A 60,948-nucleotide genomic window follows, 5' to 3' on the forward strand; every position below is an offset into this window, starting at 1 on the left:
CCTTCTCCCATGGATATCCCTAGTAGTCCTAGTTCCCAAAGAGACGAGACGTTTTTTGGACGAAGGGACTAACATATGAAATCCTATGGATATCTTATGCTAGCAGGGGTGGCAGTGTGTAAATTTTTTTTTTGCAGATCTGAAGCCGATTTTGAGGCTCTTCCATGTCCTTGAGTTGCTCTGCAATAGTTTCTATGAAGTAATGTGGTCCACAGCGCTGTAACCTGGGTGAGAATTCAAACAAAGAAAAAAGGGGAATATTTAGTCGTTGACTTTTAATTTAAAGTTTTATACAAAAGATAGTTTACTCATTTGGTATTCGTAGTTTAAGAAACTTCTCTGTATAATGTACTTGAACTTGCACACTTCTTGTGCTATGAGTTTAGGCGAGTCCAAATCTGGAATGTTTTTTTACAACCAACCAACGTATATGGCAGATTCAGATCGATCGTATAGTGAAGAAAATGCGTCCTTGATTTCCCACTCCCTAATAGCGTCAGTATTGATGATGGGTCCATATGTTGGAGGGGCTCGTCCTTATTCGACCGATGGAACTTGTTCCATCACTTGTTTTATATGTAATTCAAATAATAGACAAAATTGTTAGTTTGTATTTGTTTTAAATGTTCAAGACTGAGTCGACATTAGCAAATGGACAATCAAGACAAACACAATAAAAAGATTTAATTTAACTTTGAAAGTTAGTCGAGTGGTTGAGCAGACTTAAAATAAGTAAACCAGTTTTGTCGATGCATGCGTAAAGGTTCAATTGATACTTGTCCATCTAGGGCCCCTATTTTTAAAGGAAAAGATTTACCTCAGGTTAGCCACGGAGCGTCCCATAAGTGACAGATTGCACATCATGTTCTTCTAGAGCCACATCAAGTCCTAACCTTGACAGTAGTAGCTTGAATCGATCAAACATTGACCACGAGAGCCAAACTTTTATTTACACAAGCCATTTTCAGTAGAAATTAATATAATTTGCGACACTGGGCCTATAACCTGTTGACAAATTAAATATTAGACATGATAGCGTCAAGATGGCACAACTGTTGTGCAAGTTTTCCAGTCAATGAACAAGTTTATAATTTTGTATTCAATAGAAATTGACCTTAGACTCATACAGAAATTTAGAGTCAAGTCGTCTGAGTAAGGATAACTTTTAACGTTCAAAACATAGCCTGTAGGCTAGTTTGGACAAATTTGTGAGAGAGTGAACTTCAAAAAAAGGACACATAAATTAAGAAGACTTTTAAACGACTAGCGATTGAGGTGAGAAAATCTGTTTTTTTTTGGGGGGGGGAGGGGGTTAAGCTACCAGTAAAGAAATTCTGAAAGAGGTTGCAAGCAAAAAAAATTGCATGTTTAGCTCCATTAAATCGGAGGCTGAGAAAGGCGGCCATAGAGCATATGGCGTCCAGCGTCCACTGAAGGAGCTCGGGACGAGAGCCAACAAGGAAGATGTCGTCTACGTAGGCTGTAAACTTGAGGTCCCATAAGTTTCTCTCAGCTGTGCGCAAACTTTAGGTAGTTACTGAATACAAAGTAATAAACCAGTTCTGTTTGGTGCCTATAGTAATTGCTACTGCTTGATTATTGTAAAACTAGATGTCACTGAAGGGTGTCAACACAGCTTCCTTCTGGACGAGTTTGATCTGCTTGTGCTTTTTCTCTGAACTGTAGTTCAGAAATTTTAGAAATAAATGTATTTGAGATTGCGCGTGAAACATATCAAATCGGCATTACTATCTCAACCGTCCCTTATAACAAATTAGATTTGTTTACAAGTTACAGTACAAATTCGTTGAATCCCATAATTATCTACTAAACTCCTAGTCCTCCTCAAAAAATAAGAAAGTATTCTAATAATGAATTTCTCTTCGTATGAAATCCATATTTAAATAGAAATTTCTCAATACACAGAATAGCAATAATTAACCTGGATAATTTTGAAAATAGTTTTCAAGTTCTTGTGGACAAATGTCGCCCTGTCCAAACCTAATTTTTTGGTAATGGAGAACAATCGGAATGCAATTTCAAAATCAAAATCCTGTTCAATGAGGTGCAGATCCATTGATGTCCACACCTGGGCCATGTCAAAACGTTCATACCGATTGTAATATGTGAAACTGAAGGATATGATGATATATAATATAGGATATAATGAAGATTGGATTGAACCTTCTATCTAAGATAGCACAGTAGATTCGATATGATTGATGGAAATAAACTAAGTATAAAACCGAAGTGAATATAAGGAATTTTAATCGTAATCAATACTGATAAAACAGATTTAATATAAAGGAAGAATAACATCAATCGAAGTCTTCGTTCTCCTGACCGTTCCTCAGCTCTCTAGATACGATTTGGAGTGCTTCTTGGTGAGTCTTCTGAGCTGCCAAAGCAGCTCTTAAGAGGAAAGAGGGTTGTCCACTTCGTCAAAGATTCCACTATGATTGCCAGCGCTGTTTGGATTCCGCATCCTTATTCAGTTTGTTCGAGGACTGGTTTTTGTGACAATAGTTTGGCGGTCGTGGCAATTTTATTCGCCTCTCCCTTTGTCTACATTTAAAAGATCGCCAACTTGGTGGATGCAAGTCCTAGTGAAGAAATACTATTTAAAAAATAACAAACGGATTAACAGATAACTTGCCAACAACAGCTTTGAGGATATTGTGGATACCCTACACGTTGTTATTAGTCCTTATGTGATACATAAACATTGACCAGCATTCTGGTGGCCGAATCGTGCTGTTAATGTATGTTGTCTCCACATAATTGCAGAAAAGAGCATTAGCCCTGTGGCGTTGGAAGCAATGCTCTCAAAGCTTTTCCGGATTTTCTAGATTGACAGCAGGTGCAGGCTAAGCAATTCCCGACATGTTTTCCGGGTCTGTCCGTCCTTTCTATAGACTGGAATTAGTCCTATAGCCTTGATGTTACGGTAATAGGACTAGGTAAAGTGAAAGGAACAGCCGACCGGTTTCACTGCGGGAAAAACCACCTTGATTGAATGAAAACAGTGAAAGAAAGAGTTATTACTGTAGATTTACATTTTAAAAAGGATATAACTGCCACATAGCAGCCTCGAAATGAACAGGAACTCACGATAACTCCTCCAACACATTTCACACACTTGAAGTTGAACAGTATGAACACCACCTTAGACTTCTTCATTTACGGAAAAATTAAGTGCTGGACAAAGACGTCAGCATACACTGACGATGCGTAAATCCCCGGCATGAAACACAATAAATAATCTGGGGTTAACGACTAGTGAAATTTTCTAAATTGTACTCGATACTATAACCACTTAGACACCGTTTATATTTCATTCGTATTTATCAATTATGTTTGAATGAATTCATTCTTCGTATACCTCAGAAGAATGCTCTGAACTTTCGTTATAAACACTAAACAACTGCCATTTATTACGATTCATTTATTAAACAAACCAAATCGAATTTAATCGTCATTTAATTCTTTTAAAAAACTTGGGCCTCAATGTCACCAAAATTGGGCCTGAACGGCATGTAAAAAGTGGGCCTGAAATACGCGGGCCTTAATGTCGCACATCCACTTCAATCTACACCCCGAATATTCGGAATTAAACGATTAATCCTATTCGATTGCTATCCAAACTTATGGTGCACAACTTGTGACAATTCATGGGAATCATACTGTCGTTATTTGTGGAACAGATGCCAGTATTTAAGAAACAGTCAAACAGATGAGTAGAGCGACCCCGAAAATGAAAACAAAAACTTACCATCCATCCCAATTTTTGAAAAGACAAATTCGGAAAAAATGACTCCATTTTCTATAGCAACTTGTCAGCCCCAAGCTCTTTCCCATTTTGAAAAAATAAGGATCTAATAAACCATGTAACTCGTAGCACCTCATTCTGAAATTCGGAAAATTCTTCATCACTCGGGGGATACATGCTAAGTGCACTTCAAGTGGAAAACCTCTATAGAAATCAAATGTTTTATTGCTACCTAAAAAACCAAAAACCAAAACAAAATATGAATGGATACAACACGCTGCCAAACCCAGTAATTACTGCAAGTTACTTTATGAAAAATTATGATGCTCTTCAATAGACGTAAAGAAAAGGTAAGGGAGACCGGGGCTATGTGGGACACGGGGCTAAAATGTACAGGGCAATTTTAATATGCAAAATTTGGCTAAATATTATGAAATAAATACAGCGTATGTAAAATGATGTTTTATTTACCTTATAAACTTTTTTTCTTGAAATTATGATTAATTTGTCGAGTTTTATGGGGAAAAGAAAAAATAGGAATCGGAAAAAAATTTCTGACGTCTAGTTTTTCATTTTCGTAATACTGTTTTTATATTTTTATAAGACACAGATAGTTGTTTGATAGGGTTTTATTTCTAGTTTAAGATGATTTTAATATTTTATAAAAAATGTGTTCTAAAGTATGTTATAATTTAGTTTTTTTCATGTTGGTTCGGGTCAAACGGGACATGGAAAACGGGGTAAAACTGGTATTGCCAGATCAACGTCATTTCAAGAAAAACGCCCCTGGCAACAAAAACAAAGGATAAATGATTGAAAAAACTTTTTGATAATATCTCCACTTCTACTTGATAATATAAACAAAAATGCAGCATTTCTGAAAGGGAAATGAATTTCCTTTTTCACCAGTGCATTCTTTAATAAATAGAATTAAGCCGTAACAGAGAAAACGATGTTCCATTTTACCCCTGGGTCTGTTCCGTTTAACCCTAAATTTTTTGTTTTTTTCTATATTCGTTGTTTTTCTTAGTTCGCAGTGGGTGTTTTTCACTTCTCTCAAATTATGAACTGCATTTTTCAGGAATGCTCTCTCATAAGTAACTATTCTATGTAACATTAACAATCTAATCATAACTAAATTTACAATAAAAAAATTATAGCATAGATATTTATACTATTTCAAAATTTAAAGACAACATTTTTAGCACTATACCGTCACTCTTCGTTTTAACTTTTTTTCCTCCACCAAGATTAGAAATACAGCATAGGTATCGTTCATCAGAAAAGCGCTCTTTAAGGAGATGCTAGAAGAGTGTTGGGAAGGCAAGGCAGCAGATTGTCTTTTTTATTATTTTTAAAACGCCTATCAATAATGAAATCACTTTTTACTTGTCAGATAAAATTTTCGATCTAAACCAGATAGAGAAATGAACGGGATAGACGCAATCCTCCACTAAAAACCCATAATCAAAATAGATTTCCTCGTATTGCTTCATGTATCTGAAATGAAATGAAGTAGCAAAGAACCGCTTTCATGTTGTATACGGAACGAACAACGAAGGCTGAAATATTTTTGTTTGGGGAAATCAAAATGTAATTTATAATTCCTACTAAGCTTTGTATTACTTGCTGCCAAGCTTGATTCGATTTTCACAAACGTTTTTAGAAGATTTCAAAACGTTTTCAAACGAATAGGCATTGGTAAGAGAAACGCAATGTATAATCACAAAAGCGGATAAAGTTATGCAGGTTAAACGATATATATCTTGATTATACCAATCCATATTTTGATTCACTTTGGTAACAAATAAATTCAATAATTTTCGGGTGTATTTATTTTCAACGATGAAATATTTCTCGAGGAAGGAATGTGTCCCACATGAAACACAAGAAAACAATCTCAGAGGCGATTTGTGATATACCTGAGTCCTGAGATTACCACTGGACCCCAAAGCAGGTAACGAAGAGGCCAAATTTTTTCCTTCCAACGATCAATATCGTTTCAAGCTCAATGACATACATTTTCTAGCAAATTCTATAATATTATTTCTCAATGGTGTTAAAATATTATTACTTCATCTGCTAACATCTTAGACAATCTTATTTGAATTGAACCGTGAAATCAAATCAATAAGACCTTTTCTTGTGTACACCCTCGACTAATAAAATTACACCAAACAAATCTAAACTTCCTGTTTGTATGGCGTGACGACGAAAAGCCAATACTGTCTTCTTTTATCTGTTCTTAATCCTGACTCTTATTTAGTTTGCTGCAACTAAAAGAAAAGCAAGAATGGTTTAATATTTTGTCCAAGCATTGGCAAAATGATTCCACTGAAAGAAGAATTAAGTTATATACCAATGCCAACTTGTTCTCATTGAAGTTATATACCAATGCCAACTTGTTCTCATTGAGTCGCATACGGTTTTTTAAAAGAATGTGAGGAAAATGGAAGTATTACTTTTAAAATTCCAGGAAATAGAAGGATAAAGTAGAAATTTCTCTACATCGAATTTAACCTTAGCTTTCAATGATGGGCTAATCGAACACTTTATCTCACGACCATTAACACATAAAAATATTGACAACAGTCATATTATCTAATTTATTTGAGCTAGGTTGGTATTAAAAAAGCGGTGTATTTTAAGTGATTTATTGCTGATCTATTTACTTAAGGTAATAGACGATCAAGCATAATGAAGATGATTAAAGTATAAAATTAAATTCATGATTTCCAAAGGAAATTAATGGATGTGGATTAACATTTAACCACAAACCAATTTAACAAAGCACTACATCATCTTCGTATGGTATGGTTTTCGATTACTAAAAAAAGGCTAAGGTTCAGTTATATTTAGGGAGAATACTAATGAAACCGATCCTTACAAACATAAATTTTGTTCATTTGTTTTATCAATTAAAAATAATGCTACGAGTTAATATGAATATTTCTACCTTTTTCAGTACCATTATAATAAAAAGTTATATCATATATATTTTATATAAAAACCATTATATCAATATCAAACTTTGGTCACGGCATTCCGAGATTCTGTAATGAACGAAAAGTAAAAAAAGGAGTTGAAAATACTCTAAATAAAATGCAATAAAGTAAACAAAATGCTATTTTTGTGGAGTGGGATTGAGCAGTATTTGGTGCTGCATCTATAAACAGTGGCACGTTCTAGTTTTTTTATCTCTACGATTTTTCTCTTCCTACCCTAAACTATGCACCTCTAAACGGTAGTCTAGACAAAGAGTTCTTTCTTCATCCCCCATAACGAAGCTATTCTTGTTCGTAAATGGAAGATACAAGCTTAAAGACGAGAGCAAATTTGAGACAAAGAAATATTCATTGCAATTTCCAGAAATGGACTAATCCAAGGTCTAGCATTTGTTTCCGATAAATGATAAAAACGTTTTAGTAGTGGTATAAAAAGTGTGATTGTGTAACAAACAACTTGTAATGGAGCAGAATGTCAGATTTACTATGGTAGGGAGAATTAATTTGGTTGGTAGAGTAAGAATTTTCATTTTTGATTCTCGGTCATCCATGACTTCGTCTCGCCAACAAGGGAGGAAAGAGAGGAAACACAGGAGGAAGCACACAACTGGTCAGAATGGTCCAAGTCAAGTGAGAAAGTTACGTATTTTTTATAATCATCGGTCAGTGACGTCATGCCTCTTCGAGATTGAATTAATGGGGCTGTTGTACAGTGTAAGTAAAACAGGTCCTAGCACGGAGCCCCGTGGAACACCAAATTGAAGATGGACTTCAACGGAGGAACTGTCGTCAATTCAAACAAACTGCCGACGACCACATAAGTAAGAGTTGAACCACGAAAGAACAGTTCCAGAGAGGCCAAAGACTGAACTAATGAGGTTGATTTGGATGGAATGGTCAACCGTGTCAAAAGCAGCACTTTGATCGAGAAGAGCCAGTACCGCAGCATTCCCGTGGTCTACTGCCAGAAGAAGATCATTGACAACTTTAAAAAGTACCGTTTCCGTGGAGTGGTTTGTTTGGTAAGCCGACTGAACTAAGACATACGGATTGTGTAAGACAAGATGTGTTGTTAGCTGTTTACACAACACACGCTCAACGAACTTCGATAAGAAAACAAAATCGATAGTTATTTAGGTCATTAGGGCAGAGTGAAGGCTTTTTCAGGAGAGGAGTAACAAGGGCAAGTTTAATCTCATCAGGAAACACCCCACAAGAGAGAGACAGGTTTAAAATGGGAACAGCGAGATAATCAATACATTTTCTGAGAAGCGAAGTTGGAATTGGATCACAGAGAAAAGATTTCAGAGGAGAGCTCATAACCAAAGACACGATCTCAGAGGCGGTTACTTTGTGAAAAAATTAGAAGGGAGGGACGCGTAATGGCACGTTAGCCAAGGGATAACAGCGCCGAGAAGCTAAGAGATCGGTCCTGTCGCAAACTTTTTTGCAAAAGTGCTCATTGAATAGGTTTGTGGGATCGTGAGGAGAGTCATGACGAGGGAGTTTTAATCCAGGCCTTCTTAATCAGAAGAGAGTCCACAATTTTGAAGATTTGAATTTCCAACCTTACGCCTTCTTCCTCCCCCCTCCCCCCACGACTTAAAAAAAATACATTCGTATTTTTTTAGGACACTGTACCTCAGAAATCAGTATAAAATTGGATTATTAAGACAATCACTAATTTTTGTGGGCTGACTTTGTTGTCTCTTATAAAAGTTGGAACCGTTGCATTTTTATCTTCCCTGTGTTTTGTTTTCTTGATTCTCTAATTTTTTTTCTGGGACAGTCTGTACGTAATTAAAATTTCAATTGAAGATATTAAGATGTAATTTATCTCGTCATTTAAATTCATTCTTCTTATTCATTTACCAATAGTTGAAACAACTTCCTCAAGATTTTGTCTCACAATTCTGGTTGACTGTAGCTTTTGTGTTCCACAACTTTTAGCACAACTTCCCTCTCACGATGTTAAATTCCGTTGGACATTCTTGAAAACATTAGACGCCTCAGTGGATAAAAATATGAGATTGGGCTGCTCAAAAAAGACTATTTTAAACCATACAACTTTTTTATTTTCAACGCAAAAATAATTAAAAACTAGGGTAAGTAAACAAGAAAATACTACAACCAGAAATAAGGAGAGAAGGGTAAGATAGGGTTGCAAATTTACCCACCAAAATTTTGTGTTTAAAAGCTGCTTTCAGCGAAACTAGTGGCTGAGGATGGGTACTATAGGAATATTTCGCATTAGTACAAATTTGAAAAGTACTTAGCATTAGCTTCTGTTGAAAGTGTGAAAGCATCGCTCGTCCCTACAACGTCACTTCCTTTCTGTTAAACTGTGAACTAAAAAATCGCTGCATTTCGTGAGTAGGAGAGACCGGGGCGAATTGGAACCGGGGATTAACTGTAATAGTAGGTTTTTAAATGAAAAACTCGTTAAAAAATAAAAATTCTTTAGGGCATATGAGAAATTGTTTTTTTTATCCTTTGTGTAAATTTAATCAAAATAATTTTCAATAATTTTAATAATTTTAATAATTTTCAAATTATAGAAAAAGTAAAATCACTGGTGTGAATGATTAAGAATACAATTTTTTTTGTTTTAAAGCGGGGGTTTTCAATTAAAATTAAAGCAGGATGGCCTTTTTTAATATTTTTCTTTTTTCTATTTAATGGAGTTAAAAAATTGCTCACTTGTATTCACAGAGAAAATGTTATTTTTATGTAACAACTTTTGGGTGGTCAAAGTGAACACATTTTTTGGGGTGAAATGGAACGCATTGTAGCGTAAGTAGAACGAGCTTAGGGAGGAGCTAAAAAGGTTTCTGTATAGATCCAATTTTTGAGGAAAGGGATTAATAAATACATTGTAAAAGTTCTCTTTAAAAGAAAAGGGAAATTCGTATTCATTGTGTTTGTAAAATAACAGTTAGTTAATTAACATCGTCAACATTTTCAATTGCAAATAGAATATAATTAATAATTAAAATTAGAGCGTATGGCTACTTAAAAAAAATGTCAAGACAATCTTGATTGATTTCCCCCTTTAAAGTGTACTTGAAGCCACTGGTGAGTAAAATGCTGTGATATCCTTCATTGGTTTTATTTTGATTCTAAGGGCTTTACGAAAGAGATTAATGCTGGTGAATAACCAAGTCGGAATTCTTTTTTCGGCCTCTTTTTATATTTTTGGTCGAAGGTCCTTTAATTCATCGAAAGTCTGCGACAACCATTTTTATTTTAAAGTTAACATTGAAAATATTTGGCAAGGAATTATACAGCCCCCCTAATAAATTTACCTTGACCATATCTTTTGCCGTCTTGGGCGTTAAGCGATCTTTCCAACATTCTTAACGGAATCAAAAGTTTTTTCATATAACAAGAACAACCGCAAAATTATTTGTGTATCTTTAAATGGGTTGCACACGTTGTAACTACCGTTAGTTCAAAACCATGTGAAACTAACTTCTACTAATTTCGAGAGAAGCTATCACAATTTTATGTTTAAAATGAGCATTAAGAATTCCGATAGTGAATTAGAATAGTATTTGGGCAGCTTTTACAGACGCTCATCTTCTGCATTGGCTTTGGCCACACGTGAAAATTAGGTAATCTTGGACAAACTCTTTTTCCACCAGCGGAAACCATCGCATCAATGTCAAATAGCATATACAGCTGTCTTCTAGAAAATAACTTCCCAACAACCTATATAATTCAAAATTTAATAAATAGGTATCAACGTATGAAACCGAGGCTAAAAAAGGTTTTCTAAAAACCTGAACATCTTCGTAATTAAGAATTTTATTCTTTATACATTTTAAAACATGCGGAGTATCTAGTAAGAAAATAAATCACTTCTTACTGAAGTTGTATGTGCATTGAGTTGGTTATAGATTGTTTTCCATCAGGGCTTTTAAAAATAGTTAGTTTATCCGAGTTCTTCCTATCGGAACATAAAAACAATGGAGATATCTGCTAGGTCTTCATCACAAATTCTTGTTTGTATTTTCTTCATTTTCCCCTTCCTCTCCCGCGATGTGACCAAGGTCTTATCTCCCATCTAATCCGAAAGACTTATGATTAAATTTATCATTTTCTACAATCTTGATCTCGTCAAAGGTTAAAACACCCAAACGTTTTGCTGCAATGCATTAAGTCAAGATTTTTTCAATGGCTTTATGCAATTTTTATGAATCCAAATTTTCATGATATTGAAGAAAGCATTCATCCTTACGTTATTGAGTGGGGAAGAGAAAGTATCTTTATTTCCCGCAGTTGGTTGTAAACCCCCGAACTCCTTGTAATACGCAACAAAATACATTCCAATAAGCACGCAGAATCGAACCTTATTCCTTTCTTCTTGCCTGACGACAAAAGCTTAGCTTGTTTTATAAGTTCAAAGTGTAATTCGCCTTCTTTGTTGTTCTTTTCAAAAGAAGAAGTTCTTGATAAATGAAATTTAAACAATTAAATTTGAAGTTAACAATCAACGAGTAATGTACTGAATAGTGTAATCGTTTTATAGCGTTACGCAAGAAAAAAAATCAGAACAATTTATTGTCAAATGAAAAAGGGTGGTGACCTCTTAGATAGACTCAAGAGGGCCAAAGAAACTCACTTATACCTATTACGGCTTTACCCGAACAGTGTTACGGCTTTAAAACCTGCATATAGGCAGACTATTCTTCATCAAGAATAAAACCCTAGAGAAATAATTTGAATGTTTAAGCATAAAAAGACAACAATTAAAACGAAATTGTTGATAGATGTGATTGGATTGCTACTGGAATTGTGCGAGAGTTTTAATAGCACAAGCAGTAAATCCACAATTTCAATGAATTGTGGATCTCAATTGCTCTTTCTTAAACACTAGTTTCTTAAAAAAAGTAATCGATAATTTTGTATGTCATTTTTTACAGAATGTTACCCATGATGCCGACCATGCCTAACATGAGATGATAGGACAGGAGTAGAAATTATTAGTGACTGACGTTGAAATCAATGCTAATAAAAGCATCAGACTCGGCCAAGCCGTTTAAGATTTTTTTTAATGCTGACTCTATCCTCCAGGAAAATTTTTATTATAAACTCCAATTTAAATTTATAACCATTTGTATTCCATGACGCCCTGACATAAAAGCATATGAATAATAATATCAATTTTGATTAGAACGATGCCCAACTCGAATCGTGTGCCGAATATTTCAATGTTAAAAAATAGATATACTGTAGACTCTGTACTTTTAAATTATTGTTCAACGAAGCCTGGAAAATTATGGGTCATGGACGTTAAGGCCCCGGCGTTCAGGCCCCGGCTTTCAGGCCCACTTTCATGTGTGGGCCTGAACGTCCAGCTGTTGGGCCTGAACGTCCAAAATTGTAAATATTTATTTTTCAGGACAGTGGCACTAGTAAGCCTGTTTCCGGCATGTACTACTAGCGCCACCACACCACGCTGAGGCAGCTCCGATCAGTCGTGTGTGACATGATCACAAAGGCAAGAGACACCCAATAATAAATAGAAGTTGATCAATTTATTATTAGTTATTTTTTTTCTTTATTTTTGTACCTGTTGTTCAAGTTCGCCGTGCCGAATAAAAGCGTGGATGACGTACACTTGATAAAACGGCTTTGGGGTTATGAAGAAGGTACCGTTAATGTACCAACGTCTGGCTTTATTTAATAGTTGCAATTGCTTTTGTGTGGCAAATATAAGATGGCGTCCATGAACGGTAGCGGTTTTATGTGCCATTGGTATCGTTCGTCATCATGCACATCGTCATCATCAGATGATTCATTTGTGTCTGATGGCAATACAATTAATCTTACTTGCAATGTAACAGGTTGGGTGGGTTCGCTAGGGCGTACACGCAGCTCTACTGTATCTTCACGAACAGGAATAGGGAGATCACACCGTGAACTCCACTCAGCAGCAACAAGCTGGCTGTCTGATGGAGTGATGACAGGGGTATTCACGATGTTGACGACATTGTCAGCCATATACGGCCAATCACCGAATTGAACCATGGATATTGGAACTCCAGCACAGTCGATTGGGGTTGAGGTGGACACGACGACCGTGCAATTGCACTTGGCCTTGCAGGAGGTTCACTGGTGGTAGGCTGCTGTGGGGTCGGCTCCTTTCGTGATCTCATAACCCGTTTTGTAGATGGCTGGGCAGGGTTAGCTTTGGCTGCTCTTTTTTGGGGAATGGCAGGCACTTTTTGCACGGTTGGAAGATAACTTGAAGTGGCACACAAGTAACATTTAACACTGACCATTTCGTTTTTTTTTTCATCAGGACGTAGTCCTGGGCTGACAGATTGCCTGGCAAAAGACAGGCTCGATGAAAATATTCTTGACATTTCATACATATCACAATTTGGGGATTTCTTGTCAACGAGAAATCCTTCTTGCACTTGAAGTAAGATGTAGTAGTAGGGAGAAATGCTGCCATAATTATGAATAAAAAATAAAATGTTAGTGTGCTGTGGCCCCAGGGTTGTTCTAATGTTGTTCATGGCGCATTTTATGGAAAAAATACTCCTCCACAGAGCCTTCTCCTGGTCTATCATCGCTCTCTTCCAATGAATGAAGCTGCATCTTGGTACCTCTTGAGTGGGAGTACTTGCAGTATTGAGCACAGGTGCATTGGGTGAAGTACGAGAACCAGACTACTGCAAGCAATTGGTACATCGACGCGAGAAATGGCCCTTAGCACCACACGAAAATCACATGATATTATGAGTTGGACATTAGTTCTTCGCATGGTGCCTTCCGCAACCACTACAATCATCAAGTAGGTGGTGGTGCAGAAATACACCGCTGCTATAAGTTTTTGGTCTTGACCCTCCAGTAGCGCTTGGGACCCGTTTAACACTCTTATCAGCCAAATGATGCACCGAATCCTCCGGGCGGTGAATGTTCAAATAAGACACCATTTGTGTGAGCTGTGCCCTCGATTCCTCGCAAGCCCGAACAATGTCACACGCCTTCAAAAGATCTACTATGTGTACCAGGCCTCTGAGACACACTACTCATGAGTCAAAATATTCACCTGGTTGCTGATGGCGCCGCAGAAACTTAAATTGCTCGAAAACTTCACTTTTCAGTGGTTCAAAATGGCCATTAAACTTGTCCAGTACTGACTGGATTTTCTTCTTATCCCCAGCCGTTGCAAACACAAATGTATTTGCACGGCTAGTTGCCTTTCCGCATTTCGCCTTTAGACCCTAAGGGCGAAAGAATTCTCCTTAGGGTTGAAGACACTCAAGGCAGCCATAGGCAGTACGAAAAGGGTGATTTTGGTGAGCGTCGTCTACAAATTCATCCCACACTGCTTTGTGCCACGTGGATTTCCAAACTCGAGACAAGTAAACGGTGGTTAACTTAAAAGAAAAGGGGCTTTTAACGAATATGTTTCGGCCAGTGGCCAAATTACACATAAAAAATTTATATGATTCGGCCATCCTTTTTTTCGGCCAGCACAAGTTTTTCGGCCAAAAAAATTATTTCGGGGACGTTGAAAAAATGCAACTGGCCGAATCGTATATTAAAATTTTTAAGATTCGGTCGTATTCGGCTTGTGGCCGGGGTTCGAGTATTTGAATAATTGAAAGTGAAAATTTAGCCATGAAGTGGCTGGGGTTCAAGTATTCGAATAATTGAAAGTGAAAAAGTTAGCCATTAAGTGATTTTATTTTTTACACATATTTTTACATTCGATTAGTTTCTCATTCAACCACGACAATTTTTTTGGTGTAAAGAATAGCTATTCTTTTCAACAACTTGTAGCTCCCATTCTTTTCTCTCTTTTCATCGTAATTTTCCCACAAACGAAAAAGTTTGGCTTGCATCAAGTTCTGTCAAGTATTGTGTGGCGAGTGGTCTGATTTTGCTTTAAATATTAAAGCTTCCTCTACCTCAACGAACTCGGATTCCAAATAGAGCATTTGCACAAGTTTATAGAAATGCAGCCCTGCGCCTTTTCCCTTCTTGTTTAGTTTATTGTGCCAGCCTTCAGCATCATTATTGGTTCGAATTATTTGAAAGAATACGGACCATGCTTCTGGTGACCAAATACCTGGCTGCATCCAGTTATTGTCTATGTAGTTAAAGAATTTGTCCAGCAAACCAATTTTGAGGTTTGCGGCCTTTTTCTTCAACTTTAAGAATACTTTTCTTATTTTGGTTGATGGAAGAAGGTGAAGGGACATGGCACATTTGCACAAAACTTTAACTCTGGAATTGGAGTGATAATTTTTTGGCCGAATTACATATTTTTTTGTTTTGGCCGAATCATACAAAAAAATACCGTGGCCGAATAAATAATATACAAAAGTTTTTAGCCGAATGCGATTTTATTTCATTGTTTGATTCGGCCTTTGGCCAAATACAACATAAAAAAATGTAGAATTCGGCCAACGGCCGAATCACGGCCGAATCATATAAAAATAATTACATGATTCGGCTAAAATATTGGCCGAATCGTACGGATACCCTTTTAACTACCCTCGCAATATTAATGTTAATTAAAAGACATTGGGCAGTTGATAACAGATTCATATTATTTTCTTGTATATATATCTCAACATATATGCATATATGCATGCTCGCGTCCTGCAGAAAAATTTTAAATAAAATCTAAGATATTGGAGTAGAGCTGAATAATATCCAATCAAGCGGATTTCTTGCCCATTCTCTTTTATTTCGGGTGACACTTGAAAGTGATAAAAAATTTATATTTAGGTGGAGATTAGTGACATATACAATTCAAATTCTTTGGAAATCAAATTGTTTTCATCGGATGTTATTCCAAATAAGCTTCTACCGGATCGTGTTCGTGGTTTAGGAGGGTTAATTTTTGCAAGAACATCAGATATTAAAATGAATACATCGTTCGTTTTTGGGGGCCAAGTATAATTAAGAGAGGGGCCATTTTCAGTGAACGATTTGACATTCACTCCGTTATAGTCGACATCAAGGCTCTTTCCAATCCACCACTGACTCATGAAAAAACAGCAACTTAATCGTCTACGAACAAATCACTGATGGAGACAAAGTTTCTATTCGGTAGACTAGGCAAAACAATATAAGTGTTTTTTTTTTAATCGCTATCTTGGACAGAAGTACGAGATAGCAGAGAGTACGCTCTCGAACCTCCATTTGAAATTGGTTCGTAAAATGATATTTTTGTGTTCCGGTTATGGCAAGAGAGTTTAACTTATTGGACAGCCTTTCTGCGTCGGCCGCAATGATATCTTTACTTGCGTATACAAATTCAATTCCAGGTATATTATCCACTGTCCAAATGTAAAGATCTAAGGGGGTTAAAATCAATGAAAGTTGAAGGGAAGCTCGTCGAGCTAATCGCTTTATAGTCCCACTAACCCCATCAAATGCATTTTTTCCCATGACAGATAGCCAAAAAATGCCAAACGGTGGGACACCATGGTCAGATTCGAATTGAAAGATTGGCAAAATTGAATCAATTTTTGTAATATGACGGACCACCGTCGCTAGAAGAATATATTTTTTAAATTGGGAATACCAGTTTTGATTTTAGGTAAAATTTCCCGAATAAACAAATGAACAGCTACTGCGTCGTGTTTAAGAGAATCAGATATGATACAAAAACTTTTTGAGATCAATTCCTCATTTTCCTTGTATTAAATGGTGATTGGATGTACTCTCGCTTGGTTGTTGTCCATTGTACGTCCATTGCGTGAACTTCATCCTGGCTTTCAAAAGTATAGTTTGCAGCAAAAACTATCGTTACCAGGCAATCTGAGTTTCTCAAATGTTCTTTTAACGACTTGAAATGAGCTGCTTGGACTTCTAAAGAAAATTATGAGTTCGAAGCTTAAGAAGGAGAGATACTAGTTTCAAAACAAAATCCTCCGCTGATTGTTGCACTGTAATCAAGGTAGTACGATCAACAGTTGTCCATTCGCTATACGTTACTGATTCAAAATCATTTAAATCTTCCAAAATAAATTCCTTCATATAAACTGGGACAACGGGGGCATTCTCCAAACATACAAGATTCGTTATCAAGGGAGCCAACGAGAAGTTCAAGAAAAGACTTATAATCAACACCAATATCAACCCCAGATAACATTAGCTTAGGATTTTGGTGCTTGATACAGACGCACACATATGAGAACCAGAGGAATCATTCGTAAACACACCATTTTGGATGCAGAAAACAAAATTTTGACAGCCCGATTTTCACATTAGGATTATCTCATTGGAACAAGTAATGAGCCTCCTTCAGGTTTAACAGAATTAATCGTTTACTTACGGGCACTTTCTTTCCTTACATATTGACCGTCATATAGTATTTCATCCCATCGGCAGTATTTGCTAATTTTCTCGTCTAAGTAGAATTTAGTGACGGCGTCGATTGTAGTTTGTAGAAGGCGATTTCCAGCTAGTTTCGCTTTAATAACAGGAAAAATTCCTTTTTCTTCCTTTAATTTTCGGGCGGTTCGAACAACATAAACTCAACCTTGAAACTCGGTTGCAACTCTTTCTCGAGACCATGAGTCAGGGTCAAATATCAATAATAAGTAGATTCTTTCAGAAAATTTCGATTATGTATTCACCTTTTCTTTAAACGCGTCCATCAAGGTACTAAAATCTGCAACTTGCAATGTCAAGTCAACTAGGGAGTAATTTACTGGTACATATGGTACTTGAATAGCCCTAGATCAATCGGCAACAACTGCTGCAGCAATTGAATCAGCTTTTCTTTTGAACACTTCTACACGCTGTAGAGAATTAAGTTTGTTGTAAAAAGTTGTGGACTTGTCTAGAGAAACTTAGAGAATCGAACAAACTTTGTGAACTCGATCGCGTGAGAATTGTGTCTAGAGCGCTTGAGAGTTCAACGAATTCTTCAACAGACATTTGGCTCGGATATGTGCTTTGGCTACTCCAATTCTCTTCTCGGTTGATTATATCATTTTTGCATTTTATCTGAGCACACACAACAAAAGACCAGGGAATCGCCACGGGTTTATTTTCAAGTTCAAAGAATCATATGCAGTAATTGTGTACGTCCCACCTACTATAATTTTCTTGGGATTGAGAACTAATTTAGTAACTATTTTTCTATTACAATTAATTAAATTTAAAATTTACCCAAATGGCCTGAAGAATTAATCTTAAATGTGTTTGTGCACAGTGAGCTACCTGAATATCATTCAGTCTGAGCTTTCAGTTTTAACTTGCAAGAAATACAGAGCTTTGTACCAGGAACCAATTTTAACATAAGAACTAGCTGTTGTAATTTTACTTCAGAGATAACATTTGTTCCTACGTATCAATTCAACAGACACTAAGTTAATCTTAGAAACGTAAAAAACTACGCGATCAAAATACCTCTACATTTTGATTTGTGTTCTTGAAAAGGGTCGACATATTTATCATTTTTCCCATTAAAGAACTTGTAGTCGCTGAGATAATAATGTTCATGGTGAAAACAGATAGTTGATTCCATATCTCACTGTTCAACACAGAGGCCAGTTCTTAACAATAACAGAGTATACACTTCATCAGTCGTCATCAATTTAATCACAATAATTTTTCCTCTTTTCTTATAAATAGCCACAAAAATTCACATTCACTTTCTTTTCCAAAAATCGTCCCAATTCTTCCTAATCTTGAGAACAAAAAAGACACCTCACCAATTTTTGGATATTTTTTAGAGAACGTGATGAACAATAGAATATATAAGTTTCATAGCAAACAAAAATAATAGTTTTGAGATCAGAAGAATAAGAGTTTTTTTAAAGGCCAATTTTCGTCAAAATCAGTGTTTTTGGTAACTTTAGCGTTCAATATCTTTTTGTTCTATGCAGTTAACGTCCTTCAAATGTTTACGATGAAAAGCTCATATATCTAGCTATTGCCCCTAGAAAAAAGTTAATCTAGGTGCATTACAAAGACCCCGGAAACTAAAATGAATTTCAAAAATATTTCATTTAAAAAAACGATGTTTTGGGGGGACGGTACTTTCGATGAAGGTCCCTTTGGTCTTAAAATAAACTTCTTTATACCCTTTAACATTCCTGTAATAAAAATTCTTCATTCATTAGATCATGTTGGTTTTAAAAATAACAGCGCAAAACGACTTTTTTGAAAAAATCGAAACTTTGGACACCTACAGTCATCTGTGAAAGTTTCTTGAACAGGCAAATGGCTCTCTATGTTTTCACTTTAATTTGACGGAAGGGATACTACGGTGCCTACCGTACGCCAGTGTTTTACACCTTTTTCTCTTTTTCTTTCCAATTCTTCTCTTCCTTTACTTACGAAAACGGCAATGTTATTTGATTGATTTCAATTCTCATGTTCTAATCAAAATGTGTATTTGAATTTGTCCTTTTCATTTCAAGTAATTAATTGAAAATTGGTTTGCAATTCATTTATTGTGATATCATCAAGAGTGATCTCGTTATTTCAATGCAGTCCTTGTTTTACAATAAACAAGCAAGTGTTACCATCGTTAAAAAACAGCAAAAATAACACTTAAATTCATTTAAATTAATAACTGGGAATGTTTCCATCAATTTCCGGGATTTTTGAGAAAAATCTGAAACCGGGGTTGTTCCGGGATTTTTTTAAAACTAAACCAGGGGGACGACCAAAAAGGAGTTGGCAACACCGAATACAGTACCTTTACATGTGAAATACATCTAAATGTAAAAAAAATAAAATATGGTGATTAAATTGGGAGATATCGGAGAAAAACGAAAACGGTCCCGCGTTACTCCAGTAATGGAGAGAGGAGATGCGGATTTGTCGAGAATTAAATAGGCACTTTGGCGGAAATTAGGGAGGGACGACCGAAGGTTTGCAGAGCAGAAGCTGAAAGGGCCCGACGAGCATGTGGGAAAGGTGATGCATGTGGTTGGGGGGCAGGAAGGAGGAGAGAGAGGCGTTTTTGGATAGAAAGTCTCGTAATAGAATGGCCGTGCCGTACGCGTGATCAGCAGAGAGTTGGTGGAACGGCGAGAAGCCGGGCGGAATGTTAGCAAGAACTGGAGGGTAATAGAGTATGCGTAAGGTTCCTGGACAAGAGCAACACCAATATTTAAGTCGAGAATAACTTGGGCTAGAGCAGAAGATGCAGTTTTGGAATGTCTTAGGTTGATTTGGATACACTTCAAGATACGAGGGACGGTAAGACGCGTGGAAAAGACCTATGAGCCACACTATCGAGACTATCGACAAGAACTTTGCGGAGGGTTACGCCCGGCGCCTGTCGACCAGAGGCCAACTCGATATTGGCTACCCCATTTTGTAGTGTCCAAAGTGTTTGGCGTCCTGAGCAGTGGTTGTTTTTCGACGCAGCTGCTATAAGTACCGTGGGAGGAGCCTCAACGACTACGTCACAGCTGGCCCAGCGCTTCAAAATCCGCTCCCAGCTGTCATTCTACACTTCAGGGAAGGAGAGGTGGCGTGGTCCACCGACATAGATGCTATGTTCAGCCGCATCCGACTCGACGACATGGATCGACGCTATCACTGATTCCTCTGGCCGGAAGAAGATGGAACGGTGACCACGTGTGAAACTATACGGGTCACATTTGGTGTCTCATGTGTTCAGCTCAATAAATGTGTAAATAGTATTAAGCTCTAGTGTAGTATATTAACCTGGTTATTCTCGATAAGTGGGTGAAAGAAGTAGATACACGGTACAGGAACACGAGATTAGAAGAAGTAAGTGAGAACGAATATAAGTCGTACAAGTGACGAAATACAGTACAAGGATGAAAGAGTAGACAGGAAGAGGAGATCAAGTTTATACTCAACATCATGTTCGCCCTATACGGCAATTCGGACGACCTGGCGAGCAGTAGACGACGCAGCCGTGGTCCAAGGTGAGGTGGCCGCCGCCATCCGGAAATACCTGTACAATGATGACATCCCAGCCAAACCATCGACGAGACCCTGCGCTTAGCAACGACAGTAAACAACTTCCACCTTCCCTTCGGCAACACGACTTCCACCTGAGCCATTGGGTGACTAGCAATACACGCCTGCTGGAGGATCTCTCTCTCCCAGATCCGAGGGACAGTAGTCAACCTTGGCACTGACGCCGAGATGGTCCTTGGCATCACCTGGAGACCTGCTACTGACGTTTTAGGTTTTCGAGTCCGGTTAGCGGATATCAACTATACCCGTTTTGGTCTCCTCTCGAAAGTGGCTGGATTATTTGACCCCCTCGGCGCCGATGTCCCAATTACCGTTAAAGCCAAGATTCGGTTGGGCCACCTTGGAGTGAAAGGCCCGCAATGGGAAGATGCAGTGACTGGAACAGACCGTAAATGGTGGGAGAATTATTTTGAGGCAATGGAGCAGCTAAAGACGGTCGAGTTTGCCCGCTGCCTTTTCCCGGGTGAGGGCCAAATCGTCCGGATCGAGCTGGATACGTTCGTGGACGCATCTGAGGAGGCCTGCGCCGCCATATGTTTCATCTGCAATGTCTATAGAGACCGTCGAGTGATCGTGCGTTTCATCAATGCAGTGACCAAGCTGGCTCCGTTGAAGACAGTGTCCGTCTGCAAATTGGAGCTGAATGCTGGTCTTCTCGAGGCGCGCTTGGCTCGATTCGTGGAATCCTCATATTGAACCGGAAGATAGCAGCACGTCGTTTTTTTTTTATCGATAGCAGCACGGTGCGCAATTTGGGTTCGGGCGTTATCCGGTGACTACCAGATTTATGTGAGTAACCCAATCGGCGAAATTAAGTCTTTAACGGGGTGGAGGTTTGTCCCGGTAGTATTAAACCCAGCAGATGCTGCGACACGCTCTCATCTGAATGACCGGGCGATCTCAGCTTGGTGGCTGGAAGGACCACCCTTCTTATATCAAGAGGATTCGGCCTGGTCACAAAATCTCCCCTGGACCTTGGAAAGGGCAGATATGCGTGGGGCCCGCACCCATTTGAGTGATGTTGTTGCAGAGACAACAGTGTCATTTGACTGGAAGACGGTGCAAATAGCTCCTGGCAAAGTGCCCACTCTCATAAGGTTAGGGGATAAATACCTCAACCTTGTCCGTCGATGCCAGAGGGAAACCTATCTGGACAAGATTAACAGATTGGAACGTGGAAAGGCGATCCGCCCTACATCAACTATGCAGCCCTTGAAACCCTTTTTGGGGCGAGCGCTCTATCCCGTGCTGGACAAGGAGTCGGAAGGGCAGCGCAATCCAAGTGAGGAGATTCTTCGGACGCTTCTGTTCGAGGTGTCGGGACTTTCCTACTGCCTACGGCTACCTACAACCCTCTTTTGCCCTCAGTGCCTAAAAGCGAAACACGAAAAGGGTGATTTTGGTGAGCGTCGTCTGCAAATTCATCAAAAATAGGCACCGCCCATCAAAAATGGTTGAGGGCATGTTTTAAAATGGGAGGAGCTTATTCAAACTTTGCATTAAAAATACACATACTTTGGTTAATTTTAAAAATATTAAAAAAATACCGTGAGAATCAGCGTAAAAACTGATTCTAACTAGTTATGTTTAAAACAAATTTAAATTTCATGCTACGACCCTTTTCGAAATTCATTATATTAAAATATTTAAAAAAAAATGTGAAAATGACCATGTTGTAGAGCTAACGAAGCTCTTTATTCAACTTTTTGCGTCTTTGTAAGTTTCTTTGTTCCCTATTTACAGACCGGCAAAGTAGCTCATTTTTAATAAGCTTCGGCAGCGTGTTCCCATACATTAGGGCTACGCATTTGTTTGTAGCTCACCTCCCCTTAATTTAAAAAATCTGAAAAAATATTTAGGAAGTAGCCATCCTGTATGGCTATACTTCTTTAAAAAAATCGTAACCTTCTCACTAAGAAATACGTCGGTAATTCGACCGAGTAAAATCTCTTTAATCAACGTCCAGACTATATTGCCGTGATTTTTTTACCGAGATTAAAATCGGTACCATTATCGATTAGCACCTTTCCGTTTCTGCCTTGCCCGTCTTCAGACCGGATATACTCGCCCCTCTTATTTTTTTTTTTGTCCCAAGGTCTGTCAGGGTTTCAATCCCTACTCAGGGTCAGAGAGGTAGAGACCGAAAACTAAATTTCCACCCACCCCGATCCTGAATTATTAAAATTATATTTTCTTTACTGTTCTTCTCCGTTTCTCTCTTACCTTACACATCCAAGTCCTTTAATAGCCATTTTCTAGGGATCAAACCCAAGAATGAATTTTCACTTAGCAATTCACAGCCCACAGTACTACTCTTGTGCTATTCGTTATTAATATTTGGTATTGAATCCTGTAAGAAATTAACTCATAGTCAGTTGGGACTTAGTATTTTAATGTTCAACATTCGTTTCTTACATCGATATAGGCGCTATTTTCCTTCACATCTTTATAGTTTTGGGGAGTATTTCGGTATAACTAGTATAATAATGCGTAGACCTATGCTGAATTGTTTTTCTTGCGTTATAAAATATTAAGGGAATTTTCACCCTGTGTTGTATACGTAATCTATGTCTAGTTGTCAACCTCCATTTCGTGTTGTCAATTTCTTTGATCACCCGACAGCCAAAAGAGGAGAGGCGAAAATTTTACGCCTCTTTTTTTTGTTTCTTCATCAATACCGAAATTGACTATCGGTATTTTGAAAGTATGTTTTTTGGGCGAAAAAAAAAATTATAAATAACGACATCTATCTTGGTAAAACAGTACCTACCTAAAGTTTGGAACGCGTGAGAGAACAATATGGAGAAAGGCGTTTTTTCGGCGTCCCCAAAAATCCAATTTTCGTCGGAACGCGACGAATTTTTTTGGCCGCAGCCATTATGGGTAGCATTAAGCTATTTTTTTTAGAATTTTCCGATCAAGGGAAGGGTAGGTTTTTAATGGATCTCTAAGTTTGGGAATGCTCCGTAGAGCTCCCGAAAAATCTGAAAATGAAGACTGTTGTTGAGCTTGTGAATTTCAGAGTTTTTCAGATTTTTAGTTTAACACGTCTTCCTAGCTTAACCCGTTCTATAGTTATCACCCTTTCAAGTACCCTAATTTGCATGGAGCTCTACGGAGCGATTTTTTTTTAGATTTTTTACCGACAAATTTTTAAGAGGGTTCCGTCAAAAAATTTATTTTTGAGAACAATGCGAAAATAGGCCTTTTACACAAGCTTCTCTTTCGTGTTCCCAAACATTGGGTAGTTACTGTATACTATAATAGCCCATTTATCTACGTATGTATAATTGTATAATAGCAATTAGATCAAACAGATAGGCCTAATAAGGATATGGTGATCTAGAAATTCAAGGTCTCGCTCATCTAATAATATTACGATGTTTATTCATTAAATAGAATTTATAAAGTGCCTTGGCGTTGCGCCTACAAATAAAAAAATGTTCCCTTAGCTTGTCTCATTTCCGGTAACTTAGAGATGTTTTAAAAAACCGTAAACTTCTTTATATAGTGGATTTCAGGAGCCCACAAGATGTATACCGGCGCACTTGTGTGCGCCGCTTTTAGTGTATGTATAGTATAGTATAGCTACTCCGTTGTAAAATAGAACCCAACACCCCACTTCAGCTTTGTAGCCTTATGTCTAGTCGTTACACCATCTATATTACAGCAGTGTGCACGTTGAGTTTCAGACAACACTGTCGCACTGGAAACAACTACATGGACCAGTCCTTCCTTCTTTTTTGAAACATTCGTAATACCATGATCTTTTGACGCGCGCTGGAACGAAGTCGGATGAGGGTTGCGGGAGGGAGGAGGAGAAGTAAAAGGACGTCTCATAATACATAAATAGATGGTAGATAAATCTCCTGGCGACCTGCCAAAAACACCAGCAAACAGCAGGAAAACCACATTCGTATGAAGGCTGCTCCTTGCAAGTTGCAACAACTGAACTCGAGGCACCTTGCTCATCGGCATACACCTTCTTGCCGGTTCAGTCTTCTAGACGAAGTCGACCAACTTCCATCTCGTTTTACTAGTTCTCGTTCATTGCTAAGCTTCACAATGGTAAACTATAGTACCGTTTTCCTTTCATTGAATTATTTTTCGAAATTTATAAAGTAGTCTAAGAAAATTTTTGTTCTGGGAACGTTTTAAAAATGTTAAAGTGAAAAGAATAGGTTTTAAATATGCTCTAAAAATTTAATATAGTGCAGCAAACAACTAAAGATAAATGATAACGCCCTAAAAAATCCGTCGTTGTTTGGCACCTTGAAATTTGTGAATTCTTTCGCTTTTTTTCCATTTGTTGTATCCGATGAGAGGGCAACGCTTGGTTAAAAAAAAAAGGGAAATATTAAGGGTAACACAAACCTTTAAAAAATGTTCGACTCAATGCAAAAAAAAAAAAAAAACAATAATAACGTTAAGTTCAAGTTTAGCGAAAAGTAGTAGCTTCTATAGCCAAACATTTGTAATAAAAGTCAAACATTGTCATTTTTCTATTATGTCTCATACAACATGGACTTGGAATCGTAGGACGGTGATGATGAAAAGACTCAAAGTAAGTTAATTTTATTTACTTTATTTTTCGGTTTTCTGAAACAAAGTTTAAGTTGGCGATTATTTTCGTGCTCTGAAATTAAAATCAAATTGTATAAATCTTTTCCTCTTATTAGTGCTCAAGAAGGCCTTCGCCATGTTCGATCAGGGCAAAACTGGGTTTATTGAAACAAATCGAGTAGCAGCTATCTTGAACACCATGGGGCAGCAATTCGACGCCAACGAGTTGGCAGTTACCATTGAAGAAACCGACAAAGACAGTAAGACTAAACTGTTGACAAACGTGTGGAACATTTGACTAATTATTGTGTTTGTAACAATTCGAAATAATTAAGAGACTGGAAAACTGACGTTTGAAGCTTTTTATTCTATCGCTGCCAACTTCTTGGAAGATGAAGACGATGAAGCCATGCAGAATGAGCTGAAAGAAGCTTTCCGTCTTTACGACAAAGAAGGTGCGTTATCCAACTAGGTTAACATTCCTCTTATTATTCTTTTAACGTCAATATTTTGTAATCGTTTTCGTAGGTAACGGTTACATTACGACAGCTGTTTTGCGAGAAATTTTGGGCGCCTTAGACGATAAGTTAACCTCAGACGATTTAGATGGCATCATTGAGGAGATCGATGAGGATGGTTCCGGAACTATTGATTTTGATGGTGAGATATTTATTAAAATACAGTGTCATCTCTAATTATCATGTTCATAATTATCAATCCCAATTGCAGAATTCATGGAGATGATGACTGGATAAATTTTGAACATCCTACTTTAAAACTCTTTCACCCCTAGATATAGAGCTTTGTATCTTTATTACCATTTCATTTCAAATTGACCTTTTGCCTTATACTGAACTGATGATTCCCAGTAAATAGAGCTGTTCTTTTAATCTTGAAGAAAATTACTCAGTGGTCATAATTTATTGGTAAATTAGATAAGGTTTCCTAAAGTTTGTAATGGATGGTTATGGAGTACGGTAAACGGATCCTTTTGCGATACTGTTTTTATGGAGGGAAAACGCATTCTCGTGGTACACTTTCAGTCATTTCAAAATACACTCACTATGTATTTTTTTGTATCTGTTCCTGTTACAACGGAGGCTTTCATTTATTTCAACGTTGCAAATATTTCTGCGCACTTAGTTGCATGCACCTGCTACTCTATAGGCAATTGAATACTTTGAATTTTAAAGTATTCCGTACAAACCTACATTACTAGAATCCGCTGTAAAACTTGTAATTAGCTGAGTCAGTTTGTCTTTTTCTTGGATTCCCCGTCATCACTCGGTAAATCAGCTGAAAAACTGCGAGAATCATCGGCTATCTATTTCAAAAACGTAAATATTTATGGATGAGATAGATGAATCATATCAGTATTAAACGGATTATTAAGTACCTTTCCCGAAATTATGAATTGATAGAGTATTTTTAAAATTAAAAATGTCCAAAAAAGGTGAAGTCCAAGCAAGACATACAGTAATAAAATTAGAAGAGCAATGACAGGAGAACCTAAGACATCGATAGCTGCATCAAACCAAATACTGATTGTAAAATATAAAGTCGGTCAACAGTTGTAATATATAAATCTAGGAAATTTTGTTTGTTACTTTTTTAGGATGTAAAACGGGAAAATCCCTAGTCGAGAAATGATCCAAATAATGAAAAATAATCCAAAACCTAAATTGCAAATCCGTGGATATTTAAGAAATTTTGCTATACTGCACGAAAAAAAAAATGTTTAAAGCATATTAATTTCTTTTCCAATCAGATTTATCAACTTATTACTTACCGTGCCGCTTCCATGAAAATGTCGGCGCTATCATGAACAACTAGAACTAAGGTTCCGATTCTGACTGTATTGCTCACCCAGGATAATGTCATTAGGAGTATTGTAACGACGTGATGAATAAACATTTCAACAAAATCACTGCGCTTTCGGCTCAAAAGCTGGCTACAAGTGTGTGACATGTAGACGCTCAAGTGAATAATGTAGTACCACCAAACATCCGCCGAGATCCTCTATCGGTATGCAGGGAGAAAATTCGCAGAGATCAGTAATGCTAAGTTAAATTTTCTGATTCCGTACTTGAGGAAATTATTTAGAATGTCGGAAAAGGCTATCCTTGCCTACCTGGTTGGGAAAATCCGTCCAGCATTCATCTATATTCCACAGCCAAGATTTATCCGAAAGCACCAGCACACCGATAATGAATAAAGTAGTGTGATAAGTAAAGCGCCAACCGCATTCTTTAAAATACATCAGCTCCGTCGGCTGATTTTCATAATAGCGACACCACATCCATCTTTCTACTTGATCGTCCGACCAGTTCACTTGTTTAGCCAGGTTATGAATCCAATAACGATTTTTATGTTCATTCCGTCCGCTATTCAGGAATGCTACTTCTAACGCATCGTTCTTTGTTATGGGAGATTTGGAAGATTTCAGGCCGTTGCTTATCCCCAGCGGTTCAAAGAAGCATCTTTATGTATTATTTTTTTTCAAAATTAAGTTGTTAAAATTCAAAGAAAATCTGTTAGTTTTGAACAAATCCATATAACAGCTTTTTTTAACTAACCTTTCAATTAACGACCTTATGGCAGTGACGAAAACTGAGACAAACACTGGGTAAATAAGGTGAGATACATGTGGGTAAACTTCACTGTTGTCAAGAACATTCTGCATCCAGATCATTTCAAGACAAGGATGAGACTTGCTCAAAAATTCTATAAAAAAAAACTACTCCAAAAAAGAAAAATACTGTGTTGCAGCCTAGGACTACACTGTATAATTTGTGTAGTATGAAACATGCATTACTTATCATTTGTTAGTAGCCTACTAAGCAAGTCTACACCAAACGTTTGCTTAAAGCGATAAGGATATTGCTCGTCATTGCTCGTCATTGCTCGACGAGACCAGAGTGGCGAGACTTACAAGAGGCGAGTGATAAACATATTTATGTCTGTTAAGGAAAAATAGGTGTGCTGGCAACATTGACAAATAACAATGCTAGGGCTGAGCTTTGCTATAAGCTTTTAATAGGCTTACTAAAATTTACGTACCCAATTTTTTTAATCGATGTAAAGCATACCTTCAATTCTGAAATGTACTTGTATATTCCATAAAAGCTAGGTGCTATAGACGCTACGTGGCTATCAATCAATGAAATCAATAATAAAAGAATCGCGATGTTTCCCTCAAATATGTCAAGATAAATGGTGCATGTGAAACTGCACACAAAAGAATATTTGATTATTGTTTAATAATTGAGAATTCAAGCGAAGTTATAGAAAATATGTAATTGCCCTTCTGTTTGAATGCTACTTTATTTTCTATCCAGCCGGCAGCTGCTGGCAACCAGCGAAAAGCGGTACGCTGATAAAGCCCATTTTTAAAAAGTGGCATAAAACAAGGAGGTTTTCTTTGGACATGTGACGCACGAAATGCGCTCATTTTCCGCCCGTACGGCAAATGAGCGCGAGTATGGGTCTCCTATATAAGAATCATACGTATGAGGACGAAAAAGTCACTGATTTCTCATATGAGATGAGTCGTTGTCCTCGGCGCGCCGATAAGTTTACAATTAAGATACGGCTTCCAGATCCAGAAGCAACCAGAAGCCGTTCTGTTTAATATAAAATTATTCGGGGTACTCACTATTCATTTATTTAGTTTTAAAAATATGCATGATAATGAAGCACAAAGGGTCCACGTCAGTTGACGTCTACCGCCGTGAAATGTTTGGTCATGTTAATGGGGGATTGTTTAAAATGTCAACACGTTCTTATATGTATTTTCCTAAAATGTTAACGATCATAACTAAAATTTCAGGAAAAATATTAATCTCTAAATGGCTCTGATGTTTCTTTTGTGGTCTTCAAGTTAGAAAAATTAATTTGAATAAACAATTTTTAAAAAATAACTCCTTTCTCAACGGAAAGGCACTTAAAACAAGTACTACGAAAATTTTTATTTAAAAAAATACAATTCTTTTTAAATCATTTTTTGGCAAGAATAAAAGAACTGTGCAGCCCAAAATTTTAGTGTTAGGCAGATATTATTTATCAAGGAACATAAACATGATATTGAATAACATTTGACGAGTTGCCCTACCTAATACCACTTTCTGACTTCTTTTTTCTATAATTGTAGGTATATTTAATGATAAGAGCTTATCAAATTGCAATTATCCTTATACTGGCACATTGTCTGCGTGAAAGACAACTTTTGAGCTGAAGTTTATTAAATACAATGATTTTCCGTTTCCAATGCGTCCAAAACAAAATGAACGCACATAACAATCAAATCTAAATCCCTCGTCAAATCATCTTGCAAATGCCAGAATGCTTGTAAAATTTTACTAAGGGATCGAAAAGAGAACGGTTAAACATATTTCAATAACTATAACAGTAACACATTCGCGCGAGCAGTGATTAACACGTTAACCATGAAACGTCTTCCAATAATACAGTAATAAGAAGTAAGGCATACTGATACTGAGCGAAATTCCACAATTTGAAAGAAAATAGGAATGCTTATTTGGTTCTATGATAATACTTAAAACACACTATGTAAGAATTCCTTTATAAAATCCTTGTTCAGCTTATTTCCTGAGTTCACTATTTACGAAGTCTAACGGAAGAGGCAGGATTATCTGAATTCTCTTCAGTGGCTGAAGCTTCACTAGACGAACTTCGGGAATCTTTCTCCGTCTATGAAAAATTTGAAATGGTTCGTCAATGATCATTTTTAGCTGAAAACAATACGAGATTGAATAAACACTGACCTTTCCCGACAATACTGCACGTTGCAATATTTTAAGGATGAAATAGGTCCACATGATGTGAAGTAAAAACAGAACTACAACCAAATATTTCAATCCATTGTAGGCAGGAAACATGGGCATGAAATTTGGAGCCGTCAGCCAAAAACTAGAAAAAAAAATTAAAATCAATAATGAATACGAAAGTAACAGAATACGTATACGTATCTATAATTATGAATTTGTGATAAAAAAATATTTAGTGTCGCTTACTTTTTTATGAGATATCCAGGGAAAATGATTAGGCGAGTGACAGTCCATACAATGAAGAATAGTCCGAAACAAACATCACAGCCACGCTGCCACTTAATATACTTAAACATTTTTGCGGCTTCCATAAATACGTCGGAGAAGTCATGGATAATGAGCACCAAACTGCCTCCACGTATTAAATTGCACGTGTATGAGAAAATTATTAGAAGGATAGTAGTCAAATGGTGAATGAACATTTCTAAAAAGTCCTTCCGCTTGACATCGACAAACTGGGAGAAAAGCATAGACCAGTAGCAGCTGAGTTGGAATACGTAATAGAGCCGGATGTCCCAAGAGACCGTCTGCATTTTTTAATAAATTTTTATTATAAATGTACAGTGTTTTTTTTATTTTGCTACATTACTTGGTGAGGATAATCGGTCCAACATTCATCAATGTTCCAAAACCAGGGTTTATCCCAAAGAGCCCATATTCCGTAACAAACAGCAAATGAATAATATGTAAATCTCCAACCACTTTCTGTGAGTTTCACTAGTGCAGATGGTTTGTTTTGTTGCTTTCTGTAACGAATCCTGGTTAAATGTAAAATTTTATCATTTAAAACATGAAAACAAATCCTGTAAATTTGTAAAGTAAAATCAGACCATCGTTGAACTTGTTTTATATTCCAGTCCAGTTGTTTAGCTAAACCAATAACTTGGTGATGACTTAGACTTCCTGCATTTTTCAAATAAGTTTCTTCTAATAAAACATTTTGTATTATCTTCTTCTTAGTTGGTTTTAATCCTTTGCTGACACCCCATGGCAAAAAAATATACCTTTATATTAAAGCAGAAATGCATGATTACTATAAATACATTTGTACTAAAGATTTGTTGGACAAGAATTGCCAATAATTGTCTTTTTTTTAGTTAATTTTGTTTTTGAGGCCCCTAGTAACGTGAAACTAGAATATATTACTTATTTATACCTTTCAATGATGAGCCTGATGAAAACAACTAAAATGGAATATGCAACAGGGTAACAAATTTCTTGGAATTTTGGATACACAACAGTTTCCGTGTCTTTGAAATCACTCCACGTGATATTTGGTGGTAGCCAAAAGGACGGTGCCCAAAATTTTGTCCATACATTAGAAGCATATTGAACTATAATCGACATGTCTTTACCAGGAAAAACTTTGATAAACTTTGGCGTGGCTATGTTGTCATGACAGGTGTTGTTTACAAGCAAAAATGAAAATCGCTAGCGAGGTAGTACGCAACCCAACCCACTGCCCACTTGTTTCATGCTTGTTTGCACAGCAGACGAAAATAGCCGCAGCGATCTTGGCTCAGGTAAACGCCTTGTATACATTTAGATTTACGTAACTTTCGTTACTTCTCAAGTCTCAACAGCCGGAACTGCTGGGGTTCATTCTGATAGATTAGATACAACTCTTGATTGCATCGTCACGTTCTTACACGTATATGCATTTACATAATCATATGCTAAGATACTGCTGGGTACTGGATTCATAATGTGTAGTATTTGATATGTTTTTAGTGCAATAAATAACGTTCCTTAGTAACAATATAAATTAATTTTCACAAGTAATATAACTATAAACGAATTATGCCAAAGAACAGGTACCCAAGGATAGGAAAAAAATTGCTTCCAAACAATATATAGTTCTCTCGTGTGACAGGTTGGTAAGATATGGCGCAATGAATATTATCTACTTGGACACTTTTTGACAGTTTACCAAGCAGTTTACAACGAGAAACGAAGATAAGAGAATATTGCTGTACCGTCTACCGTGCCACTCTCGTTTGACGTAGGCTTTGATTTTGTTGCTAAGCTAGTAGAAGCAGATCGCGACTAACTGTTTTCCATGCACTAGTACAAGACTAGCTAAAAATTCTAGCATATCATGTCCTCAAGTGGCCGAGTAACAAAATTGTTGACGGACTTATTAGACCTACGTGCATCGTGCATCCATTATTTTAAGTTTAGGTTGGATTTTTATTTTCAAACACCGTTTTTTTTTTTTAAATAATATCTGCAAATCTCACAAACACACCTGTTTCTTTTTTCGCACGATTTACCTCGATTGGTCAATTACAACTATACAACCTTCAAGCGAGATTTTTGTTTTTACCGCCATTAACAGTGGTGCCAGATAACAGAAATTCGTAACTTTCTGCAATCCTGCAACTCTGTCTGGTTCATTAAAAATAATAAACTATTGACTTAATGACTTGTCTGTCTATAGATAATTAAATTATCCGTGTTTTCAGCATTTAATGGTTAAAAACAATTACTTTTCAGGTTTGGGGCGAGGTTTGGGGTTTTTGCCATGCCATGCCAAAGCCAAAGCCCTCTTACAGCGACTTTGGGAGTGCAGCGGGCGTGAAAGCGACTTGTCTAACTCGGCATAGACACGTTTCTTTACAATCCCATCCCTTGCCTGATTTTCCTCCCCATAAAATAGTGATGTGGGTTATGTTCTCTTAAAATTTTTGTGAACATCATTTGTCACAAGGGCTAGCTGACTGACATAAAAAAAATGCGAAAAATGTAATTATCTTAACACATTTGAATCAACTAAATGTTCGTGTATTGTGCATTTTCCCTTTGAGCTACATCCTTTTTAGAAAACTACAGTTAGTTACATACGATACAACAAGAGCAAAAAAAAACAGCAAACAAAACATAACGTTGGTTAAAGCGAGGCGACGTGCGTAACGTGTCGTAATTCAGAGATGAAAAGGAAAATAACGGATTTGCTAATCATCAATTTCCCCGGGCGCCGTCGTGAAACGTAATGGTTTGTGATGTATTTACAGAAGAGCCTCACACGTACAGAAAATACGTGTTCTTCAAATGAAAAAAGACGCCACAGGGAAAGTTCTTTGTAACAAAACTTTTCAGCATGCTGGAGATCAGAGGCCTTAGTTGGACTAGAACGAACCATGGAATTCTTAGAATTCAAAAAACGTCGCCGCTGTCGGGATGGGGGGGAATGTTAGTCGACATTCCGTTCAAAAAATGATAAGCAACAATTAAAAAAAGGGGAAGCTATTTAGTGTCATCCAACAAATGTAGAAAAAATTAAAAAAAAGGGCCTCGCCGTCTTAAAATCGAATGAACCGGTTGTACAAAAAACCAAAAATTAAAATTAGGAAGATGGGGCGGGGCAGACATGTGGAAAAGTCTGCTGAAGCCGCCACCCTTCTCCACCCAGAATGTCGGCTGCTACACACATAGGGAGAAAGCGTCTGCAATTATTTGCCGCTTTGGACCGACGCGTGAAAATGTCAGCTGCTGCTGGCCGCGGCTGAATATCGTGTCATTGACGGCCGGCGCATTATACTGTTTGGTTGGTTGTGCAGACTGGTATCTGGTTTTGGTAACTCGGCCGGATGAAACTTGGTCTACTGCAGTTCCGCTTGTCTTCTCTTTTGCGTGCTGCTAATCGCCCGTCCGCCCTTGACGACGACCACAATAACATGCGTCGGGCGTATTTTCGGCAATCCATTTCAAGTAGCGCCCCATACGCGTGTAGACACCGGGGTATCCTTCTCTTCCGCATCCTTGGCCCCAGGACACCACGCCTGCATTACATATGACACGGGTTAAGTAATAGATATAGAAGCGCAGTTGTTACGACATCGCTGCGGCGCACATCACAGAGGAGGTCGCATTAACATTTAGCGATAAGAAAATGGCGAGTCCGTATAATTTACCGATTAAATCAATCTTGCGGTCTTTGCCTTCCAGATGCAAAGGTCCGCCACTGTCTCCCTGACAGGCGTCGAGTTCGCCGTGGTCGTATCCGGCGCACATCATGTTCTCGGTGATGGCCTGCTTTCCATATTTGGTCTTTTGGCAGGCTTCGTTCGTGTAGATGGGCACTTCCACTTGGGCCAGGATCGGCGAAATGTTGCCCGTCTCGTTGACTCGTCCCCACCCGGTCACGACGGCCACTTTGCCCGCATAGTCAATATCTGGCAAAATCAGACGCCGACAAATCAATGGTGAACCCATGTCGTTGAATAAAACAAAACAAAAAGTCGGCCCGTTCCAGTTGCGGTGACTTGTTAAGTTGTTATACCTGATTGGGGGAGACAGACGGGTCCAATTAGCCGAGAGAACGGGATCGGTTCGTCGAATTGCAAAATGGCAATGTCGTTGTTGAAGGTTTTAGGTTCGAATTTCGGATGTTTCACCATTCGCACGACGGCTCGCAATTCCAGCTCTTCTTCCTTGACGTTCTCCAGATCGTGTCCCCCGAGCAACACGTGAATCGATTCCATGTCCAACCTTATTGGGTTATGAAAGAGATCGCCGTTCCATTTGATTCATATTATCCTTGATCGATTGAACATTTTTGATTTACCCGTCGACACAGTGGGCAGCCGTGACGACATATCTGTCGTTGATGAGAGTGGCACCGCAATAGAGAGCGCCTTTGTAGAGAAGGCCGGCCATCCATGGGTAGTCGTAGGCTTCGGTTGGACGTCCGCCGACGATCCGGTGCTCGTCTTTTCTCGAGATGCCACAAGCTGGCGTGGCGCAAACAGCGAAAGGAATGCAAGAAAGGGAACAATAAATGTACTGACGAATTGTTTGATTTTTAAGAAAGATTATTCAGTCTAAACTTACAACATTTGCACGTTTTCTTGCCGTAACGCCAGCGATCGGGATCAAACTGTAAAACGGGAGAAAGAAAATGAAACGTCAGTTCTAAATTATTTGTTACAACTTGATCCATATTTTGGGGTGTCTCGTGAGACAACCGAATTGCGGTCATACAAGAACTATTAAGCTTCTTTCGGAGACGCGCAAATCAAAATGCTTAAAAGTATCTTTTAAAAGTCTGTTGGCACTAAATTTACTATCGTGCAAATTGTGAAAAAAATGAAATTTTCAAAGTTTGATGTTAATTGCTGCAGTAAAAATGATGGAAACAATTCTTCGGTCCAACTCCGGACAGACAGCGTTATGAATTCGCTAGACTTTCGAGCCAAAGCTGAGAGCTTAAAGAAACGCCTCGACCATTACAAGAAGGCAGACGAATAACCATTGAAAAAACGTTTATTCCACAAGAGGAAGCCGTCAATGTCAATCATTACGAGGCACTAGGCAACATCCAGCTGCTGTCACCCATCACGAAACCCATAAAATCTTTGTTTTTTCGTAGGCTAACCTTTTTTTTTGTATTGTAACATATGCTTGTTTTTCGCAGTCGACATGTTCTTATTGCGTTTATCTCGCCCGTCGTTTCGTAAAATCCTTGATATTAAATCTCCCCCAATCTTAATAGCTAACGCGTGCAGAAACTATGACTGAGCATTATGATAGTTTACGTGTTTATTCAAACGGCCGCTTCCACCGAAAGAATTCTAACTGTAATCACCCCCCCCCCCTAAAAAGCTAAAAAGCACTCAGTGCTCTAAGGCGACAGATGACTCGCGTATGTACCCAGCAGAGAGAAGACCAGAGAAGTAAACAGACGAACATTTTTCTTTTGGTGTTGTGTTTGTTAGACCAGCTGTCGACTCGGTATATAGTACTCTCCTTGTTGTTGGTTATCTTATTTAAGACGACAACAAGAATCCGTAGAGTTCCAAGAAAAATGACGATCTCCTTATTAAAGAAACCTATAGCATATATAGCTAGGCCCGCCTAACAGTAATAATCGCTGTCGTTGTATATGGAAGATTAAGTCAGAGGAAATGAGTTTTCCACGACGGCCTATAGCTTCTTCCTCATATTGTAGTGCTGTGGCAGCCCTGGCGCGTTTTGTGATGGGCCAGCAACAGCAGCAGCCGTCACGGTCATAACTTATGCATTGCTTGGTGGAGACTGGAGAGTCTATAGACACAGTGGAAATCCATCGGTTAGTCATCGTCTATTACCGCAAACCCCTGAGAGATGGCTCCCTTCACAACGCACAATGTTTGGCTGTAGGAGGAGAATTTCTAGTTAGAACATGTGTGAATTGTTGGCTATAGAATTATTAACTTGTTAACGAGGATGACGCAGAGGCGTTCATCTTCCATCCCAAATTTACTTTAATCAAATTACTAGCCCTTGCGAAAACGGTTTGAATCAGAGTTTGTCTTTGAGTTTATTCGCCCTGTATACACTTTGATGGATTCGTATATGATTCACCAGCCCCATCCAAATGGACAATGATGTATAGTATACGGTATTATAACTTTAAAAAAAAAAAGAGAAACTTGATGTTTTCATTTCCTTATGGGCGACCTTAATCCGTTTGAGGTTTTGTACTCTTTCTGTATTATTTTTTTCTAGGTTTTGTCACTGAATGCTTATCGCTGTGTATTGCTGTACACAGCAGCAACGATGATGGAGTAGATGAGGGCTAATAGAAACTAAAACACCTGTTGCGATTGTGGGAGATTCGATGGCGATTATTGTGCAGTTTTCGCTCTGGTGGACTAAATTCGACCCATTTTTCATCTCAACGGGGTGTGCTTTTGTGAAAAATGGAAAACAAGGAAAACATTTTCCTTTCTATTCCGCACTTTTCTATAAAAAAACAACACTTGCGATCCACAATGTGATATCTGACGCAATCCTTTCCGTGTGTGTCGCAATAAACCCCGCTACTACCAAGTCAGCAGCCTGCGATCAAATAAAAAGGACATGCGCAGAAATTGTCTTCGACTTACCCAAGATGCTGAAGTGACTGTCCTCAAGATGACAAAAACGACGAGCAGCTGAATGTGAAGGAAGTGACTGGTCTTCATGGTGCGACAATACGATGATGCTGGACGCAGCTGAAGATTGCGACCCTTTCTCCTCAACAACTTGTCGACGAGTCCAAAGCGGCGGTGATTTGGCGAAGGAGTTGTAGACTTTTGATGGGTGACGCAATAACGAGTGAGCGAATATTACGGGGAAAAAAATGTTTGATCAATGTGTCTGTTTGAATGTGTAAAGTATGAGAAAACGAAACGTGAAGAGATATAGCGCTGTTGGTCAGAACACTCCAAGGCGACCGAGATAGTGGCTCGACTGGGAATGAGCGGCAGCGGCAGCCATGGCTGGTTTTTATATTGGCCTGCTTCGGTGATTCGGCCGGGCCGTACATTCAAACACGGTTGACGGTTGGTGGAGGAGAAACCGAAACGGAACGACTCGAGGGAAACAAGTCCGAAAGAAAGAAGGAGAAAATAAGGGACGAGAAAGAGAGAATAGCCCCGGCCGCCCATTACACTAATTTTCGCCTATTCTATTTTCATCTGCCAATGAATGCCGTGCCGCCGTAGGTGTGAAAACCACCTGCCTTCCTCGCTTAATCAAATGCCGAGTTTCATTTCATTAATATCAGAGTACGTTAAAAATTTACTTAAGTTAAAAATTAAATACTACCATATGCCATCCACTGAACGTCTATAAAAATATCACCGTAATATTCGTATGACGTAATTGCATCATGTTTTTTTTAATGCATAAGTAGCCTACCCTTCTTTTTTTAAGGAAGCGTGGCAGTTAAGTGTCATTGACGGATTAGCCGGATACTGGTACGGTACCATCGTTTAGCTTTTGCGGTGTTGTGAAAGAGTTGAGCTTGAGTTATGAAAGCAGTTCCACTCTCATAAAACACAAATACTCGAGATACCGTCGCCACTGTCTAATAATTTGCATAATTGCATACCTTTTCTTTTTTTGCAGGGAGTCTTTGAGGTATGCGAGTTGGTAAAGTCTCGTGCTTTTTACAAAACATTCGACCTTTATTATTTGGATCAACTGTTTCTGTGTTATTCTTTTTCACATTTTTATTGTTCATATTCAATCAGAGTTAGATTAGGCCGTAGGTACAGCGAGTAGCCGTCCAGTCATCAATTGAAACTTGGAAATGAGCAGGTGCCCGTTTGATGTGGTCAGTCGTTTGTTCAAGACAGAACGACCTCATTCCTATCATTCTGTGGGCAAGAAACCGACAGACTATACACTCTGAAAGCCTCTTTTCTTCCAAATATTGTGTCGTTTGAAGAATACCTCTAGAACGTGCCGCATTCTATAGATATTCAAAAGCTCCTGAAATTCTGTTCTATCTAAAGGATACAATGCAAAAACTTATGGATGACGTAATTCAGTCATCGCAAATAAAGAAAGCAAATTTTTGTGAGTTGGCTATTTACGCTGAATTTTCATGTCTTGTATGATTTTTTTTTATCTTGCCCTGATATGCGATATTTCCAATCCATTCTATCGTCAAAACTACAAGGAACACACCTGAAATTTTTTCAAAATAAAGTTTAAAAAATGCGAAGGTAAAAAGCAAAGAACGACATGTGTGAAAAGGCTGCTATCCTGTGGCCTATGTCACGTGTGGTGCACCTGACAGGACCAAAAAAAAAATGAAGAATAAACGACGAGAGATAACAGGTGTTGGCGCATGCCGTCAGAAGATGCGACATAGATTCAATGGAGCTCGAAGACTTTCGCTGGATGAATGACGACAGCAACCGACAAACACTCTACAAAGAACAGATCAACAGGATAACTCATGTTGGACTCGCGGCTCTCGACTGCCCTTCGTTCCGCTCAGCTCCACTCGGTTTCACTCGACCTCCCACCGTAGCAAGAAATGACATTTCCCGCTAGTTGCCATTACACCGAACCGAATGTTTCCTCAACATTTGGCACAAAAGAACTTGCAACTTGCGCATGCATCGCCAACATTTTGTATGCAATTAAGTTTTACCCGAGTTCAGTTCGACGATAACGTCTATTCGGCCTTATCTCCTGTCTGGTCTTTTGTCAGATTTCAATGGTCACTTTGTGCCCCACGTATACATATATGCTGGCATGAATGTTCTTGCCAAGTCATTTCAACACCTCGGGTGGTTGCTCGCTGGAGGACTCTCATCTGTCGTCCTCTTATTCTTTATTAGGGATTTTTCCCTTGGACTTTTTGGACTTTTTGCCGTTTTTTTTTTTATCGTCTTCTGTCTAGCAAAGCTAATGTTTTATTTGACGTCACCCCAATGCTGCAAAGAAGAAGAGAGACGGGCGGGACCGACAATTCCGCCGGACTCGGAACGAACGACCATACCACTGATGACCTGATTCACTAAAACGCAGCTATATAGCTACGAAAAGGGAGGGAGTGATCTCGATGGTCGAGTCTTTTCTCCTTGGCCTTGTAACACAGGGCTAATGAATTGAGGTAACATAGCGGTACGAATGCCCTATAGGGTATAGCACCCAGCCACCTACACCTGGGACAAATTCATTAAAACTTGGCTGATGGTATACAAGACTCTCCGCGTGTGTGCTCTATAGACTTTCTCTTGCTCCACTAGATGATGATAGAGAGAAAGAAAGAAAGAAGAAGAAGAAGAAGAAAAAAAAAGAAAAGCAGAGAAAAGACTTGTCTCTCTTTGCCCGGTTGTTTGTTTCGTTCAAAAGATATATAGACTCCTTGTTGCAGCCTACGTAGTATCGGGAGCATCAGGAGAAAGCAGGGCCTCTATCTCATCTTCCTCCTTCAACATGTGTGCTTGTATCTTCTAGGCTCGACTGGATAGCGACGTGAGAGTGTTGGCTGTGCGAGTATATATGGAAGACTCTATCGAGCGTGTTATAGGATCCGAGAAACCGCAGCCGGAAAACGAAAGAGTTGGTCAATCGAAAATCATTGTTTAGATGATTACACATGTGGACACGTTTGGGTTTTATTTACTGCCTTTATTTATCGCTACTTTCCGTTTTTAACCGGCGACTTAGAAATGCTTGGAAATAGGGTCAGAGCTTTTTCGGCTTTTTCGTGTCATCCCTAATAATGCCTGGACGGAGCGAGTGTTTACTTTTAATCTATTAGCTCGCGCCCATGCCGTTCCAGTTACAACTTTACCGCACTGGATGGGTAGTAAGCGCTTATGCAATAGAAGAGAATAATCAGAGCGATGGCGGTTATCACGAACTGTCAGATCTGAAACCAATTAGACCTATATAACTTCTTTTTCTCGTGTCTTGTATGATTAATAACCTTCGAATTTAATCCCATTGTCCCCGTAATAATCCCCGTAATAATCAAGTCTCAAAATACTGTCCGTGAATGCGACGTACGCCATTGGCGATTTCCGATTTGTTGTCGAGACAAGCCGTGTGCCTGACGAGGACCTGGTTCCAAACTTTCAAAAGCAAACTTTGAAAGCGTTGCAGTTTAATTGATTGGACTGCTGGTAAATGGTGCTATGTGTGCTGTGTGTGCTCCGCATTCTCGTCTACGGATCCCTGTGAATTGGTTGCGAAGAGTCCGACACGGGAGAAAGTGCCACAGTGCCCACACTTTCATTTCAAACTGTTCACTATCCCATAGAGTGTCCTCAAGGAAAAACCTGAATTTCCAAAATTTAATAACATCTACTACCTCGTTAGATTAATAACGGCCTCCCCCAATTTGAAAGTGTCGATGAGCGAGTTCTGTAAAAAACAAAAAAAACAAAAAAAAGTCCTTGTGGTGAAAGCACTTTGCCACCTCCTCCGTGTGGTTAGCCATTTTTGGCCCGTGTGCAACACAACTGCAGAGTAGACACATATATACATAGGCTACCGTAGTAACTATACAGCAGTGCCGTGCACTAAAAGTTTTGAAAAGAAAAACCGAAAAACTTGTTGTTTATTTTCGGTTTTGTTTTTGTTGGCAAATGACTTTGGGAGATACTGTGGCATATAGAAATCCACTAACACTCACGCACAAAAGAAGGGGGATGAAAAAATGAAATAAAAATAAAAAATCGTACTGTGTGTGTGTCATTATTCATCATCGTATATCGTATCATATAGAAGAATGTGGAATTAAGAGAGAAAAGTATTAGAGAGGCGCATTGGAGTTATACAGTCGAAAGACAAGTGGCGCTCCGGATACTGGCTGTTGTATGCGGAACGCCATTGTTGTTGCACATGCTGCTGCTGCTGCTTTTCTTTTTTTCGCTGTTGGGCATTTAATAATAGCGGGAGAAGGAGGGGCGAGGGATTAAATCATTACAACTCCGTGATGGGATCAAAAAGTTCCAACACAAAATAGAGACACTGCGTACAAAAAAATGCCGGCCGGGTTCTTTCCGGCACTATATGTAACAGACGGAACACTGAAACAGATCAACACGAATTATATAAATGAAGAGAGTCTGCGCCGATTGCGACAAGTTGAGTAGAAAAATACAAACGGGCAAATGAAAGTGAGTATAAGAAGAAGAGTATACGTAGCAACAGACGTGAGTTGATATGAACAAATATCTAATAGATATGAAAACTAATCATTTCAGACGGAACTGACGCGTTCTTTAGTAGTGTATGTGAAACAACGATTTCAGTTGCGCAGATACAGGTGTCCAGTTGAAATCTAGAGACAGTGCAATTCCATACGGATAATAATAAATCAATCAATGACAAATCAAATTGAAAAAAAAAACCACCACAAAAGATATAGGTAAATCGAAAAAACAACGACGACTCGCACCCCTTGTGGGCCAAAAATGTGACTAGAAAAAGACCCAATTATTTTGATCCGTTGATCCGTCAATCTCTCCCATCATCTTTCTTGGTTATCGTCAGTCACTCATACACGATCGTACAAAACAATTGTCGAATCAAAGATATGCTCTATTCTCAACTTCTCATATTCATTAGATGTAAAAAAGAAGAAGAAGCGGGCCGTACATCCGGAGGACGGATATTCCAGCCCATCCGCTCCCATCTTTTTTGACAAAAGAGAAAATGGAAGAGATGGAGAGAAAGAGATGAACCACTTAGACGTAGGTGCTCCGATCCGTAGAAGTCGTCTTGAAATTTTCATCGATGATCAATAGAGTGGTGGGTCGTTCGGTGGTCATGGCGTTGTCTACCACCGTCATCGACTCGTGCTGGACGACGTACGGCGTCACCAATATTTTCATTCGCTAAATAAAACAGAGAATTTTTAAAATATGAGAGATTCGGAACAATGTGTTTTGTGCAGGCTTCTCTTCCTATATAGTAGATTCTAGAACGTACTTGACAAAAAGTTCCTGGTGTGATTAGGATCTGGTAAATGGCGACGGTGGGTATCATGGCGATGCTGGATCCGGCTATACACCAGCCGAGGACGTTGGCCCACGTCGGGTAGATGTAACCATCGTATTCCAGCGGCTTGTAGTCCCACAATCCGTAGCCAATAATGCCCTTTAAAACAACAACAACAAAAATTTGTTTTTTGTTTCTTTCTTTCTTTCTTTGCCGGATCGATAGCGAATGTGAATCCATTTTTGAGCAATCTTTACCATGAGAAAGATGGGAGCGATGAACTTCCAACAAACTCGCCAGTAGATTCCTGGGCAGAAACCAGTCATGGCTTTGATATCTTGACAGAAGCGATCGATCCCTGTTTTTCATTTCCGACAACAAATATTGTTAGCGAGTTATAGAGTCGAGCGAGAGAGAGAGAGAGAGGGAGAAGGGCGATCAACATTGAATTCAACCAGGCCAGCATGTAATAGTTTTGCAGTCTATAGTCTAGATATATATGAAGTGCTGGGCGCATGAACGATAACGACGTTACTTTCTTCCTCAAAAGACTCATCACAGAGAGCTAGCTACTTAATGAAAACCACGACAGGGTTGTATAATACCGAGCAGCTGTATACTTTGGGTCCGTGTGTGATGTGCCGCTCAACTCTACGTCGGGCAATCGATGGTGGGGGAGCAGAGGCAAAGTAGTAAGCCTAATTTATATCTAGTTATATATATCTACCATAAATCCAGGACACGGCGATGGATTCAAATAGAACGGCGATGAGGATGGAGAAGCCGGCAGCGAAGCGATCGAGCAAGTTGAAAAAGTAAAAACCACCCTGGATGGAATAGAGATAGCGAGATAGTAAGAGAAACGACTCAAATGAATAAAGTGATGGGAGAAAAAGAAGAACCGAGTCCAACCATATCGAATGACATGTTACCTGAGAACAGGAAGCCAATCCAACGACAAAGTAGACGCTGAATAAACAACCGACGAAAATCTCTCGATGACGACCAATGATTGGATATTCATCGCTGAGTGCCGTAATGATGGCCTCTGACCCACCAAACTGTTCATCGCAAAGGTAAAAGAAGAAACAACAATAAGCATGTCAAAATTAAAGATGAAACAAAAAAAGAAAATGGGAATTTTGAGAACGATGAGATCGTACGGAGCTGTCGAGTCCAAGAGTCATAAGCATCATGAAGAAGAGCAACGACCAGAAAGTGGATCCGGGCATGGTGGCGATGGCTTCCGGATAAACGACAAAGACGAGACCCGGTCCTTCGGTCGCCACCTGGTCAATAGGTTTTCCCGAACGCAGCGCCATATAACCCAGCACGGAAAAGATGACGAAACCGGCCAGAAAACTCGTCGAGCAGTTAATTAAAGATGTCAGCATCGCGTCCCTGTTTTTTTGTTTTTTTGGGGAGTTTGTTCAGTGTTAGCCATGGGGTGAAGGATAAACTATTTTAATACTTCCACACGCATGTCAGCCGGTTAAGCTGTGTAAGTGTGTAGGCTACTATAATAGCAAAATATACGTGTGACGTAGATATTGTAAGGTATCTAGACCGAAATTGGATCAAGGAATAGGTGTCCTAATTCTTATTATGGACCGAACTCTGGTGGTTTGTAACCATTTGGCTTGGATACGTACACGAGCGACATTTTGTGTTTTCCTCGATATCGGCTCGCCTCGGCTAAGCACGAGATCAACTTGACAGCACGCAACTTGGCCGGCAATTTTTTCTAAACACCAGATTATGACGATCGCGTAGCCTATGTATTATGCGTGTACAACAACAGCCAGTGCTGCTGCTGATGTAACCGGCAACTTTCTTCGACTCGTGACATTTGTGGCTTCGAACCATCTGCCATCCCTTTTTTCCTTTTTCGCTTTGAAGGTCTGACGGTCTGACAAAGCTTTCAAGGGTTTTACTCATGTGTAACTATTAACGTCGCCTACATGTACATTGTAGTCATAAAGAAACACACATAGAATTTTAAATTAATGACGTCGTCAGAAACTTCAAGGCCCATTAAATTTGGAAGGTAAATGCTGTAGGGGGGGCTGGTGTTGAACAGAAGAATATATCAGCAGTTATTATCTTTTAGTTGTTAGAAATAATATTAAAAAAAGTAGGGGCTAGAGTCAAACACACACTTACTGTACTATATACATGAAATACTTTAGCTGGTCATGTACGTAAGTAAGGCGGTCGTAAGCCTACTTACTTGTAAACGTTATTGTGGAACTTGTTGTAAGAGGCGAATGCCAGCAGAACGCCAAAACCTGGACCCAGCGAAAAGTACACCTGCGTGGCTGCATCCACCCAGACCTTCAATAATATGCACGCAAGCATCGATCAAAACAATTGAATTGGTAATTCAGATTTGAGCCAACATACGGTACTTTTACATTACAGCATAATAATTCATTGGCAAACATTTTGGCTGAATATGCGAAACGCAATAAACGAACCGATATGTTCTCAATCGGAGAGAAATAACCCACCTCGGCTTTTTTGAGTGCTTCAAAGTTGGGCGATAGGTAGTAACGGATGCCTTCGGCTGATCCCGGCAGCGTTATTCCCCGCACCAAAAGGATAAAGAGAACAACATACGGGAAGAGCGCCGTGAACCAAACAACCTGCCGGTGCGCGCCGCCCGTTTGTTTTTCGTCGGTACGGAGAGAAAGAAAAGACAAATTGTAAAGTAAAAGTAATTAATAAAGGCGATTTAGAGCAGAACAGTTGTTTGTTTTCTTCTTTGCGTTTGTAGGTTAGTTGACAACGAAAGGCGACTGTAGAATACGGGATTTCACTTGCCTTGCCGGACGTGGAAATTCCCTTCCATAAACTGAAGTAGCAGATCAAGTAGACGACGAGAAGACACAGAGCAATGTCCCATTTGATTCGACCGAGATCGTCGATACCTTTGCTTTGGTTCAGTTCCAGTAAACCGCGCCTTTTACCAACGGAAACCGACAGATACACAAGGAAAAATTTCAATTCTATTTATATCCATTCCCTTTTTTTGTTTTTTGTTTCAGCTTTGTCGGCGTGTATACGCAACCGGCATGCATAGAGTGTATAGTCTAAATAGGGATATCATTGGAGAGAGAGAGAGAGAGCCTTACACGAAATATTCCCAAGCGGCTGACGTGAAATTGGTTGACTGTTGGGTGGAATTCAATTCGCTAATGCCGTCCAGATCGGACATCATCGTCTCGCTGTTGTTCATCTGGCTGATAACGCTGCGATTGTTGACGATGTAGAAGCTGCCGTTGAACTCGTGATTCACCTGATAAAAAAAATGACGGGACCGGAATCATTTTCAATTCATTTGCGCCACACAACTAGTTCAGTTTTTCCAAAGTGTTTCCATATTTGATCAATTGATCGCGTACAAAACGTCTGTATGTATTATGTAAGGCGTGTGTAAGAAGAGCTGCATTTTCCCTCGTTCTCTCTTTCTTTTTTTTGTGTGTCCAATTCAACAACTTGGAAAGAAAGAAAGAAGAAAAAAAAAAACGAAACGTTTTTTGAGTGTATATATACCTCGGCGCATTGAGGTGTGTTCCACGAATTGGAGCAAGTGGTCCACGGTAATTGGCTGGTAAACGAAGCGAAGAAGAAGTGCAGAGCCCAAGCGATGATGACGTTGTAGAAAAAGTCGACGTAGAAAGCGATGAGGACGACGGCGAATCCGATTCCTGTTGGACAGTTACAACGCATACGCGCCCGTCCAGTTTTATTAGACTCTCATGTCAACTCTGCGCCACTAAGAAAATCGCCAGTCGTGTCCTGTGACACAGGGACGGGACGGGACGAGACGGGACGGACTTTGACACACAAGTGGAGGGAGAAAAGAATATTTCCCGTCGATCCAATTAACGGCGACGGTCGGGTATGTAACCGGCCACAATGGGAAAATCGACCGCATTCTTATACTATTCACTGGCTTTTCGAATCTTGCTGGACTTGGACATTATTGTAGACCTATGGCGGGCGCCGGCTACAGGAAGCTGAATAAACCCAACGGATCTGATCGTTAGAACGGACGATTACATCCAGTGAACGAAAAAGGCGAATAAACGGGACTGGATTTCTTCTGTCGACGCTGGGCTCATTATTCGGCGATTTTTTCTATGATAGTCCAGTCGAGCGGCAAGACGTCTGGTTGGCAACTGTAATGGACATCTGCCCCGTTTCCCTCTACAATACCCCAAGTTGAGCGAACAAATAGTCGCACATATGATCCATCGTCCCAGGTCTCGCCAATGACTAGACACATGTCCAATCCATCGCTCAATTCGGTCAGGAATCTCTAGACCTTCAATATGTATGTGCACTCTTATTTCAACAATGAATTTGATATCTTGTAAGTATACTCGAATATATTATTTTAAACTTGATACTGCCTAGTTTGTTTTTGTTTTTTAACTGCGTTCCATCAAATAGCAGCGATTGAAACCAAATAAATTACCAGCGCAGGATAACGGGACTTGAGAGCACCTATAAAAGGGAAACGACCGCAACGAACTTTGTTTTAAAAAATAACGTAAATAAGTGCTATGTTGACTTGTAAGCAAAAGTTAATGTTTGCAACGTTTCTGAAACGCATGATGCTGCTGCTGCTGAACCGTGTCTGTCGGCGGGAATGAGCTAAATTGTGTGTGTGTGATGACATCACTGGCCGGACGATAACCAAGTGCAGACTGAAACGGCAGTCAGTCACGCTGTTAAGCCTGTTACCATATACTTAATTCTGCTGTTTGCTGGCGTTTTTTGTTCATCGTCTGACGTCATTCAGAACATTTATCATCCAACTAATAATCTTATGCGTCCGTAAAAACATTAAACAAAATAAACATTACGCGGTATTAATAGTATACGCAAATAACATCAACTAAAAATAAAACAGGAGACAAACAAACAAAACAAAAGTCTTAAAGAAATAAATGAGTGGCGTGTGTGTCTGAATTTCATTTTTTTTTTTCAGTGGTAATAATTTGGTGGTTAAGGCGAGAGAGCGATTACCTTTGAACAGGGGAACGATCCTACCCCAGCTGGTAATGGCGCCTTTCCGGTAGAACTGCAATGCGAGTATAGTAATTCGAGAAGATTACGATGATTGCCGGCTGAAAGAAGCCTAACGGACATCGGAGGTAAACAAACTAAAAATATGTGACGGATATATTACCTGTCCGAGGGCCAGTTCCATGTAGAAGAGTGGTATTCCGCCGACGAAGAGCATGATCCCATATGGTATTAAAAAGGCACCTGTCATGTACACAAACATTGGAAAGAGAGAAAAAAAATAAACATTTCACATGTGCATATATCGCTTATCGTGCCATCAAAAATCTGCCAACAACTGACGATCAATCCACATCTCGATCTTGATATGAGCCAAGCGTTCCAGATTACTATATTATACTCGATTATACTCTGTGCTACTATCATGGGACGATATGACACTGGGCACACTAGGGCCTCAAGCATCCATCAACACAGCTGCAAACTGGCACACAAGGACCCTCCGTCAAGCCTCCCGCTAAAAGCCCTCACTTCTTCTTCTTCTCTCTCTCTCTCTCTCTGCTGGCCGCAGTCAGGCGTAATACAGTGTCACGTATTGTACTACTACACTGCAGGGAAAATATTCGACCCCTTTCCGGCTCGAGTCTTCTTCGCTCCTGGCTCATTCAGACGGTGCACTTAAAGCGTCTAAAGCATCACATGAGGAGAGGTGACGGTTGACAAAGGCCGACTCTGATTTATAACTCTTGATCCAATGTAAAGAAGAAGAAAAAACGAAAAACAGAATGACAAACGAGATGCTCTTTACTGACACGTTTTATCAAAACGGTTTGAATCGTCTAGCGTCTACATTGGAAATAGAGCAAAGACTAGATACACAGAGGGCCGAACCGCCGAAGCAATGCGTTAAAAAAGATAGAATCTCTCCCGCAATAATATGAAACGAGAGAAATTGGGTTTGACAGTTTCCGTTCTGCTCTTCATTAAGAGATTAATTTGACAGTAAGGCCGGGTTACTAATAGACCCAGAGTCGTTTCAATATTACTTTTCTACTGGGCGGTTACATTGTTCGGTGGAAATATAAATATTTCCCTTTTTGTTTTGACATAACCATCGCTGATCAAACGTGGGGTCGTATACTAAAATGAGTTTTTTTTTCCGGCTTAGGTTACACGATGGAATTTCAATATATAGACTTAAACATATTTAATCAACTACTAATCAACATGCCATGGAGAAATTAAAGGAGGGGGGGGGGGACGAGGAGCTGGTCAACTCGAATCAGAAGTCCATGTAAGTTACACAAAGCGTATGCCTGCTAATAGTCTAGTGTAGCTTAATTATGTATTTTCATTTATTGTGTGTGCTGTAATAACACACGAATCCAAAGCGGATATATATGTATTATACATATATATGATGCTGTGATAGGGTAGAGCGGTGAAGACGACAGCTCTATACGGACGCTGACTCCCGCGGGAAATATTTCTAGCCGATGATTTTGGGCATGGTAATTTGATTGTCAGCAGAGAACCGAAAAAAACCCCCAAAAAAGGGGAAAGTATATATTATTTAAGATATAGCTTGCAGATAGAAAGGAACAGGGCCGGGGATATGTGTAGAGGAACTAAGGCAGTAGAATATACATATAAGAGCGCAAGGCGGGCAAAGCTAATTAACGGCCAGGGGGAGATGCAACCGAAAAAATGTGATGAGAAATACGTTCACGATGGACGTATTAAGAGAGGCAAGAAGAAAAAAAAGAGATGCATTTTCTCGGATCTATTGCTCAACTCGAAATGTGTACAGAGACCCAGACAGAGCTGCTGTGCTCTGTATTTGGGACATATGAGGTTGGCGTTTTGGTTTATTTGCTTTATTATGATAGTATTATGACAGCCCCCCAATGAGATTCGATGGCGTTTATTTGTTAGCAGAGCTGGCGGAGGGATATATAGGGCCGGGCCCCTCATGAGCCGCGCACACAACTATTATATCGCCGCATTCGTTAATTTACGAGTTGGGTTTATAAAACGTTAGCGCATATTGGATGTGGTGGAGGATTTCGAGATCTCGGAAGCCAAGCCGAGAATTTCCAGCTCCTTTTTTCTCTTGTTCTTTCTCTCCTGCTGAGTCCTGACCTCCCCTCCCCCCTCCCAACAACTCTTTTACGTTGTCCTTATACGACGAGAGACAGAGAAGATAAATGCTCAGCTCGAGGATTTGCTTGTATCCGCCATCTCTCCCCCCTAACCCCCTATACGAGTCTCTTTTCTAGCGTTCGTGCCTAGTCTCCTAGTTCCCCCCTTTTGATATCGTCTCTCTGACTCTCAGAGTCTGGCACTAGTCATATAAACAATAGCGGGGCGCGCATTATAAGGACGCCCATCCTATTACCAAGATGCGAATGAGATGTTGCCAAGAGGAAGCGCAGCTCGACACTTTGAGCAGCAGAAAAGCGGACGAATAAGACTCGCGGCGGGCCAGATTCAATCTCGCACCCGCGACGCGACGCGACGCGGGGTCTTGTTCTATTGCCGTCAGTCCTCTACAGACTCCTCTCCTCTCTACGGCGCCCCGCTTTCATACTGATCACGACTCCTTCAAAATCCTGCGCGTCATATCGCACACTTGATGATGAACGACCGCAATGTTAGCCGGCTGGCATCCCCACTTCATTCGCGTGATTGCGGAGAGTATTATGGCAACACACAACCGCCAACCAGTCGCGCCCGCCCCTCTATTTCTTCCTTTAACTCTCTCTCTCTCTCTTGTTTTCTCGTCGAGTGCCTTTTTCTACGTGACGTGCAGACAGCACCAGATCGTCCAGCTCGATTGGTTTGTCTCCCCAAAAATGAAATGAAATAGAAGAAAATAAAAATCAAAAGTCACTGTCACGCAGTCGAAACCTCTAAGTTGAACCTCTGTCTTTTTTTTTGTCAAAAGACTATAGAGCTCTCGTTCGAACAAATACTACAGACGATAGAAAGAAAGAAAAAAACAGTAATAGAAATGAAGAGGGATCGTGCTATTTGGCAAAAAGAAAGATTTTACCTCCTCCGTTCTTGTAGCCTGGCAGAGTTGAAAGGGTTCCAGATTCCACGTCGTTGTTTTGATAGAGTCGGGATAAAAAAAGAGACAGACACAATTGCAATTTGAAGCTTTGAATCACAGTGGCGAATAGGAGTGCGACGAGCTGATGATATAGGAGACCAAAGTACTCACAATAGTAGGGGAAGCGCCATACGTTGGCGAGATCGACGGCGAAGCCGATGACAGAGAGGAGGAAATCGACCTTCTTGTTCCAGGTTTCGCGCGGCTCCCCTTCGCTCGACAAGGTCCGCGACACCGGCGGCTTATTGAGCGCCGTGATTTCGTTAGGTGGCAGGCTGCTGTTGGTCCCATCTGCGTTGCTGCTCTTACTGAAACCAACACAAACGAACTTTGAGTTTAGTTTTGAGTTTAGAGAAACGGCAGGCAGAAGATATAGCTAGTCACGATAGAAATGTGACACAGAATTCAGTTAGAAAGTGCGCAAACAATAATAATAATAATAGTATAGATGTTGGGAATTTCATGTGAGTTGAGACTATAGTGCCATCTGAAGTATATGGAATAAGCTGTTTGTAAATCGCGGGATTATTATATGGGGCCGACGTCTTATACAAGTTTCATTCTGGCTGACTAATGACATCTGGTCGTAAATTCACTAATTCCGACGCGGCCGTCCCGTCCGCTTGATTGCCGAGATGCAACCCACAATCTCGGATGTCAGATTATTATGAATTAATAATAGGCAAAGGATAATAGAGCGAAAAAGGAATATATAAGACACGATTTAACTTACCCCATCCAGTTATCAACTCTATTCTTGAGACGTTGCATGTTTGATGTTATGGTCTTCTACTTTTTTCCCTAACCGGAACGAGGACGGACGCAGCTGGAAATTGTAGGGCGACGAAAGAAATTTACTGGCACACTAAAATCTCATACCGCTGTGTCCTGAAGCGCAAGTTTCCGCAGGGTTCGTCGTCAATGATGACAAAATTTAAATTTGCAAAAAAAGGAAAAATAAACCAAAATCAATCACTTGTTCTTTTTTTCGGTCAGTTTTGACAACTGCAGTTTTGAATCACCTCCCGCTCCGGTCATGATGACCACCATCACTCGCTGAAGCGATCGCTTCTTCGGACGCAAGATTTCCAATTGAAATCGGTCTGTCAATTTTTCCGAACCGAAAACCAATTGGGGGTAATAATAAAATTCAGCGAACTTGGGCGTATCAACCAAATCGAATTTGGTTGAATTTGAATTTTTCGGTTTTTTCACGTAACGGAAGAAAGTGGCAGGAAGTGATCACCGACAAGGGCGGTCGACATCTGAGGACGCAGAGGACGCGGGGCAACAGGTCATATGTCTGGCGATCAGGACTTTTTTTCCTGCTCTCTTTTTTAATAAGAGTTGCTCCTCCCTGATTCGCTCCTCGATATATAGCGGGAGTGTGCAGGATTGTGCGTGCGAGAGACTCAGAGCATGCGTCAAGACCTAGCTGGCGAGCTTGTCAATCCATCTCCATCTGCCGGCGACACGACACTGCATCATATTTATTCGTTTCTTTTTCTGGCCTTCATTATAACATTATTCCTTATAGGGCTCTTGGAATGATTTTTGTGCTCCGCGTACTACTATCACTCAACTGCGTGGCGTATACAGCATCGAACATTATTGCCAGAAATAAATATTGAGATTTAATAAGTGTTGTCGGCAGCGGAGTTTTATTTCCCTGTGTCGACACAAGAAGGAAATTATGAATTCATTGCACAGTTTTTATATTTCGTTCAATCGGACCAAACTTGTAGACATACAGTAAACATTGGGCGAAAGGATTTAACAAAGAAGAACACGAGAAAAGAAATACAAAATTTCAAAAAAAAATAAAAAAAATTAAAAAAATTAAAAAAATAAATAAAAAGGGGAAGACCATCGCACAGCACCTTATTAAAAAAAAATAAATAAAAAAAAATGCGCGTCATATGCTTGTGCCAGTCGACATACATACAGTATACAACAAAGCCAAATAAGAAAAATCGAAGGAAGCCAAAGAATCCCCGAAAAAAATACAAAAAAGGTTTGAAAGGATGTATAATAGTGATATGCTGTTAATGAAGTGTGCCGAATAGACCACTCGATCATATATGCTGGACGCGAACGTCGGAACGACTCAGATCATCGGATACAAAACGCCAGCAGAGTCTGGTATAATTAGCACTTGAGATTGACGCAATTGACGCCGATCTCTGTGCATTTGCATTCGACGCACGGTCCGGACAGCTCGTCAATGATGCGACCCACTCGGTACATCTGGCCGTAGATGTTGCAGCTATCAATCCTCAGACCTCCTATTTTTCAGCGGGATACAAATGAGAATAATTCAGTTGCAAAGAAAATCGATCAATCTCGGATCACACAGGATACGCGTAAATAAAAGTGCTCCAGGCCTATAGCTTCGTATACTACGGCGTCGTTTAAAGAAAAGAAAGAAATGGTGAAGGAATAAGAAAAAAGAAAACGACGGGTAAATAATCGATGTCCCCCTCCCCCTCTTGCCTAAATACATCCGTTTTTTCTACTTCATTTTCTATTCCATTTCCCGATGGGAGTTGATCGGCTGGAAACGGCTTTTATGTTTCAACCCTGCTGCTACTATCTCTGAGCAAGTCTCTGCTGATTTTCGTTTCTGAATCTTTCTTCGCCGTCAATTGAAATGAGAAAAATCAATCAAAGCGCATCAATCGGATAATGAAATGAGGCGAACAGCTCGACGAGAGAAATTGGGTGGGCACATTATTGTGCGCAGTAGGCACACAGGTGCTGGGACTCTGGGTTGGCCGGAACGTTAAGTATTTAAAAAGAAAAAGAAAGAAATGGGCAGCGGGAATCTTTAATCGAGTCTATATAAAGTCTCGAGATGTTATAATTGAATTTGATACCTGTAGCAAAAGGAGCTGGAACTCCGACTAGATTGTTGATTGCCGGCTTATTGAATTTGCTGTTAAAAGACCTTGGTGGCGTCGTCGGAGCAGTCGGCCGGGCGGTCGGCCGGTTGGTCGGGAATCTCCGCAAGAGGAAAGTCGGAGTGGGAGGTGGCGGAGGCAGGGTGCTGCTCGGCCGCGGCGGGAAAGTCACTTTGAAGGCCAGGATCGGTGAGGGCGATGGAGTCGTCGTCGATGTCTCGTCGGCCGCCTTCGATTGTTCTTTCTCCTTTTCCACTTTCTCTTTAGGTTGCTGAACCTTGTCGCTGGGCGTCATTGTACTGGTGGTTATCTCGGCGTTCAAAGTTTCCACTCGGTCATCAACGTTTCCTACAAAGTTGGACAGAAAAATGTAAGGGAAAAAAAACCACCGAAAAACTGTCGCTCAAATTTGAGCAGAACAAAAGATGCGTATTCTTTTTTTTTTCTTCTGTCGAGCCACGCCTATTATATCTCTAGTTAGTCGGGAATGGAATTCATGTGAATCTCTTTTGTCCTGGTAGACTTTTGTCTCAAGAACGAAGGCAGACGCGCTGGGGGGTTTTAAAACTGTAAAGATGCAATCAACCTCAAGCAGATGTTATACGCAGCTCATCATAAAAGAACCCAAATTAACAAAAAGACACAAATCCAACTCGAGAAATTTTCCCAGATGATGATTACGTCACCGTTTCTTACATCCTCGCGATTGCCGTTAATGTTCAAATCCCTTTGATGAATTCGGGCTTTTCTCTTTGGTAAAATGATCATCGATTGATGTTGGCGGATGATATTAAAATCAATGCACACCGAGAAGCTTTTTTGTGGGAGGAGGGTCGACAGAGATAGTGTGTCTATAGTTGACGTCATCATTAGAATGAACAACTTACCGCCACAGACCACTTGTCCGCAACAGAAATGGGGCTGGTCAAGCCGGCGACAGCCGGGCAGCAGCGGAGCGCACTGCGTTTCGTGGCAAACGACCTCGCCCAACATGCAGCGGCAAATATTGCAAGGGTCTTCATCCAACTCGTCCGGCTGCTGGCTATTGATCAGCTCGCCGTGATTGTATAATTTGCCATCCTTTGAGCAGTATTCTGCTATAGAGGCGTGCAAACGTGTCGCCGGACGCCAATCGGGGTAGGCAAAAATGTACAACCAAGTCCCCCAGAAAAAAAAAAACGGTTGGCCAGGAAAATCAAGCGTGCGCAAATGAGTTAGTTTATAAATCAATCAGATTAAAAAAGATTTTAAAATTGTGTTGTTAGTGATATTTTGTTTTTAAAGCGTGATTAGTTTGGTTATTCACGTTTGCAAGCTAAAGGTGAAAACAAAAGGCGATCGACAGTCGACACTAACCTGTCTTGGTCAATTCGTCGACGGCCGTTGCCTGAGACAATGGCGTGCGCTGTTCGATGACGCCGCCCAAGTTGAGCCGCTCGTCTTCCTCCAAATTGGTCACGCCCATGACCGCGTCGGCCGCAACAAACGGGATGATTCTGCAGTGAAAGTAACAAATGCAAAATTTGATTCAGGTTTCATTTTACCAACGGAAATTATTTTGTAGATTTAGTCGCGTCGTCGATCGAACAAATTGAATTTCGTGGTGCCCATCAATATAATGTAGATGAACTCACTCAAGATTCGGTAGTGACGGTGGCAGTTCCATGTGGGTGTAGTCGTAATCTAGAGAATCTTCCTCTTCCGGAACTGAAGGCCCTGGCGCCGAAGAAACGACTTTACCGGCATCTACCAACGGTTTGGCCGTCTTGTTGTCGACGGGCAGTAAATTGGCGCTACTTTGAGGAGGAGGCGCCGGAATGGGTGAGGCCGTGCTGGCGTTCGTTTTATTCGCCTCGTCCTTGGTCCCGACAACTCGGACCGGATTGGTGGACTGCGAAACGGAGGATATCGATGACGAGACGCTGACTTCAATGTTCCTTTCGGCCGCTTCGGCATCCAGCTCGTCGTCGGTGATCAATTCGGGCTCCTCGTCCAGCCGGGAAGAAATCGGATCTTCGACTTCTTCGGGGGTAGGAACGTTCTCTTCCTCCTCTGGCGTATTAATTGCCGCCGGCGTCGCTGATTCTTCCGGTGCGTCGGTGTTCGCCGTGAGCAGGGCCGGAGCCGGAACGCGGCTCTCCACGACGGATCCTTCGACGGCCAGCGAGTCGGGATGTTGTTCTCCGACGTGATCAATCGAGTCGAGTCGAACGTCATTGTCGGCCGTTTCGTCGATCGCCTGTTGGAAGAAGGAAGCGGCCGAGATGGCATCCAATGACGAGATGGGATGGTCGTCCGCCAAACTATCCGGTCCTAGGGTAACAGCAATGGGTTCCTCCTCCTGGAATCCACGACAATAAACTTGGATTATGACATGCCATTTACAAATGACTGGCCACCCGATGAAAAGGGGGGGGGGGGGGAGACTCGACCAATAATTGACAATCATCCACATATAATAACAAATAAGTTGTTGGATATACCTTCATTTGATTGAGCACAGCAGTGGCTTCCTTCTTTTGGTTGTCGACGTTTCGTTTGACAAGAATCTTCTTTCGAAACCCGCGCGATTCCGCCAACTAGACGTAACACAAACAGAAAAGAAAAGGAAATGCATCTGATGAATTAACCGTACGATGATGTAATTGTAAATGTCCTGTGAAGGAATCTTTAGAATTTCCCCTCTCCTCTACCTTCTGGTGATGGTAGGACGACGTCAACGTCGAAGACGAATCGATAATGCGGTCATTCCCCCGCATGTTGCCGACAGTCGTAGCGGCAGTCATCGGACGAACGCGGTCGCCTGTTTTGGAAATTTATTTGTTACATGCGTAAATGATTAGTTTTTCAACGGTTCAATGTCGGCGAACCGACAAGAAATGTTCAATACACCCATAAACATAAATAATCCCCCCCTTTCAAGAAAAGAAAAGAAAAAACGTTCGTAAAAATTATACTACGCGTAATAATAAGCGAAACATGAAACGGCAACAAAACTACCGTTAGATTATTAAAGTCAACATATTGTGTATATACCTCGACGTTCGGCGGTGATCTTTTTGGCAGCGACGGATGTGGTGTTGGTCGTCGACATGGCTGTTGGGAAACAACAAAGAATGAAATGAAAACATCGACAGATTATTTTTGCACTCGGACATTATTTTAAAAATTCTTAAGATTTAAGTTTCACGATGACGCCTGTTTCCCTACTGATATCAATGAAATATAGGACTGAATTTTGTAGAGCGCTACACAACTACATTTGTACTTTTTGTTTTTTTGCTTTTTTTTTGTTTACTATTAAGACGGTGCTGGGCGCTTGGCTGGGCAGTCAAATAATGACGACATTCTTCGTCCGTCGCCCGTACACCGCAACTCAAAAGAAAAATTCTCACTGGGCTGTTTCGCTTTGGCGACCAGCAACTAGTTTGTCATCATTTATTCTTGGTTGTATGTCTATACAGGAAGTGTGTAGTTTTGGCAGTGAACGATTCCCTACCGCAATCGTAATGAGTCGGACAGCAGGCCAGATCGCGGAAGCGCGGAGTGCATCCTTCCAGTTCGGGTTCGGCGCACTTGGGTTTGACGCACGTCTGTTTCCCTTTGAGACAGAAACAATATTCGCACGTTGACGACGTCATCATGGCCGAGCCGTCGGCGTACAACGTCCCGGCGTCCACGCAACCTGATGGGGTTTCAAAAATGGCGCGCACATTTCAAAATGGAATTTGACAAAATTTAACAAAACAAAACAAAAAATGATAGACTAAACAGTCGACATACCGTGCTTATCTGTGCCGCTTCTGGCTAGATGTTTCACCAATCTCTTGCGGAGATCTTCGCGCACTTTCCAAGCCGACACCTGGCCGGTGTAATCTTTCCGCAAGAGGCGATTGCCGCTGGTTCCGCCGGTGGTGGCTGTATCAAACGGAAGGGGATTTCAACATTTATAACTATTGTAACGCATGAGATTGGATCCTTTTACAACTTTGTAAAAAGGTAATAACGTTGGTCACCTTAAATATAAGATGAAACCTGTTGGACCCTTACTGGAATTATCTGTGTTAAGTTAGTTGACTAAAAGTAATTTTACATAGGTGCTGGCACTGTCAACCTAGTGAAAGGTGTGGTTGACAGTGGACGTGATTGGGAAGTCTGAACTCGTGACCGTTTTTACAGTATCACCAGCCGGTTGCTTAACACATATTTATGCGATCGAACCCCAGTGTCGAGTGAAAGGCCCAACAGATGACCAACGCCTCGTAAATTTAAAACCTTTGCAAAAACAAGGCCAACTTATCGTTCAACACGGACCTTTAGGATCGACTCATTCTCTTGAGCAATAACAAAATTTAAAGTCGACTCATTAATATTAAAAGCTGGTTCTCTTTAATTGAATGGCTGGAGTGGAATGTTCTAATCTAGCCAAATATTTCAAACTAAAAATTGTGCAATTATGCTTTTAGCTTTTAGCAGTCATTGACTTCTGCTTCTAGATATGATTAAAAAAAAAACGTGACTCTGCTATCGCTCCATGGGAATTCCACTACGACAAGCGCAAAAATTTAAACAAGAAATGATTATCGCTTTCTACCGGGAGGGAGGGGGAGTAAAAAGATAAAATTAGATAAGTATACTTACGACAATGCAATTTCGGGCAGCAGGCGTTCTTCCTCTCGACCAAGACGCAACCCGCCGGCGGTGGATAAATGTCGTGCAAAAACGGGCAGACTTGCAGATGACAACGCAACGCCCCGTTCCGGCAGCTGCAGTTGAGGCAGGGCTCTTTGGTCACCACCGCTTCGGTTTCGTTGTAGAATTTCCCATCGTACAAACAGCCTTGTGAGAAAGAAAACATAACACATGCAATCAGACTTCTATACATAAAGCAGAGTTGGCTACTTATTAATAATACAACAAGCATTAGACCAACAACAACAACTATTGCCAGGCGACTTGAAAGCGACGTGGTTATTATTCGATGCCGCCGACACGTATCAACCGACACGAAAATTCTTTGCCCTTCAGCAACTTCGGACACGCTTGACTCCACTTTTTGGCCAATTCCAACAGAACCGCGAAACCCATCCGGCCAAAAAGGGTTCAAACAAAATGGGAGAAAAACACGTACGCTAATTTCTTCTCGTTGTTTTTTTTTTTAGTGTCTATATTCTCCGAGGAATTTTACCAAAAAAATTAACAAAAAAAAAACTAAAATAGAAACCAGTCTATAATATGCTGGTATTTTCCCTTCAGGTATGTTGTTTACATCCTGTCAAGTATTAGTATTTTATTTTATTTTTTGTCTTATTTAACGTGTTTTGTGTATTTCAGTTATGTCCCCGGACGTTCTTTGTGGGATCGACCCCGCAGAGGACATGACAATGGGTGCCAATGCACTGGAGTAACAGGTATATAGAAGTGATGGCCGCTGGGCAACGACTAGATTGCCGGATTGCCCTTCTGGTTTTTTCTTTGGAAATTTATTTAAATTTAAATTCGTTTCCACCTTGAAATTGCGGGACGCTAGCTAGATAGCTAGATAGCTCATCAGTGGGCTGCATGTTATTATTTGTATTCTCTTAGTATACTATGCTATGTAGTATGTAATTACAAAACACGTTTCTCCGCTGCATATGCTAATGAGGCACAATTTCAAAGATGTTATCAAAATGCGAAATCCCAATTCCGATTGTAAACAACGAATGCTCACTGTCAGCAGCCATTTTCCCATTCTCGGTTTCATCTCTCGCCCGTTTGTTTTGTCTCTTGAGTGTACTAGTGTACCTACTCTTCTTTTTCTTTTCTTTCATTCTATTCCGTGGACGAATTTTGTTCGAACTTTTCAAGGTCTTTTACGGTCATCAACCGACACTTCCCCCTTCAAACAAAATTCTAGTTCTACCTGTATGCTAGTCCTCACTCACACAGTTCGACAGCATTTCTTATATACGGCCGTTTTGACTGTATCTGTGCTGTGTCTCTCTCTCTTTTGTTATATTTATATTTCACTCTTGCTATTGTGTGTCGACATCACGGTAGGTACCGCTAGTTTGACTTCAATAATCCGGGCACGTCTTCGAACTTTCAGCGAGAAAGAAAAAAGAAAGAAAGAAAGAAACGAACGCAGAATCAACCGAATAGTGTCAGTGGCATATAGCGGCACTTGCCAAGTTCAGGTTTCTTCAGAATGATGATCATCTTTTGAAAAGACCAGAATCATGGGCTGCAAACTCGCGCAAGTCGAATGGAAGAAGAAATGAAAAAAAGGTTCACATTTTTCCGTTGTGCTCAGTCAAGTGGACTGATTGTTCCGCATACAAATGCAATTGAGAAGCGGAAGGAATATAGAAATGATAAATATGTATACCAGTGCGCTGAGGATCATCCACCATGACGTTAATGTCCGACGTGGGAGCTGAAAAAGATGAACGAAAAGGAATTAAAGAAATAAATAAACATTCACTATACAGTATCATGACATAAGTGAGAATTATACATCACTCCGATATTACTGTGTTTTGACATGCAGCTCAAGGTGTAACAAATCTAACACGGCCCATGGATATTTATTTAGACAGGCAAAGTTACAACTTTTGAGACATAACATCTGTGGGGCGTTTTCACGCATACTCAAGGTTTGCAAAATAACCGGTTAATCAAATCTGGTCTCAATTGGTCCTTGAATAACAGTTTTGAATGTTTCATTTGGAAATGAGATCGTAAACTTTCACAGTCTCTCTTAAAAAATGTAGCTGCTCAGTTTCCAGAATTTTGGCGTTTCTTGTTTCAACATTTTGGCCGTTCGCGAAATTGACTTTCAAAGTTCCGAAAAGAGGCGTTTCGTCTTTGATCTCAGCTCGTTTCTACTTTGAAAGAAGAAGGTCTGGCCGGTGTCGAGGGAAATGAGACAAAAGCAAATGTTGCATTACCTGCCAGAATGGTAAACCATAAAGTCGATAAAGTCAGGAGCGACAGCCAAATGGGAGCGGAGGTGCACTGAGCCATCGTCGGTTCCAAGTCCCTGAGCGCCGAGAGAGTTGTGAACAAATCAACTGGGGAGAGAGGGGGAGAAAAGAATCAAATCAAACGAAACAAGAACCGAAGAATGCGAAGATAGCAGTCGACTCGCCACTTGTTTGGTGAAGCTTCTGGCCACAACTGACAGGGCGAGGCTCAGAGCAGGTTTTTCGTCGACTCCTCTTACCTTGCCGCAGCAGCGGTAGCTACTATAAGGCTATAAGGCAAGTGGCAATAAGACTGGGCGGGTTTGTTTTTTTTAGATTTTAGACTCTCAATAACTTCTGCTGTGCTGCTGCAATTCGTTTATTCTACCGTTTGTTTTCTTTTATTGTTGCCCTACCTCCTCCTGCCAAGTGTTACGAAGACCCAGAAACATTAGACGCGTCTGCACAATAGCAGAAACCGCAAAGTGTCGAGATCTAACAGCCGAGAAACCAGCACAGATTTTATTGGACAAGCGAATTTGGTCGTCCGCTATAAATGGACTATAACCCAGCGCTGATTTATTTGATTTACTTGCCCT

The 60,948-nt window shown here is 40.0% G+C and overlaps 6 protein-coding genes and 1 long non-coding RNA gene across 12 annotated transcripts; 2 read left to right on the plus strand and 5 right to left on the minus strand.

The window, feature by feature from the left end:
- The first annotated feature begins 24,597 nt into the window (after positions 1-24,597).
- On the plus strand, positions 24,598-26,366 carry LOC124199492 (troponin C-like). Its single transcript, XM_046595317.1, has 6 exons — positions 24,598-24,792; positions 25,264-25,288; positions 25,404-25,547; positions 25,623-25,742; positions 25,816-25,947; positions 26,017-26,366. Exons 1-6 carry the CDS (start codon positions 24,643-24,645, stop codon positions 26,040-26,042), a joined length of 597 nt encoding a protein of 198 aa, XP_046451273.1. The 5' UTR covers positions 24,598-24,642; the 3' UTR covers positions 26,043-26,366.
- LOC124199491 (ceramide synthase 6-like) lies at positions 26,331-28,123 on the minus strand. Of its 2 annotated transcripts, none has more exons than XM_046595316.1 (6): positions 27,864-28,123; positions 27,419-27,767; positions 27,077-27,306; positions 26,895-27,005; positions 26,684-26,811; positions 26,331-26,611 (listed from the first exon to the last, which is right to left on the minus strand). In XM_046595316.1, the coding sequence occupies exons 1-6, from the start codon at positions 27,977-27,979 to the stop codon at positions 26,601-26,603; spliced, it is 945 nt and encodes a 314-aa protein (XP_046451272.1). In that variant the 5' UTR covers positions 27,980-28,123; the 3' UTR covers positions 26,331-26,600. The 2 variants fall into 2 exon arrangements, with proteins under 2 accessions (XP_046451272.1, XP_046451271.1); XM_046595315.1 differs by having other exon boundaries at positions 26,684-26,828; positions 27,864-28,122.
- A 1,387-nt stretch (positions 28,124-29,510) lies between these two features.
- On the minus strand, positions 29,511-31,573 carry LOC124200902 (ceramide synthase 6-like). Of its 2 annotated transcripts, XM_046597265.1 has the most exons (6): positions 31,291-31,566; positions 30,965-31,138; positions 30,724-30,892; positions 30,321-30,661; positions 30,072-30,216; positions 29,511-29,997 (listed from the first exon to the last, which is right to left on the minus strand). In XM_046597265.1, the coding sequence occupies exons 1-6, from the start codon at positions 31,479-31,481 to the stop codon at positions 29,905-29,907; spliced, it is 1,113 nt and encodes a 370-aa protein (XP_046453221.1). In that variant the 5' UTR covers positions 31,482-31,566; the 3' UTR covers positions 29,511-29,904. The 2 variants fall into 2 exon arrangements, with proteins under 2 accessions (XP_046453221.1, XP_046453219.1); XM_046597263.1 differs by having other exon boundaries at positions 30,724-31,138; positions 31,291-31,573.
- A 304-nt stretch (positions 31,574-31,877) lies between these two features.
- Positions 31,878-33,337, plus strand: LOC124200904. The gene is made up of 2 exons (XR_006877416.1): positions 31,878-32,315; positions 32,631-33,337. It is a non-coding gene; the product is annotated as an uncharacterized LOC124200904 (long non-coding RNA).
- LOC124200903 (trypsin-7-like) lies at positions 32,893-37,361 on the minus strand. Its single transcript, XM_046597266.1, has 6 exons — positions 37,004-37,361; positions 34,968-35,013; positions 34,702-34,867; positions 34,417-34,625; positions 34,049-34,309; positions 32,893-33,916 (listed from the first exon to the last, which is right to left on the minus strand). The coding sequence occupies exons 1-6, from the start codon at positions 37,079-37,081 to the stop codon at positions 33,774-33,776; spliced, it is 903 nt and encodes a 300-aa protein (XP_046453222.1). The 5' UTR covers positions 37,082-37,361; the 3' UTR covers positions 32,893-33,773.
- A 3,725-nt stretch (positions 37,362-41,086) lies between these two features.
- On the minus strand, positions 41,087-51,846 carry LOC124200901 (sodium-dependent dopamine transporter-like). 2 transcript variants are annotated; one of them, XM_046597262.1, is made up of 17 exons: positions 51,525-51,846; positions 51,236-51,383; positions 50,614-50,810; positions 50,443-50,460; positions 47,551-47,630; positions 47,388-47,442; positions 45,906-46,060; positions 45,485-45,648; positions 45,174-45,312; positions 44,861-44,995; positions 44,581-44,684; positions 43,514-43,751; positions 43,283-43,411; positions 43,078-43,177; positions 42,608-42,708; positions 42,342-42,509; positions 41,087-42,247 (listed from the first exon to the last, which is right to left on the minus strand). In XM_046597262.1, the coding sequence occupies exons 2-17, from the start codon at positions 51,271-51,273 to the stop codon at positions 42,098-42,100; spliced, it is 1,971 nt and encodes a 656-aa protein (XP_046453218.1). In that variant the 5' UTR covers positions 51,274-51,383; positions 51,525-51,846; the 3' UTR covers positions 41,087-42,097. The 2 variants fall into 2 exon arrangements, with proteins under 2 accessions (XP_046453218.1, XP_046453217.1); XM_046597261.1 differs by having other exon boundaries at positions 51,236-51,390.
- Positions 51,847-52,200: 354 nt separating this feature from the next.
- LOC124200900 (cell surface glycoprotein 1-like) lies at positions 52,201-60,650 on the minus strand. Of its 3 annotated transcripts, none has more exons than XM_046597259.1 (13): positions 60,335-60,591; positions 59,773-59,820; positions 58,044-58,241; positions 57,186-57,320; positions 56,902-57,087; positions 56,439-56,498; positions 56,096-56,205; positions 55,886-55,981; positions 55,037-55,743; positions 54,759-54,898; positions 54,290-54,496; positions 53,379-53,750; positions 52,201-52,787 (listed from the first exon to the last, which is right to left on the minus strand). In XM_046597259.1, the coding sequence occupies exons 1-13, from the start codon at positions 60,408-60,410 to the stop codon at positions 52,651-52,653; spliced, it is 2,472 nt and encodes an 823-aa protein (XP_046453215.1). In that variant the 5' UTR covers positions 60,411-60,591; the 3' UTR covers positions 52,201-52,650. The 3 variants fall into 3 exon arrangements, with proteins under 3 accessions (XP_046453215.1, XP_046453214.1, XP_046453216.1); XM_046597258.1 differs by having other exon boundaries at positions 54,290-54,499; positions 60,335-60,590; XM_046597260.1 differs by lacking the exon at positions 54,290-54,496 and having other exon boundaries at positions 60,335-60,650.
- Between the last annotated feature and the right edge of the window lie 298 nt (positions 60,651-60,948).

The sequence above is a fragment of the Daphnia pulex genome, chromosome 8 (genome assembly GCF_021134715.1).
Source record: "Daphnia pulex isolate KAP4 chromosome 8, ASM2113471v1".
NCBI classification, from domain to species: Eukaryota; Metazoa; Arthropoda; class Branchiopoda; order Diplostraca; family Daphniidae; genus Daphnia; species Daphnia pulex.

Excerpts from the sequence above, each read along its gene's own strand:
- LOC124199492 (XM_046595317.1), top strand. The coding sequence starts at position 24,643 with ATGAAGGCTGCTCCTTGCAAGTTGCAACAACTGAACTCGAGGCACCTT. Across the intron at positions 25,548-25,622 it reads TGAAGAAACCGACAAAGACA|AGACTGGAAAACTGACGTTT; the intron begins GTAAGACTAAAC and ends GAAATAATTAAG. Across the intron at positions 25,743-25,815 it reads CCGTCTTTACGACAAAGAAG|GTAACGGTTACATTACGACA; the intron begins GTGCGTTATCCA and ends TCGTTTTCGTAG.
- LOC124199491 (XM_046595315.1), bottom strand. The coding sequence starts at position 27,979 with ATGATCTGGATGCAGAATGTTCTTGACAACAGTGAAGTTTACCCACAT. Across the intron at positions 27,768-27,863 it reads ATAAGGTCGTTAATTGAAAG|ATGCTTCTTTGAACCGCTGG; the intron begins GTTAGTTAAAAA and ends TAATACATAAAG. Across the intron at positions 26,829-26,894 it reads CCGTTTTACATCCTAAAAAA|TATTTGGTTTGATGCAGCTA; the intron begins GTAACAAACAAA and ends TTTTACAATCAG.
- LOC124200902 (XM_046597263.1), bottom strand. The coding sequence starts at position 31,481 with ATGTCGATTATAGTTCAATATGCTTCTAATGTATGGACAAAATTTTGG. Across the intron at positions 31,139-31,290 it reads ATCAGGCTCATCATTGAAAG|GTATATTTTTTTGCCATGGG; the intron begins GTATAAATAAGT and ends TTTAATATAAAG. Across the intron at positions 30,662-30,723 it reads GGACCGATTATCCTCACCAA|ACGGTCTCTTGGGACATCCG; the intron begins GTAATGTAGCAA and ends TAAAAAATGCAG.
- LOC124200903 (XM_046597266.1), bottom strand. The coding sequence starts at position 37,081 with ATGAAGACCAGTCACTTCCTTCACATTCAGCTGCTCGTCGTTTTTGTC. Across the intron at positions 34,868-34,967 it reads CAAGAAAACGTGCAAATGTT|CTTGTGGCATCTCGAGAAAA; the intron begins GTAAGTTTAGAC and ends GCGCCACGCCAG. Across the intron at positions 34,626-34,701 it reads GCTGCCCACTGTGTCGACGG|GTTGGACATGGAATCGATTC; the intron begins GTAAATCAAAAA and ends TAACCCAATAAG.
- LOC124200901 (XM_046597262.1), bottom strand. The coding sequence starts at position 51,273 with ATGCAACGTCTCAAGAATAGAGTTGATAACTGGATGGG. Across the intron at positions 45,649-45,905 it reads ACACACCTCAATGCGCCGAG|GTGAATCACGAGTTCAACGG; the intron begins GTATATATACAC and ends TTTTTTTATCAG. Across the intron at positions 42,248-42,341 it reads CACCAGGAACTTTTTGTCAA|CGAATGAAAATATTGGTGAC; the intron begins GTACGTTCTAGA and ends TGTTTTATTTAG.
- LOC124200900 (XM_046597258.1), bottom strand. The coding sequence starts at position 60,410 with ATGGCTCAGTGCACCTCCGCTCCCATTTGGCTGTCGCTCCTGACTTTA. Across the intron at positions 53,751-54,289 it reads CGGACAAGTGGTCTGTGGCG|GAAACGTTGATGACCGAGTG; the intron begins GTAAGTTGTTCA and ends CCAACTTTGTAG. Across the intron at positions 52,788-53,378 it reads TCCAGCTCCTTTTGCTACAG|GAGGTCTGAGGATTGATAGC; the intron begins GTATCAAATTCA and ends GCTGAAAAATAG.